General features: G+C 47.6%; 2 protein-coding genes across 2 annotated transcripts; both read left to right on the forward strand.

The window, feature by feature from the left end:
- Window positions 1-5777: 5777 nt before the first annotated feature.
- On the forward strand, window positions 5778-7847 carry LOC109776319 (disease resistance protein RGA2). Its single transcript, XM_040401310.3, has one exon. The coding sequence runs from the start codon at window positions 6211-6213 to the stop codon at window positions 7699-7701; it is 1491 nt and encodes a 496-aa protein (XP_040257244.1). The 5' UTR covers window positions 5778-6210; the 3' UTR covers window positions 7702-7847.
- Window positions 7848-39839: 31992 nt separating this feature from the next.
- LOC109776316 (uncharacterized) lies at window positions 39840-41945 on the forward strand. The gene has a single exon (XM_073506716.1). It carries the CDS (start codon window positions 39840-39842, stop codon window positions 41943-41945), a length of 2106 nt encoding a protein of 701 aa, XP_073362817.1.
- Window positions 41946-72089: the final 30144 nt, after the last annotated feature.

Below are 72089 nucleotides of genomic sequence, written 5' to 3' on the forward strand. Positions count from 1 at the left end.
CGTCCGCTGCAAGCTGCTCTCCTCCGGCGCCCCACATCCCCTTGCTTGTCCCACCAAGCTGTCTCGTTCGCCAAGTCGGGATAGTCAGGCCATCGCTCTCCACCGCAACAACCCTACGTTTGGTCTCACATCCTCGGGCCGTGGCGCTGCGCGTCTCTCCTTCGCTAACGCAGAAGAGCGCTTCGCCGTCACTGGCCATGACCCTATCCACCACGAGGGCAATACCCTCTTCTTCGAGCGTCCCGAGCATGCTGATAATAGATCCATGGCTATCTTTATTCACATGGCTGAGATCGAGGCCTTTGACTATCTCGACGAGCTCTGGCACCCTGAGGGGGCAGACTGCTTCTTCTCCCATCTGGGTGACTTCGTGTCCGCTGACCAGCACTGCTTCCAGGGTGACCACTCAGCGTTCGCGCTCTCGTCATGGTTGCCCGCGACTTCGTCCTTCCTCCATGCCTGACGGTGCGCCTTCCTGACAACGACGTTGTTGTCGTCAAACTTGAGAGTCGTGCTCTCTTTCGCCATGGCTCGGGTGCCTCACCCTTCTCCTCCGAGGACGGTGACACCTCTTCCCTTTCCTCCCAGATATCCAACCCACGCCTGTCCCCCATCACCACACGTCAGCTCCGAAGCATCACTGCCGCTATGTCCCCTTTTGCATGCACGCCCGAATCCCCCTCGGGCCCTCCACCATCACCTGCTATTGCGGCTCCACTCGACGGCATCCCTATCCTTGCTGTCATGGCGTATGGCATGCATGTCGCCATGCTTGTCCATGCTCCATGGTCTCCTCCCGCATGCACTCCCCACCCGCTCGCCGCTTTGTTCGATCGCGAGCTCCCCGTCCTCTGCTCGCACTTCCAGCTCCCCCCCTCCCCAGCTCCCTCCCCACTCTCCTCCTGCCCTCCCAGTGCCACTTCTGCCAGTGGTTGAAACCGTCCCGGCTCCGGATCTGCCGCCGGAGCCCACTCATGAGTGCTTGGCCAGGCGTATCAGCAGGCAGGCCAAGATGGCGGCTGACTCCGGCGTCAAGGCCAGACGCAGTGCGCGCCTGGCCGAAATCGAGCCGCCAATCTACTCCTCCATGACTGCCAAGGCCATGCGCTCCAAGGAAAACAAGCTTGACCTTTCATCTGCTTCGAAGGATCTCTCGGACGCCCTTGTCCATGCTCGTCTCTGTGATGAGGATGGCTTCATTGACGACTCGGCCCGCGGTCCTGCCTCGCCGGAGGATCTCGCGGCCATTGCTGCTGCTTGCGGTGCTCCGCCTGAGATGGTGGCTGGCATCGCATCGGGCTCCGGTGGCCTGGGATCGCCATGATTAGGTCTCCAAGCATCAACTCCCACTCTGGTGGCGGCCCTCGCTGGCCATGTATCCGGTGCGTCGCACCCTACCGTAGTTGCTCTGTTAAGCTTAAGTTAGATGTAATGGTGCTCATGCCTACTTCTGTCAATCAGTCTCACTGTTTCCCGACCCTGGACATTTGTTTGCTGGGTCGGCACTCCCATGTAAGGTGGCTGCTTAAGTTCAGTATGAAGAATGAAACCTACTCCATCATGTCTTGGAATGTTCGTGGACTAGGTGATAATGACAAATGTGCTAATGTATTCTCTGAAATCAACCACTTGCGCCCATCGATAGCTTTGTTTCAAGAAACTAAGTTACACAAATCGGACACCATTAAACTACTCTCGATCTTGCCACGCTTCCTTGATTCAAATAACCACCTCGACGCTATTGGTTCTGCGGGTGGTATTCTCTCTGCCACTAACTCACGTTGCTTTTCACTTCTTAACTGTGCCCATAGACGTTTTACCTCCACCTTAACCCTTTCATGTCTTGCCTCGCAACACAACATCTTTATAACTAACGTCTACGCTCCCTCGCAAAGGGATCTAAAACTAGAATTCCTAGAAGAGCTCAAACAAATTGAACCACCACCACAATCCCCATGGCTTCTCATCGGCGATTTCAATCTAATCCGCTTCCCTAATGAAAAGAACAATAAGAATTTTCGACGATCTAAGGCCGATGCCTTCAATGACACCATTGATCAACTTGCGCTGCTCGAACTCCCTCTTCTTGACCGCCAATTCACGTGGTCAAATAACAGGACGTCCCCCACGCTAATACGATTAGACAGAGTTCTTATAAACCTAGCCTGGGATGCGCTCTTTCCCAACTCGCACCTGACCTCCCTCTCTCGATTCGCATCCGATCACGTACCACTCCTGGTTACTGTCTCCACATCTATCCCATCTTCCCGCCTTTTTCGTTTTGAACGTTACTGGACCTCTTTTCAGACCTGCAGAACCATAGTGCAAAACTTTTGGCAACCCAATATAGAAAACAATATTGGGCCTATTACGAACTCTGTTGCTTCTCTCGCTCAAAATCTGAAGAAAAAAACTCGCTCGGCCCTCAAATCTTGGGCCAAATCTCTTAGGCCCATCTACCAACGGGAGGCAAATTGCAAACTTGCAATTCTGGCTCTCGACCTGAACAAGGAAATTGCCCCCCTCTCCCTGCTTGAACGAAAACTTAGACTCACAATTACGAACCTGCTACAAAGTGCTATCAAACAAAAAATTTCCTTCTGGAAACAGAGAGGTAAGATTAGGGGGGTCGTTGACGGCGATGAAAACACCAGGTTCTTCCACGCCTCTGCCACTCAACGATCACGCTTGAATAAAATCCCGATGCTAATCCATAACGACTCTGAAATCTTCCTACATGAGCACAAAGCAGAGATCCTAAAAACTTACTTCCAACAACTCATCGGGACCACAAAAACAGCTACATGGAACTTCAACCTACTCCAGCAATACCCGACAACTCTACCTCAGCTTCGTGATCTTGCAAATCCGTTCTCCCAAGACGAAATCCACCACGCCTTTCTAACCATGAACACCAATGCCAGCCCAGGCCCGGACGGATTTCGACCCTTTTTCTTTCGAAAATTCTGGAATGAAATCAAACACTCCATCCTCCCGTTTTTTTCTGCTTTCCATGATCAAACAACTTCTCTCGATCGTTTCAACCGAGCCTTCATGGCCCTCCTTCCTAAAACCCAAGCTCCAACCTCTCCCGATGCATTTCGACCAATCTCTCTACAAAACTGTACCCCAAAAGCGGTGGCCAAGGTTCTCACAAACCGAGTAAAAACCTCTTATCCCGCTTCTCATTCACTACGACCAAACTGGGTTCCTTCACGGACGCAACATTGCAGAAAATTTCATCTATGCAGCCGACATTCTCAGTGCTTGCCACACAAGAAAAGCTCCAACCATGGTTATCAAGCTTGATTTCAGAAAAGCTTTTGACTCCATTTGCTTGTCCTCTCTCATATCTATCTTACAAGCAAGGGGTTTCCCTCCAATCTTCTGTGCATGGGTCCAAAACATTCTACAGACTGGAAAAACTGCTATTCTCCTTAATGGCAATCCAGGGTCCTGGATCCAATGTAGATGTGGCCTTCGACAGGGGGATCCATTCTCGCCCTACTTGTTCATCATCGTTGCCGATGTCCTTCAAAGATTGATCGCCCAGGCTTTCTGACAGAACGAACTATGCCACCCTCTCCGACCAAATGAACCCCCTGTAACCTTACAATACGCTGATGATACACTAATAATTGTTGCTACTAGCGTGGTCGCAACCACAACCCTCAAAAACACCTTGCACGATTTCGCCCTAGCAACTGGTCTGGTCATCAACTTCCAAAAAACTTCTCTTCTCACCATTGCCACAGATACCTCTATTCAAAATAATATCGTGGCTGCTCTCGGATGTAACTTCTCCTCCTTTCCGTTAATCTACCTAGGTCTCCCTCTCTCCCCTACCAAACTACCCATCTCAGCTTTCGACCGTATCATAGACAGCTTTCGAAAATTCCTCTTCAGCTGGGTAGCGCGTCTGCTCTCCTGTGGAGCAAGGCTAACTTTACTGACAGCGGTCCTCGACTCCCTAGCTGTATATTTCATGTTCGTCTTCCGCCTCCCTAAGTCTCTCCTTGTTAAGCTTGACGCCATTCGGCGATCTTTCTTCTGGTCAAACGAGGACACGTGCACGGGTGCGAGGTGTCTCGTCGCGTGGAAAAACGTATGCAAACCGAAAGAACTTGGTGGTCTAGGCATTAAAAATCTAGAAATTCAGAACCGCTGCCTGCTTATGAAATTCTCCTTCAAAATTTTGCAACACCCAAATGTCCCTTGGACTCAGTGGTATCACCACCAATATCCACTGGGCATTGCAACAAAACCTCCAGACCCTCTTTTCTTTGGAAAATAATAAACAAAAACCTCCCCCTCCTAATTGAGCACTCCTTTGTGATCACCTACAATGGCCTCTCCACCTTTTTTTGGCTAGATAAATGGATTCTTGAGTCACCTCTCCACAAAGTTTTCCCTCACCTATACTCACACTCCATTGATGACAAGGTGCTAGTGGCTACCATTTGGCAAACCAGCTTATTATCGAACCTTCGGAGCCGCCTTACTAATGTTGCTGCCCGAGAGTTGGACTGTGTGTTGTTGTTGTTGCAAGATTTCCAACAGGTCGACCGACCAGACGAGCGGTCTCTCACGCATGGGCTTACATTCTTAGCCAAGAACGCATACTCTTCCATTGTTGCTGATGACTCCTTTGATCCACACCATGATTTTGTCTGGGCTTCCAAGGTTCCGATCAAAGTCAAGATCTTCGCGTGGCTTCTCCTCCGCGACCGGCTAAATACGAAGGCCAACATGTTTCACAAACATGTTGCTCAATCCGCAGCCTGCCCACGATGTCAAGACCCGTATGAAGATGCTCTTCACCTCATCTCCACCTGCTTCTATGCAGCACAAGTTTGGTCTCGCCTGGGCCTGCCTGCCCCGCCCTCCCTCACTGCTCTTCACCAACACCCACCGATTCAGGGCCTCAACCCCAACATCTGGCCATCGGTGGCCTTGACAGTTTCTTGGAAGCTTTGGGACTCGAGAAATGCTCTCGTGTTCAGGAACGAAGACCACTCTCTCAGAATAACGCTAAGAAATATTGTAGCTGATTTCTCTCTTTGGGTTTTCCAATTCAAAAAGACTGAGGATAGTAATTCTGCTAGACAGTGGCTACATTTTCTCTCCTCTGCAATCCCCTCTAGCTGAAATTGTAATCATACTTCTGCTGTAATCCTCCGACCTTCATTTGAGTGGTAATATATTCAGGTGGGGAAGCTCTCCCCCCGGTGACCGTTCAAAAAAACAAAACAAAAAAACAAATCGTCACAGCAGCTTTAGCCCAATTAAATCTGGCTCAACATGGAGAGCAGGGTCAGTGTGGCATACATCAAAAAGTACTGCAGCATATCTTGCTAGGCAAAGGTCAGGACAGAAGAACACATGAACCAGCATTGGAGAAAACAGGGGATGGTGCCAGACGGCGCGTCAGGGCTACGGGTGCTGGCAACTTAGTTCTTCAGCAGCTGTAAGCGCTGGGACTGCCGTCGCTTTTCTCTCCGTCAACAGCAAGCAAGCATTGTTCCATCGACACGTCCACCTCTCAGGGCATAAAGGCAAACCATCTCTTCAGCGGTCGCAACAGCCGCATTAGTTCTTGTATTAGTCGATTCTGAAGCAGCCTCAGTAAAGAGGTTAATGTTGGACACTAGAGAGTCCAACTGAAGAAGCAAGCAGTTTGCTGAACAGTGGCAGGTCGTGAAACACCGTTATCTGTCAAAACTGCAACGAGAAGGGAATTCTGAATATTTTGTGCTTCATGACGGGCGGCTATCACTCCGGTCTCCGGGTTTGCAAAGTCATCGCAGGGTCACTTTCATGCTTAGAAATGTTTGCCAGGCAGGAAAGGGATGTACAGCCAAGTCTTTGTTTCGCACCAGCTCTTTGTTTTTTCTGCTCCTTCTATACTAATACTACTAGAGGTCACTAGATGGCCATTTCCAAATTTCTTCCAAGCAAGAAAAGATAGGGCACAAACTTCTGCACACATGTCTCTTTCGGTTTATACAACCTCATATTCAACTCTTTCATAAAAGAAAATAATAACACGGCTTCAATTGGAGAAGTAAGATGAAGACTCACAGTGTCCTTGGGCGAGTCCTCTGAGAAGTTTCAGATATATATAGCTTCACCCAGCTTTAGCAATTGATCCATTGCAGTCCTGTATTCCTCAAGAGGCGCAAAGGCCAGGGGGTTCTCAAACACAAATACATGGAGGTAATATTTTCTGCTGCCATTGGTGAGCTTGCCAGTAGATCCATATCTTTCCTGCTGGACGGATACTTGAAGCAGCGGACGGCTGCGACAACTGAGGAGGAGAGGCTGCACAGCCTGCAACGGCTCCTACTGCGGCTTCATGTCGTCGTCGAGGAGGCAGATCACCGGCTCATCACAAACCAGGCCATGCTGCGGCAACTCAGCATACTGAAAAAGGAGATGTACAGAGGATATTACACCCTCGACGTCTTCAGTTGCCGAGCTCATGGAGAAGGAAAGACAAAAGATCATGAAGTCAACTACTCTTTTGCCCCATCTATGTTCAACCCTGCAAAGCGTGTATGTTTCTGCAGAGGCAACAGTGAAGGTGCAACACAAGCTGAGCTGCTGGAGCAAGTTCTTGGCAGCATAAGGAACACCATTGAAGATGTGGGTGAGTTCATCATGTTTCTAAACAGATGTCCACGTTTGACCCGCCAACCCTACAGCATGTATATTCTGCTGAACAAGTGCATGTTCGGACGCCAAATGGAGATGGAACATATTATTAACTTCCTGTTGCAGGCGGAGACTGCTCCCGGTGCCGCTGGTAATCCGGCTGTCCTGCCGCTCATCGGTCCCGGAAAAGTTGGAAAGAGCACCCTGATCGAGCATGTGTGCGATGATGAAAGGGTGCGCAACCACTTCTTTCAGATTTTGTGTTTCAGTGGAGATGATCTAAAAGATGCAAGTGTAGAGACCCTAAAAGATGGAGGTAGAATCAAGCATCAAAACCGTGGCATGGGCGGTGGAAGGACATTGATCATCATTGAGCTATTTCTGGATATCGACAAGTCTGAATGGAAAAGGTTGTATTCAGCTGCGAGAAGTTGCATCGGAAAGGGCAGTAAGATCATAATCATGAGCCGGTCCGACAAGATTGCAAACTTTGGAACCACAGTACCCCTCAGATTACAGTTCTTTACTCAAGAAGCATACTGGTACTTCTTCAAGGTGCATGCTTTTGGGAGCACAAGCGCCGAGGACCACCCGAAGCTCGCAGCAATGGCCATGGAGATGGCCAGGCTGATGAATGGGTGCTTCATGGCTGCAACCATTTTCAGTGGACTACTGAAAGCAAATTTTAACCCCCGTTTCTGGAGCATGGCTCTTGCATTCCTCAGGAATATGATACAGACAAATTTTTCGCTGTATGGTGAACATTTCACTGATCCTTGGCAGATGGCAGAGCCGGTATATCTTAGGAGAGCAAAGGGAACTTCCTCTGAATGCTTGGTGATGTTTGGTGAGACATGTTCTGCTGAAACCGGACCTGAAGATCCTGAGATGATGAGCATGCAAGATCTTCTATTTGGAAGTGTCAGGCCTCGTGGGAAATTCAAGGTCCATGCATGGACATCTCACCTGCCGCCTCACTACAACTACATTGTTCACTGTGAGATACGGAGGCCACATCGCATGGTTATAAAGACCGACCGCTTTTAGAATAGTAGCTGCTGATCAATTGTCTAATATTTCATCAACCGATGATTTGAATTGCACTCATCCAACGCTCGAAGCTCATGCATGGTTTATGATAGAGCTGTTACTGTTTTCCTTACTGAATACCATATTTTCTCTTCTTTTATCTTGTGTGCTGACTAGTGAGAAGCCGTACAGGTTTCTTTCACCATTTAGACTCCACCCCAGCATCAACAGATCTTGTTATGATTATTCTTCTTATTGAAAGTATTTATCTAGTACGTGTTGCTGTGTAAGTAGTTATAGTAAAACTACTCCTGTATTAGTCAGTTTGTTTGCTGGTCTAAGAAAAGAGTCCCACAGTTTGTTGGTCTTAGGTCTTTGGCAGGCTGTGAATACCTTTATCTGTCAAAAGAGCAGAAAGAAAATTCCTTGTTCTGGGTGTCTGGCTATCAAAGCAGGCTGTGCCCATAAGGTCGTAACTTCGGTCATGATCGCTTCGGTTTGCAAGTCATTGCAGGGTCAGTTTCATGCTTAGAAATGTTTGCCATGCAGGAAAGGGATATGCACTCTCCGACGTTAGGTTCAGTAGGAAAGAAGTCTTCATGGGATTGAAAGTTCAAAACAGTGAAGTCTTGGTTTCACACCAGTTTGGTTTTTTTTTTTTTTGCTCCTTCTAGACTGGCAGAAGTCAGTAGATGAACATTTCCAAATATCTTCCAAGCCAGAAAAGATAAGACATAAACTATTTCTTTTTTGGTTTATATTAATCTCATATTCAACTCTTCGATCAAACAAACGAATAACATGGCTTGAATGGAGAAGCAAGAAAAGAATAGCATGGCCTCAGATTACAGGTCTTTAGTCAAGAAGGATAGTGGTACTTCTACAAGGTGCGTACTTGTGATACTGTGAGTGGTGATTGCTCCCTTTACTGAAGCACACACATTCTCTTTTCTTTTCTGATAATTGTGAACTAGTACAAAATTTTCACTGTTACCTTTGTTGTTGTTCCTGCTGTAAGAATTAAGAACACTGTATGGGTCAGAAGGTCTGGAAATTTCTTTTGGAGGGCAACATCAGTCATGCACTGCGGCTGATTATTTGTCTAGTCTTTGATTTCTTCTCTCCACCGATGATTTGAATTGCACAAACCCAACACTCCAAGACCATCCATGTGATTCATGGTTCTCAAACAACTTGAAGTGTTTCTTCCTCCGACCTCGAGGCGCTTACTCCTCTTGCTCGAGGTCTCAGGGGAGACCTACCCATGCTGGCTGCGGCCACGTACCATCCCCGGCCCTCCTTCCGCTCACGCGTCCGCGTGCTTTGCGGAGCCTGTGGTCACCGGCGGCGGTGGTCGGCGCCGCAGTGAAGCGTGTGGAGGGATGGGAGGCGTGAAGGCCCATGTGAATTCTCCCTTTCCGGTATATGAATATGAACGGATTGCGGCAACTGAATTTCAGATTCTAGCTGTGGGATTCAGACGACACCACAGAAAAATTGGGGCTCTGACTCGTGGGGCCCAGTCGTCAGCGCCACTCTGTAGGAATCAATCCCCAACCTTCTCCTCCTTCCCGAACCTCCCGGGCGACCAACCCTCGGCGCCTCCCTGCCGTGGCTCCGACCGGCCACCGTGTCGCCGAGCCAGCTGCCCGTATTCTGGGCGTGTAGCATCCCCGTCGCCGCTCGCGGCTGCGGTTGGTCGCCGAAGACGGTCGCCGTGGGCGTGCAGCGCAGGGATGGGATGGGATGGGAGAGGAGCGACTGGGCCGTCTCCGAGTACATCGGCGCCTCTCCGATGAGCCGCCTTGGAACACCACGCGGCCGGAGGAGGGCCGACCACGCCGCTCATGCCGCGGTGGTTCAGTGAGTTTCCCACTGTAGAGGTAGCCACGTCCTCAACTATACAAGGATGGAGGACGGCTTGTGGTACAAGAAATATACATGCAATATACATATCTCAACACCCCCCGCAGTCGAAGCATCGGGACGACCGACGCAGAGACTGGAGCGAAAATCCTCGAAAGACGCCGTAGGCAACCCGTTGGTCATGATGTCCACAAAGTGTTGGGAAGTAGGGACATGGAGAACCCGGGTGTGTCCAAGAGCCACCTGTTCCCGAACAAAATGAATATCGAGCTCAATATGTTTGGTGCAGCGGTGATGAACAGGGTTGGCGGAGAGGTATACAGCGGAGACGTTGTCGCAGTAGACAACCGTGGCCTTGGCGACAGGACAAGAGAGCTCATGAAGAAGCTGACGAAGCCAGGAGCACTCCGCAACAACATTAGCAACTGCTCGATACTCGGCTTGAGCACTGGAGCGAGAAACAGTGGGCTGCCGCTTAGATGACCAAGAGATCAACGACGGTCCAAGATAAACACAATAGCCCAAAGTGGAACGTTGCGTGTCAGGGCAGCCGGCCCAATCAGCATCCTAGTAAGCAGTGATGTCCAGAGTCGGAGAGGCATGAAGAGACAACCCGAAATCCAAGGTGCCGCGGATGTAACGGAGTATCCGCTTGACCGTAGTCCAATGAGCATCACAAGGAGCATGCATGTGTAAGCAGACATGTTGAACGGCGTACTGGAGCTCCGGTCGGGTCAGAGTGAGATACTGAAGGGCGCCAACAATAGACCGATAAAACGAAGCGTCCGGAGCAGGTGACACGTCAGTGGCAGCTAGCTTGGCCTTCGTGTCGACAGAAGTAGACGCGGGTTTGCAATTAAGCATCCCAGCGCCATCAAGAAGCTCATGAGCATACTTCCGCTGATGAAAGAAGCCATCCGCACGTCGAACAACCTCGATGCCGAGGAAATAGTGTAGAGGACCCATGTCCTTAATGGCAAACTCAGCGCGAAGACGATCGGTAAGCTGTCGAAGAAGAACACTAGAGCAAGATGTCATGATGATGTCGTCGACATAAAGCAGTAAGTACGCGGTAGCATCCCCGTGTTGGTAAATGAACAGCGAAGTATCGGAGCAGGCGGAGCGAAAGCCGAGCTGATGAAGAAACACTGCAATGCGCTAGTACCAAGCGCGGGGAGCCTGGTTGAGCTCGTAACGGGAGCGAGAAAGCAGGCAAACATGCTTCGGACAAGTGTCGTCGACGAACCCCGTAGGCTGCTGGCAATATACCTGCTCCTCAAGACGACCATGGAGGAAGGCGTTGGAGACATCCATCTGGTGCACCGGCCAGGCACGAGAGACCGCAAGCTGAAGAACAGTGCGAATCGTCCCGGGCTTGACAACCGGGGCGAATGTATCCATGAAGTCAACGCCAGCGCGCTGTCGGAAGCCGTGGACCACCCAACGTGCTTTATAGCGGTCGAGAGGGGAGAGTGTTGTCTACGTACCCTCGTAGACCGAAAGCGGAAGTGTTAGCACAACGCGGTTGATGTAGTCGTACGTCTTCACGATCCGACCGATCAAGTACCGAACGCACGGCACCTCCGAGTTCAGCACACGTTCAGCCTGATGACGTCCCTCGGAGTCCGATCCAGCCGAGTGTTGAGGGAGAGCTTCGTCAGCACGACGGCGTGGTGACGATGATAATGTCTACCGACGCAGGGCTTCGCCTAAGCACCGCTACAGTATTATCGAGGTGGACTAAGGTGGAGGGGGGCACCGCACACGGCTAAAAGATCAAACGATCAATTGTTGTGTCTATGGGGTGCCCCCTGCCCCCGTATATAAAGGAGAAAGGGGGAGGCGGCCGGCCAAGGAGGAGGGCGCGCCAAGGGGGGAAGTCCTACTCCCACCGGGAGTAGGACTCCTCCTTTCCTTGTTGGAGTAGGAGAGAAGGAAAGAGGGGGAGAGGGAGAAGGAAAAGGGGGCTGCACCCCTTGTCCAATTCGGACCAGATGGGGGGTGCGCGCCTCCTTTCTTTTGGCCTCTCTCCTCTATTCCCGTATGGCCCAATAAGGTCCAATACTTCTCCCCGGCGAATTCCCGTAACTCTTCGGTACTCCGATAAATACACGAATCACTCAGAACCTTTCCGAAGTCCGAATATAGTCGTCCAATATATCGATCTTTACGTCTCGGCCATTTTGAGACTCCTCGTCGTGTCCCCGATCTCATCCGGGACTCCGAACTACCTTCGGTACATCAAAACACATAAACTCATAATATAACCATCATCGAACTTTAAGCGTGCGGACCCTACGGGTTCGAGAACTTTGTAGACATGATCGAGACATGTCTCCGGTCAATAACCAATAGCGGAACCAGGATGCTCATATTGGCTCCCACATATTCTACGAAGATCTTTATCGGTCAAACCGCATAACAACATACGTTGTTCCCTTTGTCATCGGTATGTTACTTGCCCGAGATTCGATCGTCGGTATCTCAATACCTAGTTTAATCTCGTTACCGGCAAGTCTCTTTACTCGTTCTGTAATACATCATCCCGAAACTAACTCATTAGTTGCAATGCTTGCAAGGCTTAAGTGATGTGCATTACCGAGTGGGCCCAGAGATACCTCTCCGACAATCGGAGTGACAAATCCTAATCTCAAAATACGCCAACCCAACAAGTACTTTCGGAGACACCTGTAGAGCACCTTTATAATCACCCAGCACTAGTAGAAAAGGGGGGCTTCTGTCCTGGTTGGTAAGGGCCTTTAGTCCCGGTTTTTGAACCGGGACTAAAGGGTCGTTACTAATGCCTCCCCCTTTAGTCCCGGTTCTAACACGAACCGGGACTAAAGGCCGTCCACGTGGACGCAGCCTGGAGCTCCACCTTTAGTCCCGGTTGGTGTTACCTCTAATCTCATGATTAGAGGAAATTTTATGATATTTTTTTTTTGAAATTCTTTTTTGCGAATTTTTTTTATTTTTTTTTTATTTTCAAATTTCTGAATTATTTTAACCTCTAATCTCTAATCGCCACCCCTCATCACTGCTCAATTTATCCTCTAATCTCTAATCACCCCCCATCATTCCAAATCATCTAACTTCCCGGACGGTCACCCATCCTCTCACTACTCCAGCCTGAGCACGCTTAACTTCCGGGTTGTATTCTCCCTCGTTTCCAAGTCTGCACTTGTTGTTTTCCTGACAATAGTAAGATGTCAATTCTATTAACCCTCAGGAATTTAGCTTGAGCATGAAGTGACACATTTCACTGTTTGAGTTTGAAACTATTGTTTTAAAAAACAATAATTATTTAGTAACACTAATATTTCTGAAATAATTAGTTTGACCATTGTTTGACCACTGTTTGACCACAGTTTGACCAGATTTGACCAAAATTCAAAAAAACTGAAATAATTATTTAGTAACACTAATATTCTAGAATAATTAGTTTGACCATTGTTTGACCACAGTTTGACCAAAATTTGAATTTTTTGAATTTTTTTGCCTCTCCAGATCTTAAAAGCCCCGTATCTTTTTTTCTGTTAGGTTTTTGAGGATTTTGAAAATGTTTAACGAGTTCCCCTGGTTAAATACGGATGTAACTTTTCGAGTAGATGATTTTTCATATAAAAAACTTTTTCATCCGAGTTCGTATGCAAAAGTTATGCCCATTTTAAGAAATTCCAGAGAGATTTTGCAAATAAAGTCAAAATTCATATTTGTTAATTTTCCCAACAACTAGACCACATATCACATGGGAAACTTATTTTATTTTATTTTTTTGACATTTCCATCATTTTCTTTTGTTTTTTCTAAAACTGCAAAGGCGGTCGGGGGGGGGTAGAGTTTGAAAATGGGCCCTTTAGTACCGGTTCTTGGCACCAACCGGGACTAAAGGGCCCAGGTGAACCGGGACTAATGCCTTAGCCGCACGAACCGGGACCAATGCTCACATTAGTCCCGGTTCGTGACTGAACCGGGACTAATGTGAAAATTGCCCTGTGACGAAAGCCCTGTTTTGTACTAGTGCAGTTACGTTGTGACGTTTGGTAGCACACAAAGTGTTCCTCCGGTAAACGGGAGTTGCATAATCTCATAGTCATAGGAACATGTATAAGTCATGAAGAAAGCAATAGCAGAATACTAAACGATTGTGTGCTAAGCTAACGGAATGGGTCAAGTCAATCACATCATTCAACTAATGATATGATCCCGTTAATCAAATGACAACTCATGTCTATGGCTAGGAAACATAACCATCTTTGATCAACGAGCTAGTCAAGTAGAGGCATACTAGTGACACTCTGTTTGTCTATGTATTCACACATGTATCATGTTTCCGGTTAATACAATTCTAGCATGAATAATAAATATTTATCATGATATAAGGAAATAAATAATAACTTTATTATTGCCTCTAGGGCATATTTCCTTCAGTCTCCCACTTGCACTACAGTCAATAATGTAGTTCACATCGCCATGTGATTTAACATCAATAGTTCACATCACCATGTGATTAACACCCATAGTTCACATCGTCATGTGACCAACACCCAAAGGGTTTACTAGAGTCAATAATCTAGTGCACATCGCTTATGTGATTAACACCCAAAGAGTACTAAGGTGTGATCATGTTTTGCTTGTGAGATAATTTTAGTCAACGGGTCTGTCACATTCAGATCCGTAAGTATTTTGCAAATTTCTATGTCTACAATGCTCTGCACGGAGCTACTCTAGCTAATTGCTCCCACTTTCAATATGTATCTAGACCAAGACTTAGAGTCATCTAGATTAGTGTCAAAACTTGCATCGACGTAACCCTTTACGACGAACCTTTTGTCACTTCCATAATCGAGAAACATATCCTTATTCCACTAAGGATAATTTTGACCGCTGTCCAGTGATCTACTCCTAGATCACTATTGTACTCCCTTGCTAAAATCAGTGTAGGGTATACAATAGATCTGGTACACAGCATGGCATACTTTATAGAACCTATGGCATAGGGAATGACTTTCATTCTCTTTCTATCTTCTGCCGTGGTCGGGCTTTGAGTCTTACTCAATTTCACACCTTGTAACACAGGCAAGAAACTCTTTCTTTGACTGTTCCATTTTGAACTACTTCAAAATCTTGTCAAGGTATGTACTCATTAAAAAAACTTATCAAGCGTCTTGATCTATCTCTATAGATCTTGATGCTCAATATGTAAGCAGCTTCACCGAGGTCCTTCTTTGAAAAACTCCTTTCAAATACTCCTTTATGCTTTGCAGAATAATTCTACATTATTTCCGATCAACAATATGTCATTCACATATACTTATCAGAAATGCTGTAGTGCTCCCACTCACTTTCTTGTAAATACAGGCTTCACCGCAAGTCTGTATAAAACTATATGCTTTGATCAACTTATCAAAGCGTATATTTCAACTCCGAGATGCTTGCACCAGTCCATAGATGGATCGCTGGATCTTGCATATTTTGTTAGCACCTTTAGGATTGACAAAACCTTTTGGTTGCATCATATACAACTCTTCTTTAAGAAATCCATTAAGGAATGTAGTTTCGACATCCATTTGCTAGATTTCATAAAATGTGGCAATTGATAACATGATTCGGACAGACTTAAGCATCGCTATGAGTGAGAAAATCTCATCGTAGTCAACACCTTGAACTTTGACAAAAACCTTTTTCCGACAAGTCTAGCTTTGTAGATAGTAACACTACTATCAGCGTCCGTCTTCATCTTGAAGATCTATTTATTTTCTATGGCTTGCCGATCACCGGGCAAGTCAACCAAAGTCCACACTTTGTTCTCACACATGGATCCCATCTCAGATTTCATGGCCTCAAGCCATTTTGCGGAATCCGGGCTCATCAACGCTTCCTCATAGTTCGTAGGTTTGTCATGGTCAAGTAACATGACCTCCAGAACTGGATTACCGTACCACTCTGGTGCGGATTTCATTCTGGTTGACCTACGAGGTTCGGTAGTAACTTGATCTGAAGTTACATGATCATCATCATTAGCTTCCTCACTAATTGGTGTAAGAGTCACAGGAACAGATTTCTGTGATGAACTACTTTCCAATAAGGGAGCAGGTACAGTTACCTCATCAAGTTCTACTTTCCTCCCACTCACTTCTTTCGAGAGAAACTCCTTCTCTAGAAAGGATCCATTCTTAGCAACGAATGTCTTGCCTTCGGATCTGTGATAGAAGGTGTACCCAACAGTCTCCTTTGGGTATCCTATGAAGACATATTTCTCCGATTTGGGTTTGAGCTTATCGGGATGAAACTTTTTCATATAAGCATCACAACCCCAAACTTTAAGAAACGACAACTTTGGTTTCTTGCCAAACCACAGTTCATATTGTGTCGTCTCAACGGACTTAGACGGGGCCCTTTTTAACGTGGATGCAGCTGTCTTTAATGCATAACCCCAAAACGATAGTGGTAAATCGGTAAGAGACATCATAGATTGCACCATATCTAATAATGTACGGTTACGATGTTCGGACACACCATTACACTGTGGTGTTCCAGGTGGCGTGAGCAGTGAAACTATTTCACATTGTTTTAACTGAAGACCAAACTCGTAACTCAAATACTCTTCTCCACGATCAGATCGTAGAAACTTTATTTTCTTGTTATGATAATTTTCCACTTCACTCTGAAATTATATGAACTTTTCAAATGTTTCAGACTTCTGTTTCATTAAGTAGATATACCCATATCTGCTCAAATCATCTGTGAAGGTCAGAAAATAATGATACCCGCTACGAGCCTCAATATTCATCGGACCACATACATCAGTATGTATAATTTCCAACAAATTTGTTGCTTGCTCCATTGTTCCGGAGAACGGCGTTTTAGTCATCTTGCCCAAGAGGCATGGTTCGCAAGCATCAAGTGATTCATAATCAAGTGATTCCAAAATCCCATCACCATGGAGTTTCTTCATGCGCTTTACACCAATATGACCTAAACGGCAGTGCCACAAATAAGTTGCACTATCATTATTAACTTTGCATCTTTTGGCTTCAATATTATGAATATGTGTATCACTACGATCGAGATCCAACAAACCATTTTCATTGGGTGTATGACCATAGAAGGTTTTATTCATGTAAATAGAACAACAATTATTCTCTAACTTAAATGAATAACCGTATTGCAATAAACATGCTCAAATCATATTCATGCTCAACGCAAACACCAAATAACACTTATTTAGGTTCAACACTAATCCCGAAAGTGTTGGGAGCGTGCGATGATGATCATATCAATCTTGGAACCACTTCGAACACACATCGTCACTTCACCCTTAACTAGTCTCTGTTCATTCTGCAACTCCTGTTTCGAGTTACTACTCTTTAGCAACTGAACCAGTATCAAATACCGAGGGGTTGCTACGAACACTAGTAAAATACACATCAATAATCTGTATATCAAATATACCTTTGTTCACTTTTGCCATCCTTCTTATCCACCAAATACTTGGGGCAGTTCCGCTTCCAGTGACCAGTCTCTTTGCAGTAGAAGCACTTAGTCTCAGGCTTAGGTCCAGACTTGGGCTTCTTCACTTGAGCAGCAACTTGCTTGTCGTTCTTCTTGAAGTTCCCCTTCTATCCCTTTGCCCTTTTCTTGAAACTAGTGGTCTTGTTAACCATCCACACTTGATGCTCTTTCTTGATTTCTACCTTCGTCGATTTCAGCATCACGAAGAGCTCAGGAACTACTTTCGTCATCCCTTGCGTACTATAGTTCATCACGAAGTTCTACTAACTTGGTGATGGTGACTAGAGAATTCTGTCAATCACTATTTTATCTGGAAGATTAACTCCCACTTGATTCAAGCGATTGTAGTACCCAGACAATCTGAGCACATGCTCACTGCTTGAGCTATTCTCCTCCATCTTTTAGCTATAGAACTTGTTGGAGACTTCATATCTCTCAACTCGGGTATTTGCTTGAAATATTAACTTCAACTCCTCGAACATCTCATATGGTCCATGACGTTCAAAACGTCTTTGAAGTCCCGATTCTAAGCCGTTAAGCACGGTGCACTAAACTATCAAGTAGTCATCATATTGAGCTAGCCAAACGTTCATAACGTCTGTATCTGCTCCTGCAATAGGTCTGTCACCTAGCAGTGCATCAAGGACATAATTGTTCTGTGCAGCAATGAGGATAATCCTCAGATCACGGATCCAATCCGCATCTTTGCTACTAACATCTTTCAACATAATTTTTCTCTAGGAACATATCAAGAATAAACACAGGGAAGCAACAACGCGAGCTATTGATCTACAACATAATTTGCAAAATACTATCAAGACTAAGTTCATGATAAATTTGAGTTCAATTAATCATATTACTTAAGAACTCCCACTTAGATAGACATCCCTCTAATCCTCTAAGTGATCACGTGATCCATATCAACTAAACCATGTCCGATCATGATTCACGCTCGACCTTTCGGTCTCCGTGTTCCGAGGCCATATCTGTTATATGCTAGGCTCGTCAAGCTTAACCTGAGTATTCCGCGTGTGCAACTATTTTGCACCCGTTGTATTTGAACGTAAAGCCTATCACACCCGATCATCACGTGGTGTCTTAGCACGAAGAACTTTCACAACTGTGCATACTCAGGGAGAACACTTATACTTTGATAATTTAGTGAGGGATCATCTTATAATGCTACCGCCAATCAAAGCAAGATAAGATGCATAAAAGATAAACATCACATGCAATCAATATAAGTGATATGATATGGCCATCATCATCTTGTGCTTGTGATCTCCATCTCTGAAGCATCGTCATGATCACCATCGTCACCGGCGCGACACCTTGATCTCCATCGTAGTATCGTTGTCTTCTTGCCAACTATTGCTTCTACGACTATCGCTACCGCTTAGTGATAAAGTAAAGCAATTACAGAGCGATTGCATTGCATACAATAAAGCGACAACCATATGGCTCCTGCCAGTTGCCGATAACTCGGTTACAAAACATGATCATCTCATACAATAAAATTTAGCATCATGTCTTGACCATATCACATCACAACATGCCCTGCAAAAACAAGTTAGACGTCCTCTACTTTGTTGTTGCAAGTTTTACGTGGCTGCTATGGGCTGAGCAAGAACCGTTCTTACCTACGCATCAAAACCACAACGATAGTTTGTCAAGTTGGTGCTGTTTTAACCTTCGCAAGGACCGGGCGTAGCCACACTCAGTTCAACTAAAGTTGGAGAAACTGACACCCGCTAGTCCCCTGTGTGCATAGCACGGCGGTAAAACCAGTCTCGCGTAAGCGTACGCGTAATGTCGGTCTGGGCCGCTTCATCCAACAATACCGCCGAACCAAAGTGTGACATGCTGGTAAGCAGTATGACTTATATCGCCCACAACTCCGCATAAAACCTGGCTCGGATGCCACTGTTGCGGAACGTAGTAAGTTCGAAAAATTTCCTACGCACACGCAAGATCATGGTGATGCATAGCAACGAGAGGGGAGAGTGTTGTCTACGTACCCTCGTAGACCGAAAGCGGAAGCGTTAGCACAACGCGGTTGATGTAGTCGTACGTCTTCACGATCCGACTGATCAAGTACCGAACGCACGGCACCTCCGAGTTCAGCACACGTTCAACCCGATGATGTCCCTCGAACTCCGATCCAGCCGAGTGTTCAGGGAGAGTTTCGTTAGCACGACGGCGTGGTGACGATGATGATGTTCTACCGACGCAGGGCTTCGCCTAAAAGCCGCTACAGTATTATCGAGGTGGACTATGGTGGAGGGGGGCACCGCACACGGCTAAAAGATCAAACGATCAATTGTTGTGTCTATGGGGTGCCCCCCTGCCCCCGTATATAAAGGAGCAAGGGGGGAGGCGGCCGGCCAAGGAGGAGGGTGCGCCAAGGGGGGAGTCCTACTCCCACCAGGAGTAGGACGGAGTAGGACTCCTCCTTTCCTTGTTGGAGTAGGAGAGAAGGAAAGAGGGGGAGAGGGAGAAGGAAAAGGGGGCTGCACCCCTTGTCGAATTCGGACCAGATGGGGGGTGCGCCTCCTTCCTTTTGGCCTCTCTCCTCTATTCCCGTATGGCCCAATAAGGCCCAATACTTCTACCCGGCGAATTCCCGTAACTCTCTGGTACTCCGATAAATACCCGAATCACTCGGAACATTTCCGAAGTCCGAATATAGTCGTCCAATATATCGATCTTTACGTCTCGGCCATTTCGAGACTCCTCGTCATGTCCCCGATCTCATCCGGGACTCCGAACTACCTTTGGTACATCAAAACACATAAACTCATAATATAACCATCATCGAACTTTAAGCGTGCGGACCCTACGGGTTCGAGAACTATGTAGACATGACCGAGACATGTCTCCGGTCAATAACCAATAGCGGAACCTGGATGCTCATATTGGCTCCCACATATTCTACGAAGATCTTTATCAGTCAAACCGCATAACAACATACATTGTTCCCTTTGTCATCGGTATGTTACTTGCCCGAGATTCGATCGTCGGTATCTCAATACCTAGTTCAATCTCGTTACCGGCAAGTCTCTTTACTCATTCTGTAATACATCATCCCGCAACTAACTCATTAGTTGCAATGCTTGCAAGGCTTAAGTGATGTGCATTACCGAATGGGCCCAGAGATACCTCTCCGACAATCGGAGTGACAAATCCTAATCTTGAATACGCCAACCCAACAAGTACCTTCGGAGACACCTGTAGAGCACCTTTATAATCACCCAGTTACGTTGTGACGTTTGGTAGCACACAAAGTTTTCCTCCGGTAAACGGGAGTTGAATAATCTCATAGTCATAGGAACATGTATAAGTCATGAAGAAAGGAATAGCAGAATACTAAACGATCGTCTGCTAAGCTAACGGAATGGGCCAAGTCAATCACATCATACTCCTAATGTTATGATCCCGTTATTCAAATGACAACTCATGTCTATGGCTAGGAAACATAACCATCTTTGATCAACAAGCTAGTCAAGTAGAGGCATACTAGTGACACTCTGTTTGTCTATGTATTCACACATGTATCATGTTTCCGGTTAATACAATTCTAGCATGAATAATAAACATTTATCATGATATAAGGAAATAAATAATAACTTTATTATTGCCTCTAGGGCATATTTCCTTCAGCCATCGGGATGAAACTTGTGCGTGAACACCCACTTCCCGGTAATGATGTTGGCGTTCCGAGGACGGGGAACAAGCTGCCAAGTTGCATTGCGATGTAGAGCCTCAAATTCCTCCTTCATCGCTGCGTACCAAAGCAGGTCATGAAGAGCCATACGAGCGCAGGTCGAAGAGGCGACAGGGGCACCGTAGAGGCCGGACAAGCATACTCATCAGCGGAGTAGCGGAGACTCGGCCGATGAACGCCCATGCGTGCACGAGTGATAGGACCGGCTGGTGGTGGTGCAGTAGCCGGAGAAGCAGCAGGTGCCGGGGGCGCACCAGGCACTGGCGGGCTGGGCGACTGCCCCGACGATGCTGGTGAAGAGGCCGGCGAGGCCGGCGAGCCTGGCGAGGTGGGCATGGAGCCCGACGTGGTCGGCGAGTGGGCAGACGAGCCTGGCAAGGCTGGCAGGGAGCCCGGCGTGACCGGCGAGGCCGGCGGGCCAGCGAAGAACCCGGCGTGGCCGGCATGGCCGGCGAGGCCGGAGAGCCCGGCGAGGCCGGCGAAGACTCGGACAAAGCCAGCAAAGGGGCTGTCGAGGCCAACGGTGCAGGCATCAAAGGGAAAGATCCCAGTGCAGCACGTCGGCGGGTAGAGTCGGGCAAGGCGTGATCCTCTCCAGCGGGTGGCGCCTCCAATTGTTCCTGTGCAAAAGGAAAAGAGCACTCGTCGAAATAAACATGCCTAGAGGTGATGACACGGTGAGACACCAGATCATAACATCGGTAGCCTTTAGTGTTAGCGGAGTAACGGAGGAAGACACAAGGCAAGGAACGAGGGGCAAGTTTATGAGGAGCGGTGGCTGCGACACTAGGATAACAGAGGCATCCAAAAATGCGAAGACCATCGTAGGATGGAGGAGACCCAAAGAGAAGATGATGCGGGGTGTAGTTCCAACGGACTCGACACGGACGAAGGTTAACAAGGAGGGTGGCGGTGGCAAGGGCATCCGGCCAAAACCGGGGTGGCATGTAGGCGTGAAACAGAATAGTGCGGACGCAGTCATTAAGAGTGCGAACAATGCGTTCTGCCCGACCGTTTTGCTGGGAGGTGTATGGACAGGTTAACCGAAAGATGGTGCCGTGGTTGGAGAGAAGTGTACGGATGGTGATGTTATCAAATTCCTTCCCATTGTCAGTTTGGAGAGCATGGATGGGACGACCGAACTGTGTAGACACGTAGGAGTAAAAGGCGAGGAGAGTCGCAGGAACGTCAGATTTCCGAGGAAGCGGAAAGGTCCACACAAAATGAGAGTAGTGATCGAGAATAACAAGATAGTATAGAAAACCAGAGTTACTCGTGATAGGTGACGTACACACATCGCTATGAATTAATTCAAAGGGATAAGAAGCAACTGTCGAAGAAGAACTAAACGGGAGTCTAACATGTTTGCCCATGCGGCATGCTTGACAAGAATGAGCATCCGCTTTATTACATGAAAAATAAAAATCCTTGACTATTTGACGAAGTGCGGTGGAGCTAGGATGACCAAGACGGGCGTGCCAAAGATCAATGCCGGCAGAAAGAGCGAGAGGTCCAGTGCGTGATGATGATGAAGGCTGGACGGGGTACATGTCGCCGGGACTGTCACATCGGTGAAGAACCATCCGGGTGCGAGCGTCCTTAACAGAGAAACCAACTTCGTCAAATTCGATAGCTACAAAATTATCACGGGAAAGATTACGAATAGAGACTAAGTTCTGAATAAGTTGAGGAGACACAAGCACATTATTAAGAGCCAAGGGCCTAGACGTAGAAGGAAAAGGAGTAGAGCCAACGTGAGTAATGGGAAGACCAGCACCGTTACCAACGATGATACCAGAAGAGGTGTGAACGAGAGATGCGGAGGAGAGGTTACCCGGGTAGGCTGCCATATGAGATGATGCACCGGTGTCCATGAACCAGTTGCCACGGCCGGTGTAGGTACCGGGCTGATGGGTGTACTGCAGCGCCGAGAGCAGAGCCGTGTCGTAGGAGACCGGCAGTGTGGGGTAGCCAGTAAACCCCGTCACCCCCCCCCCCCCCCCCACTAGGGTTTGGCGCACCATAGCCAAACGGTGCGGGTAGGGTGGGGGCGGTGGTGTCGGAGCGCCGAGCTGGGGGGCCGCGTAGAAGGCATGGTGCGCCGTTGGACGAGGCCCGAGAAGTCCTGGAAGTGGAGCGCGGGGGACCGGCATTGTATAGGCGTGTACAACCCCAGTCCAGGGATTGTGACCGGTGCCCCATGGTGGCGAGGAAAGTTGCTGTTGCTGGCCACCACCACGCTGCTATCCACCACCGTTGTTGGAGCGGTTGTCACGGCCACGGCAACCGTGTAACACCCTGAGAATCATGCTACAGTAACCCCCTGTGATTAAGCTAAGCATGTTGCTAAACAGGGCTAGATCACATTTGAACCACACCCTTGTCAAACTCCTAGTTCAAACTTCAAATATAATTAAAGTGGAAAATAAAAGTTTTCAAAAATTCAAACAAAAATGTTCAGTGGGTTCTAAATAATACACTGGTAATTATGGTGGAGAAAACACATTTTTATAAAATGTCTAAATACTTTTAAATGAAATAAAACAGAAAAGGAAATAAACAAATAAGAGAAAACAGAAAACAAAACAGAAAAGGAAAGCAAAGGGAAAAGGGCCCGCTCCCCCCCCCCACTGGACCCGCGGCCCAACCCCCCCCCCCGGCCCAAGCTGGGCCGCCACCCGCAGCCACGCCCCGGCCCAGCCCACCTCCCCCCCCGCGTCCCCTTCCTGTTCCCCCGACCGGGTCGGAACAGGGGAGCGTCGCCGCCGAACCCCCTCGCCGGCGGTGAACCCCGCGAGAGGATAAGGGCGCCAGCGGCCCCCGCTCCCTCGGGCCTCTCTCCCACTCACCCCGCTCACTCCCTCGGCCTCTGCGCCTCTCCCCCGGATCCGCGCCGCTCCCCTCTTCCCCACGCCCGACGCACTCGCCGCCGTTCCCGTCGTTCACGCGGCCACCGTGCCCCACTCGCCACCTCGCCGTGCCGTACGACGTCGCCGCCCTCGACTACATCCCCTCCGCCTCTCCGCCGAAGCTCGGAGCCACTGCATCGGCCTCCCCGAGCTCGCCTTCATCTTCGGACGCCGGCGACCCCCTTCTTCCCCGGCGACGACCTGCTGCTCCTAAGCACCCACGGGCCTTTCTTGCGCCGCGCGGTGAGCTCCTCTACCTCCTCCCCCTCTCCGCTAGCTCGCTCGCGCTCCGTAGCTGCTTCCCCGCGCGCGCCCGAACGCCACGCCGCGGAGCTCGCCGCCGGCGTGTCTCCGGTGACCAAATGGTCACGGGCTCAAGCCCACAGCGCTCCCCACCGCACGTAGAAGCTCCCCAGCCCCTCCGCTTTTTCGATAGCCCGCCGTAGCCATGTCCCCGTCGAGCACCCGTGCGCGCCGCCGCCTCCGCCGCTCGCCGGCGCCGATTCCGGCCGAGTCCGGCGAAACCCCGGCCACCCCTGGATGCGGCGCTGCGAGCTCTTTCGAATGGGCCTAGCCCCGTTCCTCCCCGAGCCCCGTAGCGTGAATCCGGCCAACTCCGGCGAGGGACCGCCGCGGTTTTGGTCGCCGGAGTTGCGCCGGCGCCGGCCGCCGACGTGGCACACCTGGGGCTACCCCTGGGTCACTGCTAGTGGCCCCCACGGGCCCAGTTGACTGGGTTGACCCAGTCAACTGCTGACTGGGCAGGCCCAGTCACTGACATGCGGGCCCCACCGCAAAAATTAAAAAAAAAAGAAAAGAAAAAGAAAATGTTTTATAAATAAAAATAATTAGTTTAATTAATCTCTCACTGACAGGTGGGCCCAGTAGTTAATTAACTAAAAATTAATTAGTTTAATCCTCTGTTAACCCACTGTCTATGACAGGTGGGTCCCCCTTGTCAGTTTGACCAGTCAACCCGGACGGTGGACCGCTGACGTCACTCCTACGTCATGCTGACGTCATATCCCTTTTTCTGTTAATTAAATAATTCCAGAAATTCAAATAAACTTTGAAAATTCATATCTTTTAAACCGTAACTCGGATGAAAATGTTTTCTATATGAAAGTTGCTCAGAACGACGAGACGAATCCGACTACGCAGTCCGTTCATCCACCGCACCTCCCTAACCTATCGAACTAGCAACTTTCCCCCTCCGATCCGTCTGTCCAAAAACGCGAAACATCGGACATACCTCCCGGATGTTCCCCCCCTTCACCGGTACCACCTACTGTCGCGTTAGGGCACCCCTAGCACCGCTCATTGTCATGTCACGCATCGTCATGCTTATGTTTGCATTGTATTTACTGTTTCTTCCCCCTCTTCTCTCCGGTAGACTACGAGACCGACACTGCTGCTGCCCAGTTCGACTACGGAGTCGACGACCCCTCCTACTTGCCAGAGCAATCAGGCAAGCCCCCCCTTTGATCACCAGATATCGCCTACTCTAATCTCTACTGCTTGCATTAGAGTAGTGTAGCATGTTACTGCTTTTCGATATCCTATTCTGATGCATAGCCTATCCTTGCTACTACTGTTGATACCTTTACCTGCAATCCTACATGCTTAGTCTAGGATGCTAGATTTCTATCAGTGGCCCTACATTCTTGTCCGTCTGCTGTGCTATACTATCGGGCCGTGATCACCTGGGCGGTGATCACGGGCATATACTTATATACTATATACATGACACATGTGATGACTAAAGTCGGGTCGGCTCGTAGGAGTACCCGCAAGTGGATCTTTGTGGCGGAGCGACAGGGCAGGTTGAGACCGCCTAGGTGAGAGGTGGGCCTGGCCCTGGTCGGCGTTCGCGGATACTTAACACGCTTAACGAGATCTTGGTATTTGATCTGAGTCTGGCCATTTGGTCTATACGCACTAACCATCTACGTGGGAGTAGTTATGGGTATCCCGACGTCGTGGTATCAGCCGAAGCTCTTTTGACGTCAGCGACTGAGTGGCGCGCGCCGTGTTGGACCGCTTTGACGTAACCGCCGTGATCGTGTGGGTTGCTAGGTCTGCTCGCGGCCGCGTTCGCAACGTGCAGGTGTGCATAGGGCGATGGGCCCAGACCCCTGCGCGCATAGGTTTAGACCGGCGTGCTGGCCTCTCTGTTGAGCCTAGGTGGGGCTGCGACGTGTTGATCTTACGAGGCCGGGCATGACCCAGAAAAGTGTGTCCGGCCAAATGGGATCGAGCGTGTTGGGTTATGTGGTGCACCCCTGCAGGGAAGTTTATCTATTCGGATAGCCGTGTCCCTCGGTAAAAGGACGACCCGGAGTTGTACCTTGAGCTTATGACAACTAGAACTGGATACTGAATAAAATACACCCTTCCAAGTGCCAGATACATCCCGGTGATCGCTCTCTAACAGGGCGACGAGGAGGGGATTGCCGGGTAGGATTATGCTATGCGATGCTACTTGGAGGACTTCAATCTACTCTCTTCTACATGCTGCAAGATGGAGATGTCCAGAAGCGTAGTCTTAGACAGGACTAGCTATTCCCCTCTTATTCTGGCATTCTGCAGTTCAGTCCACTGATATGCCCCTTTACACATATACCCATGCATATGTAGTGTAGTTCCTTGCTTGCGAGTACTTTGGATGAGTACTCACGGTTGCTTTTCTCCCTCTTTCCCCTTTCTATACCGGATTGTCGCAACCAGATGCTCGAGTTCAGGAGCCAGACGCCACCGTCGACGACGACACCTACGACACTGGAGGTGCCTACTACTACGTGCAGGCCGCTGACGACGACCAGGAGTAGTTAGGAGGTCCCAGGCAGGAGGCCTTGCCTTTTCGATCGTTGCTACTTTGTGCTAGCCTTCTTAAGGCAACTTGTTTAACTAATATCTGTACTCAAATATTGTTGCTTCCGCTGACTCGTCTATGATCGAGCACTTGTATTCGAGCCCTCGAGGCCCCTGGCTTGTATTATAATGCTTGCATGACTTATTTATGTTGTAGAGTTGTGTTGTGATATCTTCCTGTGAGTCCCTGATCGTGATCGTACACATTTGCGTGCATGATTAGTGTACGGTCAAATCGGGGGCGTCACAAACCGCCACGGCCACGCCGGTCGCCCTGGTTCTGCTGCTGTTGTGGGGGCGAGGGAACCGGCGCCGGAGGCCAAGGCGGAAGGGCGCCGTAGGGGGCGCCGTAGCCACCTGCGCCAGCGGGTGCTGGAGGCACCGGCGTCGAGGCTGCGGAGGCAGGGGGGTGCCGTGGCCCCGGCGGGAGATGCTGATGTAGACCCGCCGTGGGAATAGCTGGCGGCAAAGGTAGCCACGTCCTTAACTATACAAGGAAGGAGAACGGCTTGTGGTACAAGAAATATACATGCAATAAACATATCTCAACACCCACAATCCAGTACCATCTGAATTTCAGCGGACCATACGATTCACTCCATTTCAGAAGCAAATGTACTTGGAATTTCCTATGATCTGCTGCTTCTCGTTATAATTTTGTTAGTCTTTGTGTTTAGATCAACAGGCTCTCTGCCCTGTTCCGTCTTCACTGAAATGAAACAAGTCGTCATAGCAGCTTAAACCTAATTAAATCTTGGCTGAGCATAGAAGAGCAGTGTCAGTCTGGCATACATCAAAAACTGCTGCAGCATATCTTGGTAGCCGCAGCTCATGACAGTAAGACACTTGAACCACCATAGGAGAAAACAGGGGCTTGACATCAAGGAGTTCACGTTGATGGTGCGTCGGGGCTCCAGGTGTTCCCGGCCAACTCCAACTTAGTTCTTCAGCAGCTGTAAGCGCTGGGACTGCAGTTGCTTTTCTCTCTATCAACAGCAAGCAAGCATTGTTCCATGGACACGTCCACCTCTCAGGGCATAAAGCCAGACCATCTCTTCAGCGGACGCCGCAGCCGTGTTAGTCCTGGTATTAGTCGATTCCGATAGCAGCCTCAGGAAAAGAGGTTAATCTTGGAACAATGGAGAGTCCAACTGAAGAAGCAAGCAGTTTGCTGAACAGTGGCAGGTCGTGAAACACCGTTGTCTGTCAAAACTGCAAAGAGGAGAAAAATCTGAATAGTTTGTGCTTCATGACGGGCGGCTATCAAGCAGCACGTAACTTCACTCAATCATCACTCCGGTCTCCGGGTTTGCAAAGTCATCGCAGGGTCACTTTCGTGCTTAGAAATGTTTGCCAGGCAGGAAAGGGATGCACACTGCCGGTGGAAGGTTGAGTAGCAACTGCAAAAAAGGAAGGGCGTTAAGGGGTTGAAAGTTCAGAACAGTTAAGTCTTGGTTGCACACCAGCTCCTCGTGTTTCTCGTCACCATCGTTCACGCCACTCTCGCTGTGACTGCGGGAGGGAAGAGAGAACAGACAAAGAAGGCACCAGAAGGGGACACAGTCACCGACCTAGGTGCCGACCCATCAGAGACGTGGCTGATGATGGAGCAGCGGAGAAAATGACGGAAGCACAAGACTTCAAATTCAGTCCTAATCGTCCGCTTCACTCCCGCTACGACTGAGGGGGAATGTTAGAAGTATAAATGTGATTAGCTAGAGATAAGGAGAAAGAGATAGACTTAGTTTAATATCTTGCCTTGTACTCAAGCCTCTTCTACGTTGTACTTTACATATACCCCTACAAGGGTCAGATCAATACAACACATAATTCTAGGGTTTCATATTTTTCCACACCGGTTTCTGTATTTTCGCAACTGAATTTCAGAGCCTAGCTGCAGGATTCATACAATAGCACAGAGAAAATATATAAATTTGGGACTGATTTTACTGAGATTGATTTGATTACATAGCAAAGCTCAGGCCCAACCATCACAAAGGGCGGCCAGGATGTAAACGAATACAAGGATAGATGCCCAGTGCTGCTTCCAAACCATGGCTTTAGTGCAACAAAGCTATTTTTGGAAGGTTAATGTTTAGAAAGCCGTTAGCCGTCAGATGTAGGATCCACGTTCGCGGTGAGACTGCCTCACGACACAAAACAGCAAGTAGTCACCTAGTCGGCGCTGTAACAAAGAGAGCTGCAGCTTTCATTCTTCGGAGTTAACTGTTGATTTCAGGTTCAGATCCTGACAAAAGCTCTGCACTTGCCACGGCTGCTACTCAAGTTTGTAGTGCCATCCACCTCCTCGTAAAGCAGGTATCGCATTATCTGGAAATAAAGCATGGGTTGATTGGATAGAACCTTAAATATTACACACATACTATTGTTGGTTGGTCCTTGCATGGTCTCAATAATAGCAAATGCTCGTGGCAATCATGATTTTGGTATTTGAATCTGAACTGGTTTCAGTTTATGTATTTTCACACAAAAAAGTACTCATTCCGGGAAGCTTACCCGGGATCTTGCTGTGTATGTAGCACTTCCTTTAATCTAATTGAAACTTGGAAATGCAAATATGGTCTCTAGTGTGCAAGTTTAACTCAGCACATTGGAAGTATCAGCCTAGCAACTTGTCAATGCATTTTCGTGGCATCCATCCAGGCAGGCATGCACATGTGCACCTTTTTTTGTGATATTCTTTCGAGAGAAAAAACAAACAAAGGAAAGCCCTGCACTAGGCATACCTGCTACACTCCACTTTGTAGTGCCATCCACCTCGTACGGCATGCATTTTATGATCTAGAATTGAAGTATTAGCTGATTGGATAGGACCTTAAAGATTAGACTTAGAGTATTGTTGGTTGGTACTTGCATCGCATGGTCTCAATAACAACAAATGTTTATGACAAGCTTAAGGCCTAATGACAATCATGATTACTAGCCGCCCCAGAGTGGATAATTATATTTCCACGCATACGTAGTGTTGGCTGGGCCCTTCTGTTGGAAGCAGAAATGGCCAACAGGAACTGGATTGAGCAAAAAAAAAAAAAAAACTGGAGAAGGGAAGGTTCTTCATTGAGAATTAATTTCTGATGACAGATTCCTAATTTTTATTGGTTTTTGCTGGTGTGAATTCTGAGTATTTGGTGGTGAAACTCTGAAACTAGAGGTACAAAATTCTAGAGATACTATAATACACTGCAGTGGTTTTTCTTTGGAGGGAAATCGGAAAGGTTTTTGCAGATGAGATTATATTTCCCATGAGACATAGATTCCGATGCAAACCAAGATATGCTCTTGCCATAATTCTTAACCAAGTGCTGTTGGAGCTATCTTCGCTACTGAGTAGGTAGATATGTAGCAATATAGTGAGTGGCTGGTGCATGTCTTAATTAATTAAGCCACTGTGACATTACTTTTAATTAAGTATGGTTGGAGGCTCAAAAGTAGTTGTTTTCTTCCATGCGCATTGCTTGCTTCTTCTTCTTTTTTGTAATAAAGAAAAAAGGGTACGTACTGTTCCCCTTTCGAATTCTGGTATTTAAGTTCCAGCCAAGCACTGCCCTAAGTGCCGCCATCTCTCTATGCTGCTACTTCCTGCTTGGACTTCGGTAGAGCAACTCTGGTGCTGCTGTTACAGGTTTTTCCACTGTCACATTTCACTGCACTTGTTTTTTTTGGAAATGGAGGTATACCCCGGCCTCTGCATCATGATGATGCATGCGGCCCTTTTATTAAAAATCCAGAAAGTATCATCATAAATGTCTTACAGCTCGCAAACGGAGCAAAACAGAGCACAAAAACTGAAAAATACAAGTGGACAAAGACAACCGATACGGTAATAATAAGGACAAGCTCCCTAGACTTCTATCCTGTTACGTGAACGGCATCCGAACCGGTTGAATATAACCCGAGCCACCATCTCCCATTGGTTGCACCCAGTAACCAAAGGCTCCCTAGAGTCCATAGGAGTGAGTAAGGACCACGTACGGATCCAAGCTGTAGCTCTGAAGATAACCTGCGAAAAAGTTAAGTTGTGTTGTCTGTTAAAAATCATATCGTTTCTGCAGTTCCATATAGCCCATAGTAATGCACATATTCCAATCCGAATACGAGCTGCCGTGATCTGTTCAACCCCAGCTGACCATGTCCCAAACAAAGACGCAATATCTACTGGAGGATTGATATTAAAAGCTATATGAATCGTTCTCCAAAGTAACTTGGCAAGTGGGCATTCAATGAATAAATGTTGTATTGTCTCATCCTGAGCACAAAAACAACACCGCGAGTTACCTACCCATCGCCTCTTAAGTAAGTTGTCCTTTGTGAGTATGACTTGCTTGTGGACAAACCACATAAAAATTTTAATCCGCAAAGGAACCTTAACCTTCCATATATGAAGTGACCGTGAGATGGGGCCAGAATTAATCAGATCCGTATAAAAGGATTTCACCGTAAATATCCCATTTTTAGTTAACTTCCATTGTGTTGAGTCCGGCATGTCGGAGAGTCGAACTTCAGTCAATCTCCGAACCAAGTGCATCCAGGCTGTCCATCTCTCACCTACTAACGTACGTCTGAACTGGATGTTCAAGGGAATAGTTTGAAGGACGATACCTACGTAATCTTCCTTACGTTGCACAATATTGTAAAGGGTAGGATATTGTAAGGCCAGAGGTGTCTCTCCTAACCACGTATCCTCCCAAAATCTTGTTGACATCCCGTTGCCAACCAAGAATTTGACCCAACGAAAGAACATATCCTTCGTTCTCATAAGTCCCTTCCAGAACGGCGAATCAGTCGGTCTGATGGTAGCCTGGGCTAGCGTTTTCGAGTGCAAATACTTATTGTGCAGTATTTGAGACCACATGCCCTCCGGCTCTGTCTCTAACCTGTACAACCATTTGCTCATAAGGCATTTATTCTTAATCTCCAAGTTCTCAATACCGAGACCCCCTTGGTCTTTAGGTCGACAAAGGATATCCCATCGCGCGAGACGGTATTTCCTCTTGGCCTCATCAGACTACCAAAAGAAACGAGATCTAAAGAAATCAAGTCGCTTTCGGACCCCTTTCGGAATTTCGAAGAACGAAAGTAAAAACATTGGCATGCTGGTCAGTACTGAGTTAATCAAAACTAGTCGACCTCCATATGACATCAGCTTGCCCTTCCAGCAGCTGAGTTTTTTTTCAATTCGTTCTTCGATACATTTCCATTCTTTATTGGATAGTTTACGGTGATGAATCGGAATACCCAAGTAACTGAATGGTAAAGCACCTAGTTCGCATCCAAACAATTGTCTGTAAGTATGTTCCTCGTCTTTGGCCTTCCCAGAACAGAACACCTCGCTCTTATGAAAATTGATTTTTAAGCCAGACAATTGTTCGAATAGACATAAGATAAGTTTCATGTTACGTGCCTTAGCCATGTCATGTTCCATGAAAAGAATAGTGTCATCAGCATATTGTAGAATGGACACCCCTCCATCAACCAGATGAGGAACTAGGCCCTCTACATGGCCATGTTGCTTGGCCCTGCCAGTAATGACGGCCAACATATCTGCCACAATATTGAACAGAAGAGGTGACATGGAATCCCCTTGTCTCAACCCCTTATGCGTCTGGAAGTAGTGACCGATGCCATCGTTCACCTTAATTCCGACACTACCTTTCTGGACTTGAGTATCCACCTGGTGCTCCAGGTTTCACTAAAACCCTTCATGCGCATTGCCTGCTGAAGAAAAGGCCATTTTACTTTATCATAAGCCTTCTCGAAATCCACTTTTAAGATAACCCCATCTAGTTTCTTCGAGTGAATCTCATGAAGTGTTTCATGTAAGACAACCACTCCTTCGAGTATGTGTCGTCCAGGCATGAAAGCTATCTGACTAGGTTGAACCACTGAGTGAGAAATTTGTGTCAATCTATTGGTTCCTACCTTTGTGAAAATTTTAAAACTCACATTCAGCAGGCAAATGGGTCTGAATTGTTCTATCCGGACCACCTCATTCTTCTTGGGTAATAACGTTATCGTACCAAAGTTGAGATGAAACAACTCCAAATGGCCATCAAAAAAATCGTGAAACATAGGCATAAGATCATCTTTAATGATATGCCAACATTTCTTATAGAATTCAGCTGGAAACCCATCTGGTCCCGGTGCTTTATTCGGCTTCATTTGAGTTATGGCCAGGTGAACTTCTTTTTCAGTAAACGGTGCAGAGAGAACATCGTTCTCCGCTACCTGTAACTGAGGTATATCATCAATCACAGACTCATCAAGCCACCGTGGAAGTATTCGGAGGTCCAAAAAGGCTTTTATAATAGTTGGAAATATACGCTTTCAGATTTTCATGCCCCACTATTGTCCCCTCGTCCTGTTCAAGCTGAATGATCTTCTTCTTCCTATGTTTACCATTTGCAACCATATGGAAGAACTGTGTGTTGTTCCCCCTTGGACAACCTTAAGCGTTTTCGCACGCAACGCCCACTTGAGTTCCTCCTCTCTCAGGAGAGGACGTAGGCCTTGCTCCGCCTCAGACTTAGTTCGATGCTCATTAACAGAAAGAAGAGTGGTTTCAGCCTTTACATCTAGTGCCTCAATGAGTTGAGTTAGACGTTCTTTTTTCTGCTTATAGATCCCACTCTCATTCCTGGCCCATCCTCTCAGAAATTGTCGGAGGTGTCTAATCTTATTCTGCCATCTCTCGACATGTGTCCTTCCCGTAACCGCCTTAGCCCATTCGCGTGCAATCATCTCCATAAATCCTTCTCGCTCAAACCAGCTTTGCTCGAAGGAGAAGGTATTTTTGTTTGCAACATGCGTAGCCTCTCCCGAATCTAAAAAGAGTGGTGTATGATCCGAGATCGCTCTCTGCATCGCGTGAACCGACACCAACGGATATTTTTGTTCCCACTCCACACTAGCAAGTACCCTATCCAGCTTTTCATAAGTCGGAACAGGTAACGAATTGGCCCATGTAAACTGTCTACCGGTGAGCTCAATTTCTCTCAAATTGAGGCTCTCGATAATCATGTTAAACATCATAGACCAACGTCCATCGAAATTGTCATTATTCTTTTCTTCTAGTCTCCGAATGATATTAAAATCCCCCCCCGACTAGTAGTGGCAGATTTTCATCTCCACAAATCCGCACTAAATCGGCAAGAAAATCAGGTTTAAATTCAGGTTGCGCTGCCCCATATACCGCAACTAGCGACCATCGGAACCCATCCAATTTTGATCTCACCCTGAATTTAACCGAAAAGTCTCCCTGCACCACATTAAGCACCTCTAATGTCTCACACCGTACTCCTAGTAAAATCCCGCCGGATCTTCCTCTAGGAGGTAGAATGTGCCAGTCAAAATCGATACCACTGGAGAGGGTTTGAAGGAATTGGGATGTGAAATTATCTCTTCCAGTTTCCAAAAGTGCAACGAAATCTAAGTGATGCTCTAATGTTGTCTCTACTAAGAACCTTTGTTTAGCCAAGTCTGCTAGACCTCTGCTATTCCAAAAGAGTCCTTTCATAAGTCATCATGAAATTTTTTCTTAAGTTTAACTCTAGCACTTCTACGTACTGCCGAAGTAGGATAGGTTTTCCTCTTCCAGGGTCGTTTGGGCTTCTCCTCAATACCCTGCGGGACGATAATATTATCTATGACAGACACTGCCTCATCTATCAACAGAGGCTCTACCGTATCTGTGTTCTCAACATCCTCCTCATCCTCAGCCTCGACACTAGGCAACAGATTATTACATATATTTGCAAGATCATTAATTCCTAAATTATTCATGTCATTGTCATTCATAGGTTGGATAGAGGCAAGATTACGAATGATCTCAGAAGCCCTCTCCGCTTCCAAGTCTAAAAGATCATTAACGGATTTGATGACCTCGGTTTCATTTGATCCCAAAGAAATGCCTAAGTCTTTTGCCTTATCAACTATTTCATTCTCAGAGAAGTGTAAAATGGAACAACTTTTATCAAAGGACGTACCTGCAGTAGTCTCGGCATGACGAAGCATGGCGGCCCTCTTGGCACGCGCTAGCTGCAGGTCGTCCGCATCCGGCTGTCCCTGGATCCGGTTGCTGACACGCCTGCCAGCCGTCACCGGATCCGCAATCCCACCAAAAGCGATGAGCTCCTCCGTGGTCCTCTCGCGAGGGGGGCGGTCAGGACTCCCATGCCCCTCCCTTATCGTCGGTGAAGGAGGGTAGGGCGTGGTGGAGTGAACCTCCGCTGCAAGTGGCAAGGGGGAGGAGGATCGTGGAGACGCCTGCTCACTGATCCCGTCCCCCTTATCACCCACGGAAACCGTCGTCCCTCGGCCACCCTGCTCGGTGCAATACTGCGGAGGGGTTACGACACGGGACTCCTTCCCGCATCTCACCCCCGGCTCGCCACTGTGGATGGTGCGGTCCTGTGGAGGGGTTACAGCACGGGGCTCCTTCCCGCACCTCACCCCCAACTCGACCGAAGACGACGATGTGGGAAGAACGCTATAGACCTCCTGTACAGACGCCCCTCCCGCGGCCAACCCATCAGGGTCGACCCGCGCCCCGAGTGTAGACTCCGCAGTCGTCACATCGCCGACTAGACTCGGCACTGGTGGCAGCTCAAGCTCTGTCGGGTCGTCTGCCTCGACCCTGGTGCTCCATAACCGGCTAGGAGCAGACCCCGGTGCAAATGAACCAAAGCGAAGCGTGTTCATCGGAGTAGTGGACGGGGGCGCCTCTTTGGTAGAGCTGGCTACCTTATCTGGCTGTGTATCAGGCCCCTTATCCGACTCTGGCAGTGTATCATGGGCCCCCTTCTCCTGGTTCCCGGGTGCGCCGCCACCCTCAGTCGTATCCATGTCTTGTGTCCCATCCCCATCCTCGGAAACTGCAGTATCCTCGATCTCAAGCTCTAAGACATAAGTGACTCCAGCATGTGTCCATCTGACCACATCTGGTATATGCTCAACACTCACAACACTGACCAACAGCCTCGCAGCATTTTGTGGACGAGTGAATGGCATGTCAACCTTTTCTGTCTTACCAATCAGACCACCCAAACTCCAAGCAATTAGAAAATGTTTAACATATTTAGGTGGCACGCCATAAAAACGAACCCACACCTTCTCCAAAGGTGTACCCTCAGGTTCCTCCTGCTTCCACTCGTCGAAAGCGATAACAATGTTTGTGCTCGTAACTCTGCATAAACCCCACTTAAGAAAATGCATCTGATCCTCTTTAGTGGGAAAGTCAACCTTATAAGACTGACCTTCTAACTGCTCCAGATGCCACTGATAATTACCCGGCACTAACTCACGTAACTGTCTGGCGATCTGAGCCTCGGTCAACTGTCCATTAGTGACTCTGATAACTACCGGGAAGGAACTCTCAACCATCTGTGGTAGAGGATCCACCTCCGGTGTCTCAAAAAACATCAACTCCTTACAGCAGACCCCAAAAATGTTAATGCCAGGCTTAGGACCGGAAAGGAGAGGGCATTCCCCGGTCACATGCTGGGAGTGGAGGCAATAATCACAAAGCTCATTCGTACACTCTGCCACGAAATGACCCGGTTCACCACATCTATACCAAGGCAGCTTTTTCTTCTTAATTGCCCACTTTAAAAGTTTCTCTCCCTTAGATTTGTTCGTCCCTTTGTCAATCTTACCGGCACCGGATGCTACCGGAACGGTGACCGCTGCCAGCGCCTTGACTGCATCCACCGCAGCCGCGAGCAACGAGGATGAAGCGGCTGCCGTATCAGCTGTGTGGTCGAGCTCCGGTCCCGTAGATGAGTCTGCAACGTGTGGTGGAGGTGGAGGCTGTCGTGGTGGAGGTGGACGCCTGCCCCTCCCGCCCCGCCGATAGCCTCCCCGGTAACGGTCATTGGGACCGGATACGCCCTCAACAAAGTCACCGGGTGGACCCTGAAAATGTCCCGGACCGTCCCCATTGTGCCAGTTGGAACCGCGGCCGCCACCGGATGATGATCCACGGTGCAGCCCCGGACCATATGCTTCATACCCGTCGTCTCCCCACTGTCCATAACGGTTGTACCTCGGACCGTCTCTATTGTATCCAGCCCGCCCTTGACCGTCCCATCCATTGGTAGCACCGCGACCCCTGCCAAGGGCCGGCACCTTTGCTACTGGCTGCTGTACCGTTTCCTCAGTCTGACTTGCGATAGCCCGGGGATGCGTTAGAGATCCTCGCGCGGGTGGTTGAGCACCACGGCTGGCAGCTGCTCCGGTGTGCTGCGCCTGCGGGATGAGCCCCCCACGTCCAGCAGCACCGCCATTATTGGCGATGGGAACGGCACGGCCGCCCCCGGCAACTCCCGCAGCAGCGACGGGCGGAGTGCCACGCCCAGCACCAGCGGCAGCAGCGACACCAACGACGGGTGGCGGCCCTCGCTTGCTGGGCGGTGGCCCGCGTCCAACCATGCGGCCGGTGCAAGAGATCCTCCGCGTGCGACCCTCGCCCAGCGTAGGGAATCCTTGATCGATAACCCTAGACGCAGCAACGATAGGCGGCGGCGACGATACATGCACGCATGTACGTGCTGGATCGGGCAAGGCTTGGACTCCTAGCTGGGCCTCACCCGAGGCTAGAGAGCCCACGACCGTTTCCGCATCCAACACAGTCTCAGGACCCAATAGCGAATTCAAACGGGCCCATCTGGCAGTTCGAATCTTGCTCATCGACCTCGCCACCGGCGACCGATGCGGCGGTGACAATCGACTCTTCTTTCCTTTCTTCTTCTTTCGAGTAACAAGAGTCCAAGAATCTGGCAAAAAGTCTGACAAAGTGACGGGTTCGCGGAATACCTTAGGAATTGGACCGATCCAGTGCTTCATTTTCGGCTTGACATTTTGAAATTTCGAATGACGATGATCTGGTGCCCCTATGAGCGCCGGCATCTCCGTCGGTTCCGTACCCTGTGGACACACCTCAGTACGTGAGAAGCTGTGATCTTCCCCTTGATCTTCATCGTCGCTGTCAATAAGAGCCCAAAATCGCCCTCCCGGTTTTCCCTGAAGCATCGTTTCCGTCATATCAATCAGCTCCGGTCTCTTCGAACGAAGATCCACCTACACACATTCATCAACCAGCACGTCAAATCCATCAATCTTGAAACGACGCCCTACCTCGATCGAGTCGCCGTCCTGCAAGTAGTCGCCGGCAACGACGTCATTCTCCAAATCGAAGAGAGCCAGCCAACGCGAATGAGGAGTAAAACGAACGCGGCCTTCAATCCAATTCCCAGGATCCGTCTCGGCGCAGAAGTGAACACGCCATTGCGTGAATTTCCCCTGGCCCCGCCCGATCTCAAGCAGCGCCGTGGAGCCGTGGTCATCGCGCGATCCCGCCTCTGTCGCCTTTCTGCCCGACACCCCTGCCAAAGAGGCTCTTGGGTCGTGCGATCTGAGCGATCCACCCATCGGCTCCCCCTTCGAGGCATGAGACGGCGGTGGCGAAAGGCCTGCTACCAGCGGCGGCGGAGGGCCGGCCGCCAGCGACGGGAACGGGTCTGCCGCCTCAGGTGGCGGCGTTTCCGCCCCGTTCGCCTCCGTCATTCAGGCGACGTGAATCAAACTCATGCCTGCTTAATTGTTCGTTCCAAAAAGCAGGATTGTGTGGTCTATGTAGTTTGTTCTTTCTAGATGTTCGGTTGGGGATTTGTATCACTCATGAGATTAACATTCCATAATGTACCACCCCAAATATCATTCGAAGGTAAGTGTGATGTTCATGTATTGGTTTATATATGCATTTCGATATCGATTGTCTATGCCAGTTATTTTGGCCTGTCTAACGAGCATACATTTTAGTACTAGTAGTAAAAACACTGGTAAATTCATTAGTTCCCACCGATTTTCTTCACGTGTTCAGGGCCTCTCAACAGGAACCAATCCTCAATTCCCTGTTAGTTGCTCCTGCTCCAGGATTCACCCTCGTTGCCTTCTTGCCGTGGCTTGGACTGACCAGGCTGTTAACTACCTCCTAGGCCATCACATGCTCTGGGAGTATAGTATTGTTGGTTAATTGAATGCAGCTTGTACACTGCATGGTCTCAACAATAAAATAAAAAACACCTCATGAGAATTCGCAAGTAGGCACATGCTTGAGACTGTATTTATCCACCTAATTCGTCTTTTCCTTCCTAATTTAGTATTGACAAGCTAAACAAATGATTAGTTGGCTTGACAGACGCATCCAGCGCGCACGTTCACATGTGAATCCTCACTATTTTCAGTGTTCTTAATTTCTTGATTCTTTGGTACTCCTTGTTGCCTAGCTCTGCATTGGTCTTGACTTGGCACTTGACGCACTGTTTTGACCTTTTTTGTAAACTTTAGCGCGATCTGACCTCGATCTGAAATTTTTTCGTGATCTGACCCTTTTCCTACCGCCATCGTCCTTCGCGGTAGGGTAACACAGCCTACCGCCGAGGGCTATGGCGGTAGGATTTGATTGCACCGTCACGGTCGTTTGAGGTTGAAAATACCCTATCGCCATAGTCCTTGGCGGTAGGGGCTGGAATGTATATATTGGCTAGCGCGTGTAGGTTTACCAGGTTGGTGTTGGGTTCGAGCCTTCCTTAGGTCACTTTTTTTTGTGCAATAAACAATAAATAATTTGTACAAATAATATTAGGATATGAATTGTTGATAAAAATATAGTTTTACTTATCTGTAAATGTTTTATAAAATCCTCGCAAAGATATAAACGAATATGATGTGATAAAAAAATTGTCCAATTAATGTTAAGGCATGGATTATTTATATAAATATTTTTTTTGAAACTGCTCAATCCATCTTAAACTGCTCAACACTTTTGGAATCAGTCGGACTTCTAATTTGCAGTTTGTATATGTTCTTTTGAAACTTGTGTTCTGACATTGGAACCCAAGAAAGGATGAAATACGGCTCTATCACCATTTATTTATCCTCTTCAATATCCACAAATAATTTGCTTACCCAGTGGTTGTACTACTTCCTGCTATTTTTCTTAGTTAGTTTAAAGTTCGAAAGACCATTGCACACCATGATTTGTAACAGTGTTTGGATGATAATACTGAGAACGAACTTACATCGTATTTGATCTTACTGGAGAGGTAATCTTTTTATCACAAAATTTATAACATAGTAGCAACTAAACCATCGTCTGTGATCATTCAACTAGTAAAATTAAAGGTCAGATCTTTCTGATTATTGTGGGAATTTCTAGATAATTTCTATATTTTTAAGCGTGCAGGACGAGAGCAATGGTTGGAGGGCCTATAGACTTCTGGAATGCGTGGGCGGTTCAGAGCCTGGTGCTGACGAGCCTAACTCTGCAGGTTGCCCTCGTCCTGTTAGCGGGGATCCGGCGGCGTGGCACATCCTGGCGTACGTTCAGGTTCATACTCTGGCTGGCGTACCAGCTCGCCGACGCCACCGCGATATATGCTCTCGGCCACCTCTCATTCGACGGCGCCACACCCCGCGAGCATCGCCTGGTTGCGTTCTGGGCGCCATTTCTCTTGCTGCACCTTGGCGGCCCGGATAACATCACCGCCTACTCGCTCGAAGACAACATGTTGTGGCTGCGACACCTACTTAATCTCGGTTTGCAGGTGCTGGGAGCTTCCTACGTCCTCTACAAGCATTACATCGGCACTCAAGACATGCTCCTTCTCGCCGCCATCTTGATGTTCGTCGTCGGTGTTGTCAAATATGGCGAGAGGACGTGGGCGCTCAGGTGCGGCAACATGGACATCATCCGGGGCTCCCTCAAGAAGAAACCACCTCCCAGATGTGACCTTCTTTACCTTGAGTATGAGCTCCCACAAGGTGGATGCAAGGGTAGTGTCGATGAAGAAGAATTCCTCATGCGGCATGCTCATTCCCTGTTTCAGTTCTGCAAGCGCGCAATAGTTGAATCGTCAGAGGACAGGGACAAAAACAACCCTGAAATCAAAGTTCTTGAGCACCTCACACATGAACAGTTGTATGTGGTGATGGAGTTGGAGCTGTCACTGCTCTACGACATCCTGTACACAAAGGCAGGCGTGGTGCATACCTCATTTGGTTACTGTGTCTGTATCGCCTCACCAGCCGCTACTGCAGTAGCGCTGTTGTTCTTCCAGTTCAGTGGCAAAGATGGTAACAGCAGAGTCGATGTTGCTATCACCTACATCTTACTGGGTGGTGCATTACTCCTGGAGATAAGATCCCTGCTGAGTGCACTTGGGTCTAGTTGGACACTCCCCTTCCTGTGTGCCACAAGATGGAATTTTCTGAAACATGCATTTCTCTGCAGGGGGAGATGGGATCGGCTTCGCCGTTGGATAGTATCTCTTCACCGGCTCATAAAGGTCATGAGAGTTAGTGGGTGCTTGAGGCCGGCAAGGAGGTGGTCAGGTACTGTGGGGCAATATAACATGTTGCATTTGTGCAGCCGTCCCAGCAAAAGGAACAGTCCTCTGCCCGGTAGATTTGCCATGATGCTGGGACTGGAGGAGTGGTGGAACAGGGAGCATTACTCACAGACCGCCAAGATTTCAGAGGACCTGAAGAAGAATCTGAGGATCTACATTCATGAATTAGTCAGGAATGGCGAAGTGAGCACCCAAGGCATTGTCAGGAAAAAATGGGGTGAGTATGCAATCCAGTGGAAATGTAGGAAGCTGTACAAAAAGCTCACAGGCGACCTGCTAGGCGTTGAGTTCCAAGAGGGCATCATTATCTGGCACATCGCCACCGACCTCTACCTCCTCGACGACAAGCACACTGGGATTGAAACCATGGAAGGCCAAGCAATGTATGAGTCGGTGAGGGTGTTGTCCAACTACATGATGTTCCTCCTGGTGGAACGTCCCTACATGTTACCAGGCCTTGCTCAGAGCAGATTGTACCGGCGGACCTGTGAGAATCTAGTCAAAATATGGGGCCAAGAAGGCCAAACGCACCAAGCCCCCAGCTGGGGCGACATGTTCCGCCTTCGTGATGGCCCCAATTCCCGCTCTAGTCTCCAACGGAGAAAGAAGCTTGCCGACATGGTACAAGACAAGAAACCAAAAGCCGGCCCTGAAACCCCCCGTCTCAGTTACGCAATCGACGTAGCCAAAGAACTGGCCAGTAACGACAAGAACAGCTCATTGCAGGTGCTCCTCTTCGTGTGGATGGATTTCCTGGTCCACGCGGCAAACAGGTGCAGCAGGGAGTCCCACGCCAAGAAGCTTAGCAGTGGAGGTGAGTTCACAACCGTCCTCTGGCTTCTCATCGAGCACCTCCACCAACTAGTCGAGCCTAATCCACCGCCACCGTCAGCGGAGGACGGGGATGAAATTAAGGGCACCCAGCGCGCAGCCGTGGACAAGTACTTGTAAGAATGTAATGTGTCCCTGGACAAAAATAGGGTTTCCTCTTAATCAAATAGCTCACAGGCCATATATTATGTACTGTATAAGAGTGAGGACGTCCTGCACACGGCGACCCCTGATGCGTGCTATCGCGCCATTCATTTTAACTGTTGGGATCTGTACCTTTGTATTCTATTTTTTTTTTCAAAGAACCTCATACGAGGGCAGGGGGTTCCTGCATTTCAGTAAGAAGAATAGAGATGATCTAGTTTATAAGAAAAACCGGATCCAAAAAACCTAACATTGTCCGGTTAATTAGCAAAAACCGATTGAGCACCCAACAACAAACACAAAAAAAGAAAAAGAAAAGGACACTAGAGCTTGGGGGATAGGGACCAGGACACGCATGCAAGATCTCAATGAACGTTGTCTGAGCCAGACACAAGAGTGCCAAAGCCCAAAGTGATTAGTTTTTTTAGGGTGGGGGGTGGGGGGGAGGCTCCCCACCTGAATATATGTCAAAATGGCTATAAGGGAAAACGGATCGAAAACCTGAACAAGTTGACCCTGTTTATGAGGAAAACCGAGTCAAAAACCAAAAAAGAGAGGGTAAAACAAGAAGAGGAAAGAAAGAGGACGCCCAGACAAGGCACGCCTAGCTAGCAGACCAATGACATCACAATGAGAGGCGCAAGTAGACGAGGGGAGTCATCAAGGGATCACAATACCAACAGGAAAGTAGCCTATCGCACCGCACCGGCATGCTTACCGAACACCATGGCGCAACAGAGGAGCATCCACAACCAACGAGTGACAAGCATGAACCTTGAATGGGAGCTCCGCCATGAAAATTCGGGAACGATTAGCAAGTTGGGGAGGCATCTTGCGACATAATTGAGCAAAGATGAACCAAGACAATCATACCTCCATTTTGCATCATACTTTTATATTGATATTTATTGCATTATGGGCTATTATTACACATTACTTATGCTTATTCTCTCTTATTTTATAAGGTTTGCATGAAAAGGGAGAATGCCGGCAGCTGGAATTCTGGACTGGAAAAGGAGCAAATATTAGAGACCTATTTTGCACAACTCCAAAAGTCCTGAAACTTCACAGAGCATGTTTTTGAAATATATAAAAAATATTGGACGAAGAAAGTACCAGAGGGGGGCCACTAGCCAGCCACAAGGGTGGAGGGTGCGCCCTACCCCCTGGGCGCGCCCCCCGACCTTATGGGCCCCCTGGTGCCCATCTTTGGCTATATGGTGTGTTTCGACCTGGAAAAATCAGAAGGAAGCTTTCGGGACGAAGCGCCGCCGTCTCGAGGCGGAACCTGGGCAGATCCAATCTAGGGCTCCGGCGGAGCTGTTCTGCCGGGGAAACATCCCTCCGGGAGGGGGAAATAGTCGCCATCATCATCACCAACGATCCTCTCATCGAGAGGGGGTCAATCTCCATCAACATCTTCACCAGCACCATCTCTTCTCAAACCCTAGTTCATCTCTTGTATTCGATCTTGGTCCCAAAACCTCAGATTGGGACCTGTGTGTTGCTAGTAGTGTTGATTACTCCTTATAGTTGATACTAGTTGGTTTATTCGATGAAAAATTATATTTTCATATCCTTAATGATAATTAATACTCCTCTGATTTTGATTATGAATATGCTTTGTGAGTAGTCACATTTGTTCCCAAGGACATGGAGAGTCTTGTTATAAGTAACCATGTGAATTTGGTATTCGTTCGATATTTTGATGAGATGTATGTTGTCTTTCCTCTAGTGGTGTTCTGTGAACGTCGACTACATGACACTTCATCATTATTTGGCCCTAGGGGAAGGCATTGGGAAGTAATAAGTAGATGATAGGTTGCTAGAGTGACAGAAGTTTAAACACTAGTTTATGCGTTGCTTCATAAGGGATTGATTTGGATCCGTATGTTTTATGCTATAGTTAGGTTTACCTTAATTCTTTTTCCGTAGTTGTGGAGGCTTGCAAGAGAGGTTAATCATAAACATTATGACTTGTGTATTCGTGAAGACATGTTCTCAGATTCTGAACAACAGAGGCTATCCTCTTTAATTAACAACACCAGTATTATGCTCTCAAATTGACAATCTTAGATCACAATAGTATAATAGTTACGGTACACAGAAACTTAGTTATTCACATTAAATATTTTGTAACAATAATCACACTCAAATTCAGTAAACTCGACTCTCAAATTACATGATTACAGTCTGGATACAACACTCAGTCACACTATTCGCTGACGTGTACACTCAATTCACATCAATTACAAGCTCAGTTTGACATTTCTCCTGCTGTTGCCGCTTCTCTGCTATTTGCACAACTGAAACTGAATACACCTGTACAGCGCAAAGCAAGCACCAAACTAATGCAACGCGAGGCAAGCAGCAGAGCAATCGTCCCAGAAAAATCGGCGGCGGCGACGATGCTTGGTCCGCGACTCAACGGTCTCGACGGCTCGGGCGGCGTGGCACCCTGTACGAAGTACGCGGCCGCGGCTGGCTCCGCCGCCTCGGCGGCTAGGCAGCGTCACGCCTTGGACGGGGCAACAGCTAGCTCCGCCGCTCCACGGCTACGCTCCTCGCGCCCTGATGGAACCGCAGCTACTCTTCACCGCCGGCGTAGCGAACCCTAGGGAGAGATAAGAGCGATTGGCCGACGATGGCGATGGTGTTTTTTTTTCTTGAGTGAAACGATGGCGATGAAGTGAGGCAAGAGCAACGGGTAGGGTCGGACTGGGCCGATGGGCCGCTTATGTCAATTTCCACCAGAGCGAAAGCTGCGCATGGTGTAGTTTCTGCGAGCATCGTTGGATGCCTGATGGACGGTGCAGCGGGAACGATGTCCCTCGGCAGTAGAACGTACCAAGTCAGAGGATGTCGTTCCTCCCACGGAGCATCGCTAGGAGGCTGACCAAGTTATCTATGACTCTCCCTAGTCCTTCCCGTTAGGTGACGGTTTGCGTTCTGGTGCGGCGATTGCGGAGGCGATCGCGGCGCGAGCCCTCGTTCCTTCCTCGGCCGACCAACACCGGATCTGTCCCCATCCTTCCTGGCGGCGGGCTCCGGGTCGTCGGAGTAGATCGTTCCTCTTTTCCGTTCCCATCCCTTCCACCATAAGCCTTTTGTGTGATCCTGGGGCGCACGGTCGTAACACACCCATAAACCCTAGGCGGAGAGCGGGGGGTAGGGGGCGGGGATGGAGGGAGTAGCGGGGTTGATGAGGGGGCTGAAACTCTCAGATGAGGAGAAGAAGGGGATCAAGATCCGGAGTATGGTGAAGGAGAAGGGTAAAAGTGCGGGAGCGTGGGTGGTGGGCAAACTCTTCTCCAAGAAGCTGGCGCACCCGGATGCGATCTCCTTGTCTCTTGGCAAAGTTTGGTGCCCGATCAAGGGGATAGACTGTAAGGAGGTAGGGGAGAATCGGTTTGTGTTCACGTTCTTACAAGAATCGGGAAGGAGGAGGGCTGTGGAGGATGGGCCATGGATGTTTGATAACGATCTGTTGGTGGTAGAGGAGTTTGACCCATATAAGAGACTGGAGGAGTATGAATTCAACAACACACCAATTTGGGTGCGAGTCTACAACCTTCACTTGGGCATGATGAACGCGGAATCAGCAAAGGATATTGGCAACATTATCGGCCAGTTCATAGAAGCCTATCACGAGGGGGTTTACCCTAGAGGAGGATGATGAGCAGAAGAAACAGAAGGAGAGGAGGATGAGAGATGATGAAGATGAAAGTGGGTGGTGCAGGTTCGAGTATGAATTTCTTCCAAATTTCTGTTATACATGTGGTCGGCTCGGGCATAGCAAAAAGGACCGTGAGATCAAACTGCAGAAAGGGGAGACACCGCAATATGGGAGATGGCTGAAGGCAGACATGGGGCATAGGAGGGGGGTGGGCAACGAAGGAAGCTGGAGGAGATGAGGTAGGGAGCAAGGAAACAACAGGAGCTTCGGCTTCAGCCGTTCAAGCGGACGGACAGGAAGTGGGAGCGATAGCCTTTCATGGCGGAAGGAGGGCGCGAGGGGAAGTGGCGATGGTTCTAGCAGAGCAGAGAAGGGAGAGGAGGTCACTAGCCCGGCCAAGAATAAACAGGCAATGGCACATTCGGGAGTCCCTAAGAAGCTGCTGCTGGAGGAGGCCACGGAGGAAAGGAGGGGGGATGGTAAGGCATCGAAGGGAGAGGGGGAGCAGGGCCTGTCGGCGGAGGGAGGAAAAAAGGAGAAGCGGGGTACGTCCAAGGGTGCTGAGATGGGTCTGGAGACAACCCGCGCAGCGACGGAAGCGCAGATGACAACCAAGGGCTCCGGGAACACTAACAGCAACAAAAACCCTAATGGCAAGAAGTTCAGGAGGAGGGAGAGGGTTGATCAGTCCCCTTGCCCTAACACACAGAGGGAGCAGATCCTGGGGCAGAAACGAGGCATCAGTAGTAGTGGTGACGAGAATGAAGCTAAGAAGGGACGGAGTGAGGGCATGGAGGGGCTCGAACCAGCTCATGCAACAGATCGTGGTGAAGTGAAGGACAAGCAGACCAACTTTGAATCTATATCGGCCGGGTTGCAGGAGCAACCCCGCCGGGAACAATGAAAATAGTAAGTTGGAACTGCCGGGGGTTGGGGAACGGCCTGGTGGTTCAAAGTCTCCTCAAAATGGGGAGAGTGGAGGACCCCGATGTACTCTTTATATCAGAAACTCAGTTGACGGAAAAGGAACTGGACAAGTTTAGATGGTCTCTAGGTCTAACTCAGATGCTTGCATGGGACCCGACTAGACGGAGTAGGGGGACTGCACTATTTTGGAGAAGGGGGCTGAATCTATCTCTGCGATCCTATGGCAGGAGGATCTGGAGCTTGACGGGGGTGTACGGAGAATCAGAAGCAGAGAGGAAAAAGGAGACTTGGAGAACAATCAAACTGCTAGGGCAACAACATCAGGATGGGAGACCTTGGATATGCCTCGGAGACTTCAATGAAATCATCACTAGTGATGAGAAGAGTGGAGGGGTACCGCAGTCCCAAGCATGTATGGATTCCTTTCGGGAGAGCTTGGAGCGTTGCGGGCTGTGTGATATTGGCTTTGTGGGGGACAAATTTACTTGGAGGAATCACAGTCAGGAGGTGCAATCTTATATTTGTGAACGGCTTGACGGTGCGACTGCAAATGCTCAGTGGTGCGAGGAGTTCCCGGACTTTGAGGTGATTAATGGAAACCCTCGACATTCCGACCACAGGTCGATCATCGTCACTAAGTCAGGTGAAAGAGTGGAAGGGCGGAAAGGGGACGGGGGTTTTCGGTTTGAAGCATGGTGGTTACAGGAGGAGGGTTGTAGTGAAGAGATCCAAGGGGCCTGGGTGGAGAGCTAGATGGTAGGGGAAGGAGGAGTGGCACAAGCTATGAGGAGGGTAGCGGGCAGAATGAAAACGTGGCATAAAGAAGTGGTGGGAGAGTTGGAAGGGAGATTGAAAGTAGCAAGAACGAAGCTGGAAAGGTGTATGCGGACCCCAATTTCAGAAAACAAAGTGCGACAAGAGGCACAACTGAGATGTGAGGTGCGAGATCTAGAACAGAAGAGGAACATCAAAGCTAAACAAAGGTCACATATCACCTGGCTGAAGAAGGGCAATAGAAACACTCGTTATTTCATGGCGGTTGTGGCGGCAAGGAAGAAACATAACAGAGTGAAGATGTTAAGGAGGGAGGATGGCTCGGAGGTGAAGGAGGGGCCGGAGATGACTAACTATGTGCGCTCATTTTTTCAGGATCTGTTCACCACCAATGCGGGCCATCGTACTGTCGAACTGACGAATAAGGTGGAGCCGCAGGTAACCAATGCCATGCGTGCGGTCCTCAATGCAGAATTCACCCGAGAAGAAATCAAGGCTGCTCTCGACCATATTGGTGATCTGAAGGCGCCGGGACCCGACGGGATGCCGTCCATCGTCTACAAGAAAAGTTGGCACTTCATGGGCGATCGGATTGTAGAAGAGGTGCTGGCCATGCTCAACGGGGGTGAAATACCGGATGGGTGGAATGATACCACGGTGGTGTTGATCCCAAAAGTTAAAAGCCCAACCCGGATAAAGGATCTTCGGCCAATCTCCTTATGTAATGTCCTGTACAAGCTTATTTCAAAGGTGGTGGCAAACCGTCTCAAACTCATCATCCCGGAATTCATCTCAGAAAATCAGAGCGCATTTGTGCCTGGAAGGTTGATCACTGATAATGTTTTGATAGCCTATGAGCTCTCGCACTTCTTGCTGAATAAGAAGAGGGGTAAGGAGGGGTTTGCAGCAGTGAAGGCAGACATGAGCAAAGCATACGACCGCGTCGAATGGAGTTTCCTTCGGGCCATGCTGGAAAAACTTGGGTTTGGTACGGTGTGGACGGAGCTAATCATGAAGTGTGTGACCTCGGTGCGATATCAGATCAGAGTTAATGGGGAGCTCACTGAACAGTTTACACCTTCACGAGGCCTTCGTCAGGGTGATCCTCTTTCACCGTATCTATTTGTTATATGTGCGGAAGGGCTGTCAGCGCTGCTGAATGATGCACAAATGACAGGCCGGATTAGTGGGGTGAAAATCTGCCAAAACGCACCGGCGGTTTCCCACTTGCTGTTTGCGGATGATTCGGTACTCTTGCTGAAAGCTAACCAGGAGGAGGCTATAGCTCTAAGAGAAATTCTAGACTTGTATGAGAACTGCTCGGGTCAATGTATCAACTTGGAAAAATCTGCTGTAATGTTCAGTCCAAACACATCGGTAGAGGTGCGAAATAGTGTGAAAGCTGCTCTTCAAATCATGAGTGAGTCTTGGAACGACAAGTATTTGGGTCTCCCAGTGCATGTCGGTAAATCAAGAAGGAGGGCATTTGCCTATGTCAAAGGTGCTATCGCGGGACGTGTGTACGGATGGAAGGAGAAGCTTATTGCAAAGGTTCGCAAGGAAACACTAGTGACGGCAGTAGCACAAGTGATTCCTACCTTTGCCATGTCCTGCTTCGATCTCACAAAAACTCTCTGCCAAGAACTGAGCTCGCTAATTGGCACCTACTGGTGGAGCCAGCAGGACAAGGACAATACTGTTCATTGGATCAGCTGGGAGAAGTTAACCATGCAAAAGGCCAAGGGTGGGTTGGGGTTTCGGGACATGCATAGCTTCAACATGGCAATGCTGTCACGGCAAAGATGGAGGTTAATTCAAAACCCTGATACACTCTGTGGCCGAATTTTCAAGGCTCGTTACTTCCCTAACTGCCATGTATGGGAAGCTGAACCGAAGGAGGGCATCTCCTATGCATGGAGAAGCTTGCTGAAAGGACTGGAGCTAATCCGCGAGGGCTATATATGGCGCATTGGGGATGGAAAGTCAGTTAATATTTGGACTGACCCCTGGATCCCCAGGCCTTGGTCGCGGACGGTTATTACCCCCAGGGGGAACAATATCCTCCAGTATGTTAATGATCTCATAGATCCGGCTACTGGGCAGTGTGATGAGAGACTCGTCAGAGAAACATTCTGGCCGGATGATGTGCATCACATACTGCAAATGCCACTACGGGACGGAGTTAGCGACTTCATTGCATGGCAGTTTGATCCCAAGGGGCTACACTCGGTTAAGAGCGCGTACAAACTGCATGTCGAGCTGTTGAAGGTGGGCGCAAATGGTGGAGTGGGGACGAGGTCTCATGCAGTGGGCAACCTGAATAGCTGCACCGATGACTCATGGAAGCGGATTTGGAAGCTACCTTGTCCCAGGAAAGTTCAGATGTTCGCTTGGAGGATCAAGCACGAGTCACTGCCGATGTTGACTAACATGCAAAGGAGGGGCATGGCACCACAAAGCACGAAATGCTACTTTTGTGGCAGAACTGACGAAGACGGGGCTCACCTGTTTGTCAAATGTACCAAGGCTAAGGAGATATGGAGGGAGCTAGCATTGGAGAAAGAGAGAATGGATCTGGAGGACATCACGGACGCGCATGCAATGTTGGATTATCTTTGGGGCTGTGATGAAAAGAAGCGCATGAAGATACTCACATTTTGGTGGTTGTGGTGGAGTAGCAGAAACAAGCTAAGAAAGGGGGAATCACCACTTACACCAGCTGAGGTGGCCCGCAGGACCCGCAGCCTAACACTCGAATATGAACAAGTTTATACCCCGGGGCCGAACAAGTTTATACACCAGGAGATTCACAGCTCCTGGTGGAAGCGTTAGATCTCCAGAGGGTAGATTCTTCGCCGTATGCAGCTGTCATCGAGGATACGAAATTCCAATTGAAGATGTGGTTCTCTTTTTATGTAGTAGAGGCTTGTCGTCGTAGTGCAAATTCAGTTGCACATGAGTTGGCCAAGACTGGCCGTATGTACCCAGCAAACCAGTATGTGGAGTTTGAGTCCGATGTACCAGCCAATGTGGCTGCTAGTGTTGCGGGGATATACCCCGACACCGTTAAGTAATAAAAGCAATGCTTTTCCAAAAAAAAAAATCTATGACTCTCCCTCAAAAAAAGAAGTAATCTATGACTCGATCTAATCCTGTGCGTGCACATACACGTGACAGGTCCTATTTATTTTCAACGTGCAAACTGCAAAGGGAAAGCTACAGCACATGTGACATCACCACAACGTGCCAGCCTACTGAAAATAGATTTCCAACGTGACAGAAACTAAAACACAACAAGGTTTATTATATGACAGAGGTGTCCTCACAGACGAGCTTTTTATCAAGGATCACCTTTAATCCCGGGTCAAAAACAACCGAAATTTTTATTGAGGATGGAAGATCGTTTTTCTACTAGTGAGTGCTAGCAGGAGCAGCAATCTTAGAGTCGCATAAGGTAAAGCACCAGCATTGAAAGGTATGACAGGTGCCGTTAAGGTTGTCGGCTTCGTTATTGCATACTCTGTTGCAATCGTCGTCCTTAATCCATGGCCAGCACGGGCCTTGATAAGTACCGCTCAGGTGCTCGTTGCAACCATCCCAAAAACCTTCCGATGACTCTGCATGATCGGATGATCCAGACATGAACGTATATATATGCAAGAGCGTCGTCGGTTAGCCAGCGAAAAGAATAATTGAGAGACAACATCGCGTCATTCGACTTGTTATAGCTTGTGCGTGTACCGTACCGGCAGTCAGGATGACGAGTAAGAGGACGATGGCGGCGGCTGCAGAGAGGTTCTTCCTTGGTGAAGGCTCCATTGGTACGTTGTAAGAAGCAACGATCCAGGTGAGTGTGAGCCGATGAAGGATGAGTTACTACTAGTGAGCAGAAGTTTGGCAACATATATAGTATAGAAAGGGAGTTAGAGTGGCCTAATTGAGGATGCCATCATGTAATAACTAGATACAAAAACATTCGGAGAAAGCAATGCAATAGCACCTCCGGAAGACCGGAACGAAGTTTTTCATTGTGCAAAAGCAACGTGGGAAACAAAGGCGATGAGTAGGTGGCCGGCGCAGGAGGCGCGCAGCACCGCCGTGAGCACGAGCGGCCGCGGGAACCTGTAACGCGCCAGGAGGGACTCGGAGCCGTAGCCTGCAGCGACGCGGCCGGCGTAGTTCCAGTGATGGGGGAGACGAATGCGTCCAGGGTCTCGGGACGATACGACCCCAGCGACGGCCTGATCTGCCCCATGTCGTCGCTCGCCGTCAGCGTGCCGCCTGCGGCACAGGCGATGGCCGCGAATAGGATCAGAATGTCCACGCTCACCAGTGCCCGCGGGATCGAGTAGTCCTCGCCGTGCGCCCACTACGCCAGAAAACGTTTTTACTGGCGGGAAAAACATCACTGTGCTGGTGGGTGCTCCCCCGTGCTGGTGGGTGACATAACCGATCGCCAGCACAGTGGTTCACTGTGCTGGCGGGTGACATAACCAATCGCCAGCACATTGAACCACTGTGCTACCGGGCAACATAAGCACCCGCTAGCTCTGAGAAATTCTATGCAGGCGGTTGGTTATGCCACCCGCCAGGAATATTTATTTTCCCACCCTATTTATTATTGCCCGTTATTTATTTATAATTTTTATTTTCCGCCAGGTTTTAGCCACCAAATTTAAATATTTATCTCCAACCACATAAGAACGAACTTAAATAATAAATAATTCACATTACTAAAAATTGCATTATTCTCATTATTCATCAAAACTGAATAGTAAATAATTCACATAAGTCAACAAATGGAATAGAGCTATACTTCCATCTACCACTTATATCCTCCATGCACGAAAACCCCCGCATTTGTCCACCGCCAACTCGCCTTTTGGATCAAAGAATAGCCCTTTCTCATGACAAATCTCAGTTTGGATGAAATGAGCCATGTCTCTACAAATGTTGACGATTCCTTGGTTCGAGCGCCGAATTACAAGTGCCAATCCTAGGCAACTGCAGGTATACAGTAAATGAAGATTAGGATGTACTCCCTCTGTCCAGAAATACTTGTCGGAGGGAGTATTACCATCAGGAAGTTAGCACATTGCAGTGTATAATAAGAGACTTAATTACGTCTGTGGGGTCGTTCGTCCGGTACCTCCCATTGTTTCTGAGGAACTCGCACACGTTCTGGCATAGCGCAGTACCGGGCGGTTGCTTGTGGCACTGCAATAAAATAGAAAAATGATGAGTTGTTATAAATGACAAGTCTACATCTATCTATTATATATAAAAAATGCTTGACGGGCTCACAAAAAAAGAGAAATATGCTAGAAAATCCCATAAAAAAATCAGAAATATCCGACCATTTATTTAATAGACTAAAATATCACAGCCATTAGATATGCTTTAATTTTAATGCTAGAAAATCCCATAAAAATCAGAAACATCCGACCATTTATTTAATAGACTAAAATATCATAGCCATTAGACATGCTTTAATTTTAATCTACTATTATTATATATAAAAAGTGCTTGACGGGCTCACCAGAAAAAATGAGAAATATGCTAGAAAATCCCATAAAAATCAGAAACATCCGACCATTTATTTAATAGACTAAAATATCATAGCCATTAGATATACTTTAATTTTAATTTTAAATGGGAGAAAATTATCCACCATTGCCATTACAAAGAAAAACTGTTTGTTTACATTGCCTATATGTCACGTGACTTCTTAAAACAAGATACATGCATGAATACACGACCTGTGCTTATTTCTTTCTTTCTATAGGCATACATGTCTTGGACTTTCCTCATAAAAAAAGATACAAGCATAACGTGGGCATTCCTTTCTATATTCATGCTTGCGTCCATACATCACGTGACTTCTTAAAAAAGGTACATGCATGAATACACGAGTTGGGCTGATTTCTTTCTTTCCATAGGCATGCATGTCTAGGACTTTCCTCATAAAAAAACCCAAATGATAATGCCCATGCGTATGGCATGTTTACATATCGCCCACAAGTCTTGATCTACGTTGATTCTATTTTACACGAATCCTAAAGGAATCTGTTAGAATCTGAGTGTCACGTGGGCCCATCGTGTGTGTGGGGGTTGAAGAGTTCGCCCACACGCCCCGCAGAACGCGGTTTGCAAGCTGCGTTGTGTGGGCAAACTATTTTCTGCCCACACAGCCACCACCTAGTCCATGCGTGTGTGAGCGAACTGCTTTTCGCCCACACGACACCCGTGCGTTGTTGGATGGCACCTGCAGTTGCGCGTACGTAGCAACTAGGTAAACACACATGGCAACTATGATTCGTTGCTAGATGGCAATTGCAGTTGCGCGCACGTGGCAACCAAATAAACATACATGGCAACCGTGATTAACCATACATGGCAACTATGGTTGGACCACGCACGGCAACTATTGTTTGACCATATATGACAAGTAGTTAATCACACACGGTAACTATGGCTTGATTACACGCGACAACTATCATAAATTAGACATGTCAACTATAGTTAACCAAAACAGAGAGAGTTGCCATGCTTTTACAACTATATTTGCCATTTCTGATAACTACATTTGCCATCCCGGATGGCAACTAAATTGCCATCCCGTGGGTACCTAACGTAGCTGCGCCAGGACATGTGGGCATATTTGCTTCATGCCACACGCGCGGGGTGGGGATGAATAGTACTTGTTGGGCGTGTGACACGAATTAGCTGCACCCACATGTGTGGGCAATTCTAATGTTCGCCCACACACAGCCCGTGTGGGCTGTCACACATGATGTGTGTGCGGATGTGTAGTATGCCACACGTGTGGGCGTTATCAGGACCCTAAAAAATGCTACATGCATAACTTGAGCATTCCTTTCTGTATGCATGCCATACATGCTTCCTTTAACATAAGGACTCACGCCGCCCACTGAGATGATTTGTTTATACCTACTGTCGATCGATGGGTCGTTCCAGCTCGAGCACATCAGGAACCTCATATTTTAAATCTGCCTGATGTATGCATCGAGACTTGTCGTTGATGTGTAAGCTGTCGTGTTGGCTCGGTATCTACGGCCGATCAATCGGACGTTCACCCCAACTTCATCTATGGCCTACGCTCCGGCATCGCCCTCAAGGTTCCTCTACAAATTGGTCTCTTTGCGATCATATGCAACTTGATCGGATTCCTGTTTTTATCGGCATGTTGCATATGACATAATAATAAATCTGTATCGTAAATAAAATTATTCATACACAAACACATCCTCATCTCGATGTGTACATGCACACATCCTACAAGAGTGTAGGCGCCTCTTCTCTCAGTTTTCATGCCTCATTAGTAACTTTGGGTTAGGTATACCATACATAAATGATGGAAGACGTGTTATTATATCAAGTGGCTTATAATCCATGCAAAAAAAAAAAACAGCACAGCTATTAAATGAAATTATTGACAATACACAAACAAAGCACATTCCACTAACATAAATCTTTATATATTAAAAGTGCTTGATGAGCTCACCGGAAAAAAGAGAAATGTGCTAGAAACTTCCACAAAATCAGAAACATCCAATCATTATTTAATAGACTAAAAATTTTGTAGCCATTAGATGTGATTTAAGTGAAAATAATTACCCACCATTGTCATTAGGAGAAAAACATTTCGTTGCTTTAATATCAATACATAATAATTATTCACAGTTTTCATTATGAGAAAACCTTTCGTTCATGTTGCTTTAATATCAAAAAACATAACAATTGTGCAATTCAAGAAAAAGACATAGGTGACGTGACGTGCATGAGACTTTCCTCCAAAATAATAAAGTACAAATCTACATGCATGACGTGGGTGCATAGGACTTTCCTCCAAGAAAATAAAAACAAATCTACATGCATGACGTGGGTGCATAGGACTTTCCTCAAAAAAAAAAAAAAAGCTACATATATGGCATGGGCTGAGAAAGAAACGTTCATAAGGCCTTACATAATACTAGCGTGGTGGCCCTTCTTCCCATTAAATATGCAGCTTCCTGGTGTCCCCTATTTCTTCATGTATGCCTCAGGTCATGTATTCAAGCATGATACCTTTTTTTTCCTTCGAGTCCAGTGCCTCCTAACCAATCAAGTCCAAGAAAAAAAAGTAAAAAATAAAAGGAAAAATTAAATAAAAAAGAGAAGGCCCCAGGAAACCTCATCTTATGTGTCCATCACAACATAAAACTAAGGCTTGCACTATGGTATTAATTCCGCACGAAGGAACACAAAGGGGCAGGGACAACTACGGAAGATATTTGAGATTGAACGGTTCATAGATCTTATGCAGCATCTTCCAGAACCAAGGTATGTATAGTATGCTATTATTTTCAATTTTATTCTCTGGCAAAAAGACACTCCTTGGCAGTAGATGCCATGAACCATTGCTTCACATTGGCCGGGATAAATTATAGATGGCATGATGGCTAATTTCATTACGAACAAAACCAACATTCAGTCCCATAATTGGCTAGGAAAACCTAATTAATCAACAATGATTATCTGATAATAAGGTTAAATTTATACTAAGATGGTTGTATTATTTACAAACGAACAATGTACAACAACTGTTCAAGTACAGCTGGTGAAAGAGCTAAACATCTGCATCAAATATATGCAAGCATGAAAGTGTAAGAGATTTGTTTAACTAAAGTAACTATAAGAGCTAATAAGACATGGTTTGTGATTAATCTAGACTTTGCGGGTGATGCCATGGCAAATATTTTCACAAAATAAACATAATTTTTTTGGTCAAATAGACTCCCTTTTATTTAATGAATCACAAGCTAATAGTACGTGATCTTTTATTGGACGGACCAAAGCCTTAAAAATCATATACAAACAATGAATCAATCACTTTAGAGACATGAAACTTGAAGGAAATATGCCCTAGAGACAATAATAAAGTTGTTATTTTATATTTCCTTATTCATGATAAAGATTTATTATTCATGCTAGAATTGTATTGATCGGAAACCTAAATACATGTGTGATTACACTAACAAATACCGTGTCCCTGGCGAGCCTCTACTTGACTAGTCGTTGATCAAAGATGGTTAAGGTTTCCTAACCATGGACATAAGTTGTCATTTGATAACGGGATCACATCATTAGGAGAATGATGTGATGGACAAGACCCATCCGTTAGCTTAGCATTATGATCGTTCAGTTTTATTGCTATTGCTTTCTTCATGTCAAATACATATTCTTTCGACTATGAGATTATGCAACTCCCAGATACCGGAGGAAGGCCTTGTGTGTTATCAAACGTCACAACCACTAGTGCAGAAACGGGCTATAGTCCCGGTTCGTAAGGCCCTTTAGTGCCGGTTCTGGAACCGGCACTAAAGGGTGGGGACTAAAGGCCCCCCCTTTAGTCCCGGTTCAACATGAACCGGGACCAAAGGCCCACCACGTGGGACGAGCCCGCGCCGGGGGCTGGGAGACCTTTAGTCCCGGTTGGTAACACGAACCGAGACTAAAAGGTTTAGTGGTTTATGGTTTTATGATTTATTTTTCCTTTTAATTTTGTGTTTCCATTTATTAATTCTTTTTCATTTGAAACATATTTTACGCTACTACATATTGTACACATTATGCATATATATAAATTGAATTTCTCACACACGACCATTCACTACAGGAATAAGGCACTTTGCCGTCAGCCATGGCTGACGGCAAAGGCATGGATGGCGGACGGCAAAGACCTTTGCCGTCAGCCAGTAGACGACAACAAGTCCGGCAGAATAGGCTACAGCAAAGGCCTCTGACGGCAAAACAGCAAAGGTCTTTGTCGTCCGCTGACCGACGGTAAAGAGCCTGGATGGCACACGTGGCAGTTCAGGTCCATTAAGTGGTTAACAGCGTGCTTTGCCGTCAGCCAGCTGACGACAAAGATGCAAAGGCCTTTGTCGTCCGCTGGCTGACGACAAATCTGCCAAATAGGCCAGCCCCCTACACCCCAGGTTGCACAGGTAGCTGCCACGTGGCCACTTTGCCGTCTGCTGGCGGACGGCAAAGACCTTTGCCGTCAGCCAGCGGACGGCAAAGTGGCTATATAGCCCCTGTTTTTCCTATTTTTTCCCTAAATTCATTCAATTTGACAGAATTTCACACACACACACACAGATATATATATATATATACACACACACACACACATTTCAACATAATTTCAACAATCATACCAACAATACGTTTCCAACAACATATACACGTTTCCAACAACATGAACATATATATACAAGTTTCCAACAACATGAACAATTATATACAAGTTTCCAACAAGTTTGCAACAAGTTTCCATAAATAAAAAGGAAGCACAAGCACAAGTAAAAGTTTGCAACAAGTTTCCATCAATGCTAGCTGCTTCCTCATCTCAAGCAAATCTGCAAATTATGAAAGATGAAAGTTAGAAGAAGAAGAAGAAGGAAGAAGAAGAAGAAGAAGAAGAAGAAGGTAAAAATGCCATTTTTAGCTAAGGTAGGAAAATAAACTAATTATATGATAGTTTGGAGCTAAACCAAGGTTATTATGCCATTTTTTTACGTAAGTGCGCTATTTATGTCAAAAATGAAGTAGCTAAGCTAATTATAGATCATTATTGAGCTATCCTAGGTTGTTATGCCATTTTTACCTAAGTGCGCTATTTATGTCAAAAATGAAGTAGCTAAGCAATTGTAGATCATTATTGAGCTAACCTAGGTTGTTATGCCATTTTTGACCTAAGTGCGCTTATTATGTCATAAATGAAGTAGCTAAGCTAATTATAGATCATTATTGAGCTATCCTAGGTTGTTATGCCATTTTTTTACCTAAGTGAGCTAATTATGTCATAAATGAATTAGCTAAGCTAGCTATAGATCATTATTGAGCTATCCTAGGTTGTTATGCCATTTTCTAGCTAACAAAGCATTTGTTAAGCAAAACACTTGGGAAAACTTACCATAATCTGGGAGGTGAAGGACAGGTCGGGGTTGCGCCACCGCGAGACGGAGAAGGATCGGTCGATCCTTTGTGGGAGGCGTGCTGCACGAAAGATCATTTGCAATGTTTAGTTAGCATGATACAACTGAAATGTGAATACTAGTAACTATTGACCATTCAAATGAAACTCACCGTGTCTGCTGTAACAATCTGGGGCATCGGCGGAGGGGTCTGGCCGGTTTCTCGCACACGGACTGCACATTTTGTTTTCACGAGTCAGTCATATTAGTTAGTAATGAAACGAACATCACGTGCATGATTTGGCTAGTATGCGGGAGAAACTTAACACGAGGAGCTCATATAGGGCCCGGTGACCCATGTCGTTCCAGTTCCTCTCCGCCTCCAACAGAATAGTCGTCCTCTCCCCCATCTCCCTCACCTTCTCCTCCGCCGGCCTGCTTGCCTCCGCCACAAGCTCCTTGGCCCTAGTCTCGATAGTGAGCTCCATTGGCCGTGGTCGAGGCCTCATCTCGGGAAGAGACTTCGTCTGGCGCTTATTGATCTCCGGGAGACTACTAGGACAACGTATGAGTCCATCCCCAATGGCTATTGAGCCATGTCTCCTTCCATCACCAGATAGCATCACGAGCTCAGGATCAAAAGGACTCTGGCTCAGGTTGAACTCCTCACCTTTCATCTTCTTCCCCCAGTCTCTGTACCTCACAAGCTTGTCGTGGGAGGTGATGTTGGTGAAGCTCTCTGGATGATCGAGGTCATCCTCTGAGAATGCCTTGTCCTTCTTGTACGGGGCACTATGGGCCATGGCATAGAGGTCGTACAGCGGCGGCACCTCCTTCTTGTTGTGTCGCGCCTGAAAGAGAGGAACAAGGTAAATTAGTAATTAAAGCTAGCATGAAGAATGAAATTGCATGAATCGTTAAGGGCTCGAACCACATACCTAGTGATCCCCGTACTCAAACAGGTTGGAGCTCCCTTGATGATGCGGCACACCTTGCATCTGGGCACACTTGTCCCTGTTCTTGTTGTGGATGGCTAGCCATTGGGGAGAGCACCACTCATCCACCAACCTCTCCCAACAGTCCATCTTATCGGCACACCATCTCGGGGGCGCCTAAGTTAGACAGAGAGAAATTTCAGCGCTATGCCTACGAATCAAATCAAGGAAACTAGTACAAGGCCTTAAGTATATGTAATTACCTTCATGTACTTGTCCTTACTCAGATACTTGGCGCGTCACTTCTTCTTCTCCCTCCTGATGTTAGTTGAGGCATAGTAGTCTCGAACACACTGCACCCGAGCCTCGTGCCGTAGGTTCTGAAGTAGGCGCTTGCACTCGGCTTCGAGAACAATAGCCGCGTCCGCCTCGTGTTCCACAAGACACCTGTAGAAGGTCTGCAATCAAACAAGGCAACACTGATTAGTACAATCACTGGTAGTGTTGATTTTTAATTTTGTAAAGGAGAAATTACCCAAAACCGTCGTCTCACAATGTCGGCCACCGCCTCGCACACGACACCGTCGACCATCTCCCCCGGCGGGGCCGGGGCAGCCTCGTACAGCTCCTAGGCCAGTCTAGCTGTGGAAGCTCACCCTCACCGGGCAACGTGACCCACCCCGGGAAGTGGTGCCGGACTAGAGTACCAAGGACCTGGTTGGGCTTGCGGACCTTATCTGCGTGTATCCAACCCCTGCAGTATGACAAGGCCAACACATTAGATATTAATTTGAACAAACATGAAGGCAAAAGGTTAAAAAAGACTAAATGCACTTACTTCTCCCCGTTAGGCTGAATCAACCACCTCTGGTCGCTGGTCGCTGGCACGGACGGTAGCTTAGTACCACCACGCTGGTAGACCTTCTTACCCTCCTGAACCAGCTTGCCCTCGCTGTAGCTATCCTCAGATAAGGTCTCCTCGACATCATCACCATGGTCGCTAGTCTCCAGAGTCACGTGTGACGAAGACTCTGGGACCGGAGTCTCCTGGGAGTAAGACTGTGGGACCCGAGTGTCCTGGGACGAAGACACTGGGACCCGAGGCTCATCGACTCAAGGCTCGGAGACCAGAGGCTCGTCGACCCGAGGCTCGTGGACCGGAGTCCGACCCGTGTCCAGGTCAGACGGGTCCACCTGAGACAGAGCACTCTGGTGGTCCGGAGACTCAGCGGAGGGTGATACGTCTCCGTCGTATCTATAATTTTTGATTGTTCCATGCCAATATTATTCAACTTTCATATACTTTTGGCAACTTTTTATACTATTTTTGGGACTAACATATTGATCCAGTGCCCAGTGCCAGTTTGTGTTTGTTGCATGTTTTATGTTTCGCAGAAACCCCATATCAAACGGAGTCCAAATGGGATAAAAACGGACGGAGAATTATTTTGGAATATTTATGATTTTTGGGAAGTAAAATCAACGCGAGACGGTGCCCGAGGGGGCCACGAGGCAGGGGGCGCGCCCTGGACCCTCGTGGGCACCCCGTAAGGCGGTTGACGCTCTTCTTTTTCCGCAAGAAAGCTAATTTTATGAGAAAGATTTGGGCGAAAGATTCAACCTAATCGGATTTACGGATCTCCGGATATAAAAGAAACGGTGAAAGGGTAGCAGACCAGAACGCAGAAACAGAGAGAGACAGAGAGACAGATCCAATCTTGGAGGGGCTCTCGCCCCTCACACGCCATGGAGACCAAGGACCAGAGGGGAAACCCTTCTCCCATCTAGGGAGGAGGTCAAGGAAGAAGAAGAATAAGGGGGGCCCTCTCCCCCTCTCTTCCGGTGGCGCCAGAACGTCGCCGGAGCCATCATCATCGCCGCAATCTTCACCAACAACTTCACCTCCATCATCACCAATTCTCCCCCCCTCTATGCAGCGGTGTAACCTCTCTCTTACCCGCTGTAATCTCTACTTAAACATGGTTCTCAACGCTATATATTATTTCCCAATGATGTATGGCTATCCTATGATGTTTGAGTAGATCCGTTTTGTCCTATGGGTTATTTGATGATCAAGATTGGTTTGAGTTGCATGTTTTATTATTGGTGCTGTCCTATGGTGCTCTCCGTGTCGCGCAAGCGTGAGGGATCCCCGCTGTAGGGTGTTGCAATACGTTCATGATTCGCTTATAGTGGGTTGCGTGAGTGACTGAAACACAAACCCGAGTAGGGGGGTTGTTGCGTATGGGATAAAGAGGACTTGATGCTTTAAAGCTATGGTTGGGTTATACCTTAATGATCTTTAGTAGTTGCGGATGCTTGCTAGAGTTCCAATCATAAGTGCATATGATCCAAGTAGAGAAAGTATGTTAGCTTATGCCTCTCCCTCAAATAAAATTGCAATAATGATTACCGGTCTAGTTATCGATTGCCTAGGGACAAATAACTTTCTCGTGACAAAAAGTCTCTACTAAAACTAACTTAGTTGTGTCTTTATCTAAACAGCCCTACTTTTTATTTACGTGCTCTTTATATTATTGCAAACTTATCCAAAAACACCTACAAAGTACTTCTAGTTTCATACTTGTTCTAGGTAAAGCGAACGTCAAGCGTGCGTAGAGTTGTATCGGTGGTCGATAGAACTTGAGGGAATATTTGTTCTACCTTTAGCTCCTCATTGGGTTCGACACTCTTACTTATCGAAAGAGGATACAATTGATCCCCTATACTTGTGGGTTATCAAGACCTTTTTCTGGCGCCGTTGCCGGGGAACAATAGCGTGGGGTGAATATTCTCGTGTGTGCTTGTTTGCTTTATCACTAAGTAATTTTTATTTGCAGTTCTTAGTTGTTCTCTATCTTTAGTTATGGATATGGAACACGAAATACCAAAAAAATTAGGTGTACTTGCTACTCATGGAGATGAGGAACCTCCTAAAACCCTCGATGCTCGTTATGTGACAGATATTATGTACTACTTTGATAATCCAGAGAAAACCCCATTCAATTTGGTAATGGGAGTAACGTTGGATCAACGTGAATACTTTAGGGATTATCGCTTGACACAAAAAAGGAAACTATTATGGGATCAAATTTATATATTGAAGTGGTATGCTCGGCAAGTATGCTTGAGTTATGATTATACTTGTTGCTCTAGGATGAAGGCTCCACACCTTCCCTTTTCATGCAAGTTTAATGATAATAAACCTTAGCTTCTTATGCTAATGGTATATATGATTACTATGATGTGGAACAAATAGAAGAATTTGTTGCTTTTATGGGTTCTTATGAAATTGAATCTTTGTTTAAAGAGTTTGACGATTTTGATGATGCTGTTTATAGACCTGAAAATTAGCTATCCTCAAATATTGCTATGAGAATTATGAATACAATTCCGATATTAATGCACTTATTGAGAAAGTCTCCGCTGTCCAAGAAGAGACAAATATTTTGCAGGAATCTGTGGAAGAAGCTGATGAAACTGTGAGCTCATTCCGTTGTCCAAGAAGAACAAAAGGAGGAAGAGCGGATTGATCACCCGTGCCCACCTTCTAATGAGAGTAACTCTTCAACTCATACATTGCTTAATTTCCCTTCATGCTTACTGAAGGATGAATGCTATGATAATTGCTATGATCCCGTTGATTCTTTTGAAATATCCTTTTTTGATGATGCTTGCTATGCTTGTGGCCAAGATGCCAATATGAATTATGCTTATGGAGATGAACTTGCTATAGTTCTTTATGTTAAAAATGAAATTGTTGCTATTGCACCCACGCATGATAGTCCTATTATCTTTTTGAATTCTCCCGACTACACTATATCGGAGAAGTTTGTGCTTATTAAGGATTATATTGATGGGTTGCCTTTTACTACTGCACATGATGATTTTCATGAGTATAATGTGCATGTGCTTGCTGCTCCTACTTGCAATTATTATGAGAGAGGAACTATATCTCCACCTCTCTATGTTTCCAATATGATAAAATTGCAAGAAACTGCTTATGCTATGCATTGGCCTTTACTTTGTGTGCATGAATTGTTCTTTTATGAAATGCCGATGCCTAGGAAGAGAGTTAGACTTCGTTGTTGCATGATATATGTTACTTTGTGCTCACTACTAAATCACAAATCATTGTTAATTAAAATTGGCTTTGATATACCTTGGGATTCGGGTGGATCCATTACTTGAGCACTATATGCCTAGCTTAATGGCTTTAAAGAAAGCGCTGCTAGGGAGGCAACCCAGAAGTTTTAGAGAGTCATTTATTTCTGTTGTGTGCTTTTATATAGTTTAAAAACAAAACAAAAATAAAGAGGGGAACCCAAAACTTTTCAAAAAGAAAAGCGAAAGTGAGAAAGACGAGCATTGTTAAAGTGGGAGCTAGCCTTGAACTTTGTTCATGCTCACGGAAACTTTGTGAATCTTCATTACAGAAACTTTTCAAAAATAATTATCCCCTTGTACAATTCCATTGTATTATAAAAATAATGTGCCAAGATTTGCCTTTAGGATGTTTACAATGCTTGTTGGTTTGTGCGGTGCAGGACAGAAACTTTGGCTGTAGTGCGCGATTTTTAATTTTTTACTGGAACGTCAAATGGTTCTGATTCATTTTGCACTGTCTTTCTATACAAATTGTTTATTGTTCCTAATTTTGGCAGAATTATTAAAGTATCATAAGTATGGTGAATGTTCAGATTATTACAGACTGTTCTGTTTTAGACAGATTCTGTTTTTGATGCATAGTTTGCTTGTTTTGATGAAACTATCGATTTATATCAGTGGACTAAGCCATGGAAAAGTTATATTACAGTAGTCACGATGCCAAAAAAAATATGAATTGGTTTGCAACAGTACTTAGAGTAGTGATTTTCTTTATTATACTAACGAATCTTACCGAGTTTTCTGTTGAAGTTTTGTGTGGATGAAGTGTTCGATGATCGAGGAGGTCTCGATGTGAGAAGAAGGAAGAGAGGCAAGAGCTCAAGCTTGGGGATGCCCAAGGCACCCCAAGTAAATATTCAAGGAGACTCAAGCGTCTAAGCTTGGGGATGCCCCGGAAGGCATCCCCTCTTTCTTCAACAAGTATCGGTATGTTTTCGGATTCGTTTCGTTCATGCGATATGTGCAATCTTGGAGGGTCTTTTGCATTTAGTTTTCATTTTTATTTTATGCACCATTCTGGTATGAGATAGTCCTTGGTTTATTTATAGAATGCTCTTTGTACTTCACTTATATCTTTTGAGTATGGCTTTATAGAATGCTTCATGTGCTTCACTTATATCATTTGAAGTTTGGATTGCCTGTTTCTCTTCACATAGAAAACCGCCATTTGTAGAATGCTCTTTTGCTTCACTTATATTTGTTAGAGCGTGGGCATATCTTTTGTAGAAAGAATTAAACTCTCTTGCTTCACTTATATCTATTTAGAGAGATGACAGGAACTGGTCATTCACATGGTTAGTCATAGAATCCTACATAAAACTTGTAGATCACTGAATATGATATGTTTGATTCCTTTCAATAGTTTTGCGATATAAAGATGGTGATATTAGAGTCATGCTAGTGGGTAGTTGTGGATTAGTAGAAATACTTGTGTTGAGGTTTGTGATTCCCGTAGCATGCACGTATGGTGAACCGTTATGTGATGAAGTCGGAGCATGATTTATTTATTGATTGTCTTCCTTATGAGTGGCGGTCGGGGACGAGCGATGGTCTTTTCCTACCAATCTATCCCCCTAGGAGCATGCGCGTAGTACTTTGTTTGGATGACTAATAGATTTTTGCATTAAGTATGTGAGTTCTTTATGACTAATGTTGAGTCCATGGATTATACTCACTCTCACCCTTCCATCATTGCTAGCCTCTTCGGTACCGTGCATTGCCCTTTTTCACCTCGAGAGTTGGTGCAAACTTCGCTGGTGCATCCAAACCCCGTGATATGATACGCTCTATCACACATAAGCCTCCTTATATCTTCCTCAAAACAGCCACCATACCTACCTATCATGGCATTTCCATAGCCATTCCGAGATATATTGCCATGCAACTTCCATCATCATCATATACATGACTTGAGCATTTATTGTCATATTGCTTTGCATGATCGTAAGATAGCTAGCATGATGTTTTCATGGCTTGTCCGTTTTTTGATGTCATTGCTATGCTAGATCATTGCACATCCTGGTACACTGCCAGAGGCATTCATATAGAGTCATATCTTTGTTCTAGTATCAAGTTGTAATATGGAGTTGTAAGTAAATAAAAGTGTGATGATCATCATTATTAAAGCATTGCCCCAGTAAGGAAAGGATGATGGAGACTATGATTCCCCCACAAGTCGGGATGAGACTCCGGACGAAAAAAAAGAGAAAGGCCAAAAAAAGAGAAGGCCCAAAAAATGAGAGAAAAAGAGAGAAGGGGCAATGTTACTATCCTTTTACCACACTTGTGCTTCAAAGTAGCACCATGTTCTTCATATAGAGAGTCTCTTGAGTTATCACTTTCATATACTAGTGGGAATTTTCATTATAGAACTTGGCTTGTATATTCCAACGATGGGCTTCCTCAAATGCCCTAGGTCTTCATGAGTAAGCAAGTTGGATGCACACCCACTTAGTTTCAGTTTGAGCTTTCATATACTTATAGCTCTAGTGCATCCGTTGCATGGCAATCCCTACTCCTCACATTGACATCAATTGATGGGCATCTCCATAGCCCGTTAACACTACTGGAATCAGCTAATTTGCCATCTGCCAGCTCTTTGCCGTCTGCTAGCTGACGGCAAAGAAGCTCTTTGCCATCAGCTACCCAAAATCAGACGGCAAAGAAAGGGCAGACGGCAAAGAAGCTCTTTGCCGTCTGCCAGCTCTTTGCCGTCGGCCAGCTGACGGCAAAGAATCTTTGCCGTCCGCTGGCGGACGGCAAAGAGTGAGGTGGCCCCCACCCCCCGCCCGATTTGAAAAACTTAACGGGCCACCTCTTTGCCGTCCGCTAGCAGACGGCAAAGAGGCAAAAAAGCGGACGACAAAGGGGGGCGGACGGCAAAGAGCCTACTACCTAACGGCCCGTACCCCCGCCCGTTACTCACTTCTTCCCTCTCCCTCCCACGCCGCCGTTTCTCTCCTCCCACGCCGCCGCCCGCCGCGAGCCGCCGCCGCCCCGGCTCGCCGCCGCCCCGGGGCCCCGTCGCCCTCACCGCCCCGGCCCCCCGCCGCCCCGCGCCCCCCGCGCCCCCCGCCGGCCCGCGCCCCCCGCGCCCCCCGCCGCCCCGTCACCCCCGCCGCCCCGGCTCGCCGCCGCCCCCAGGCCGCCTCCTCCACCGCCCCGCCCCCTCCTCCACCGCCCCGCCCCCTCCTCCACCGGCCTCCTCCACCCCCAGGTGAGCCCCCCATTTTTCAGTTTTTTTCTTTTTTTTCCTTTTTAGTTTTAGTTTTAGTTTAGATTTAGTTTTAGTTGTAGTTTTAGGTTTAGTTTTAGGTTTAGGTTTAGTTTTAGGTTTAGGTTGTAGAAGAAAAAATAAGAAGAGGAAGAAGAAGAAGAAGAGAAAAAGAGGAGAGGAGGAGAAGAAGAAGAGGAAAAAGGAAAGGAAGAAGAAGAAGAGGAGGAGGAGAAGAAAAAAGAAGAAGAGGAAGAAGAAGAAGAAAAAAGAGGAGAGGAGGATAAGAAGAAGAGGAAAAAGGAAAGGAAGAAGAAGAAGAGGAGGAGGAGAAGAAAAAAGAAGAAGAGGAAGAAGAAGAAGAAAAAAGAGGAGAGGAGGAGAAGAAGAAGAGGAAAAAGGAAAGGAAGAAGAAGAAGAGGAGGAGGAGAAGAAAAAAGAAGAAGAGGAAGAAAAGGAAGAATAGGAAGAAGAAGAAAAGGAAAAAAGAGGAAAAAACCCCGACCCGACACGGCACCCCGACCCCGACCCGGCACCCCGACACGACACCCCGACCCCTAGACCCCGACCCCGAGCCTGACCCGACACCCCGACCCCGACACCGACACGGCACCCCGACCCCGACCCCGACCCCGACACCCCGACCCCGACCCCGACACCCCGACACCGAGCCAGACCCGACACCCCGACCCTGACACCGACACGGCACCCCGACCCCGACCCGGCACCCCGACCCGACACCCCGACCCCGAGACCCCGACCCCGACCCCGACACCGACACGACACCCCGACACCGACACCCTGACACCACACCCACCCTTACCCCGACACCGACACGGCACCCCGACCCCGACCCGGCACCCCGACCCGACACCCCGAACCCGAGACGGCACCCCGACCCGACACCCTGACCCGACACCCCGACCCGACACCCCGACCCCGAGACCCCGACCCCGAGCCTGACTCGACACCCCGACCCCGACACCGACACGGCACCCCGACCCCGACCCGGCACCCCGACAAGACACCCCGACCCCGAGCCAGACCCGACACCCCGACCCCGACACCGACACGGCACCCCGACCCCGACCCGACACCCCGACCCCGAGACCCCGACCCCGACACCGACACGACACCCCGACACCGACACCCTGACACCACACCCACCCTTACCCCGACACCGACATGGCACCCCGACCCTGACCCGGCACCCCGACCCGACACCCCGACCCCGAGACGGCACCCCGACCCGACACCCCGACCCGACACCCCGACCCGGCACCCCGACCCGACACCCCGACCCCGAGACCCCGACCCCGAGCCTGACCCGACACCCCGACCCCGACACCGACACGGCACCCCGACCCCGACCCGGCACCCCGACAAGACACCCCGACCCCGAGCCTGACCCGACACCCCGACCCCGACACCGACACGGCACCCCGACACCGACCCGGCACCCCGACCCCGAGACCCCGACCACGATACCCCGACCCGGACCCCGACCCCGACACCCCGACCCCGAGCCTGACCCGACACCCCGACCCCGACACCGACACGGCACACCGACCCCGACCCGGCACCCCGACCCGACACCCCGACCTGACACCCCGACCCCGAGACCCCGACCCCGACACGGCACCCCGAGACCGACACGACACCCCGACCCCCGACACCTCCCGAAAAGGTGTTCTTTGGCCTTCCAGAAGCCGACGGGGTCATATATTTGTGAATTATTAGTTAGGTCATATATCTTTCGATTTTGTTATGAAAAACATCATATATAATTGTGTTGATCGGGTAGTTTTAAATGTGCAGTTGTTTCATCGCTGCGAGGTTTGGTGTTCGACGACCTCGCCGTGCGTTTGACGAGCTCTGCCCCTTCGTTCGTGGGTGAGCACAAATGACATGTTCTCCTCCCCCATTAATTATTTGATCTATTCCGATGAAACTTGATAGCTAGCTACATATGTGTCTTGAATCATCAGTATGCGTAACCAATATGTGTCTCCCGTTCGAAAGCGTCATAGTTATAAATATGCATGCATTTGCATATTTATAACCTTGATTCTTTTGAATTGTCCAACGCTATCCATGGACAGCCCGAGTATGTTTAGATTGGGTTCGTTTTCCCATATGCTTTGCTCCGGATCCGACGCATAAATTTCGTCAGTGCCTCCCCTGTTGTTCTCCGGGTACACATCCTCTCTGTTTATTGCAGAGACGTGTATCAGGAGAACAGCGGGGAGGTGCTGCCGAAATTTTGCGTAGGATCTGGAGCATAGCATGGGAAAATGAACCCAATCTAAACATACTCGGGTGGGATTAGGACCTATCATTACCTATTAGAGTGTAGGTTGCATGGACGTAATAAAATTGACAAAGTAGATCAACTGATGAATACATACATGGTGAATTATATATATATATATATATTTGTTGTGTGTCTAATAGCTCTGAAAGTCAAGATGAGTGATCGTGCGTGGATGTACACCGGTCACACTGGTCAGAACAAATGGAGCACTGAATGGTTCACAAAAACCAAGGGGTTTGTGCGAGCCGCATTTGCAAATGGCCAGAGGAAAACCTGGTGCCCCTGTTTACGGTGCGGCAATTGGGAAAAGAGGACAGAGGCTGAAATGGGCAAACACCTGCAGAAGAGTGGTTTTACGCCCGATTATACGGTGTGGACATTTCATGGTGAGTCTGCCCAACGTGACCGAGCTGAGGTGGATCGTCGTCGCACCGACGAGCATGGTACCGGGATGGAAAACATGGTGCAAGAGTTTGATGATGCTCGGGATTCGGACGAGGAGATGGAGGAATCTGCAAAGGCCTTCAATGAAATGTTGGAGTCTTCAAAACGTCCGCTCCATAAGCACACTGAGCTTTGTCAGTTGGATGCCATCTCACAAGTAATGGCTCTGAAGGCTCAGTTCAACTTGGGCAGAGAATGCTACGATGCAATGATGACAGTATTTGGACGCTTTCTACCCAAAGGCCATGTAATGCCTGCAAACCTATACCAGTCGGACAAAATCCTCCGTGCACTGAAGATGCCCTATGATAAGATACATGCCTGTGAGAAAGGATGTGTCTTGTTTAGGCTTGACTATGCGGACTTGAACTATTGTCCCATTTGCAAGTCTTCCAGGTATGTTGTGGTAGACAACGGTATGGGTGAGAAGACACAGACCAAAATCCCCGTTAGTGTTCTTTGGTATATGCCCATCGTACCAAGACTTCAACGTCTTTTCATGGTCGAAGAGACGGCCAGACAGATGACATGGCACAAAACGGGCAAAAGAACCGAACTAGATGCATATGGGAATCTGATGATTGTACACACATCGGATGGTGTTGCGTGGAAAAAGTTTGATGAATTACATGGTGACAAAGCGGCAGATCCGAGGCATCCTCGAGTCGGCATCAGCACGGATGGGTTCAGTGTGTTTGGTATGACGGCAGCCCAATACAGTTGTTGGCCCGTATTTGTCTTTCCACTCAATCTCCCCCCGGACAGATTATGCAAAGAAAGAACATTTTCCTGACGTTGATAATTCCAGGGCCCAACTATCCGGGGAAAAATATGAATGTGTACATGCAACCGCTTAAGGACGAATTGCAAGAAGCCTGGGATAATGGGTTCAAGACATACGATGCCTATAGCAAACGGAACTTCATAATGCGTGTCTGGTACATGTACTCGACGCATGACTTGCCGGCGTATGCGCTATTCGTTGGCTGGTGTGTGCATGGAAGGTTCCCGTGCCCCACATGCAAGGGAGCTCTTGAGTTTCGTTGGCTTCAGGCCGGTCGCAAGTTTTCTTGCTTCGACATGCATAGAGAGTTCCTGAATCCTCGCCATAAGTTCAGGAAAGACAAGAAGAACTTCATCAGAGGTAGAGTTGTCAAAAACTCTGCACCACATGCATTGACAGGCCAACAGACCCTGGATCAGTTAAACGCTCTCGAGCCAGATCCAGAGCGTCCAGGGTACTTCAAGGGGTATAATTCTAAGCACGCCTGGACTCACAAAACATGCTTATGGGATCTGCCTTACTTCAAAGACCTCCTTTGCCCACACAACATCGACGTGATGCACACTGAGAAGAATATCGCCGAGGCACTTTTTGGTACATTGTTCGGCATAGATGGGAAGTCAAAGGATAATACTAAGGCTAGAGTCGATCTGGAGGCGCTATGTGATAGGCCGTTACAAAACATGAAAGAACCGAAAGGAAAGCAGAACTGGACGAAGCCAAAGGCATGGTTCAATCTTGGAAGGCCGGCTATGAGGGAAATTATCTTGTGGGTGAAAATGCAGTTGATGTTCCCCGATGGGTATGCAGCGAATCTACAGAGGGGAGCCAGTCTTGATAAATTGAAGATATTTGGTCTCAAGAGTCATGATTGGCACATATGGATTGAGCGGGTAATGCCGGTGATGTTGCGTGGCTTCATCCCTGAGGATGAATGGCTAGTACTGGCAGAACTCAGCTATTTCTTCCGTGTTCTTTGTGCGAAAGAACTATCGCCTGGCGTGCTAGAAGAAATGGAAGAGTTGGCGCCGGAGTTGATCTGCAAGTTAGAGAAGATCTTTCCACCGGGCTTCTTTAATCCAATGCAACATTTGATTTTGCATCTCCCGACCGAGGCAAGATTGGGGGGGCCCGTGCAAAATCGTTGGTGCTACCCAACTGAGAGGATGCAGAAGACGCTTCGACAAAAATGTAAAAATAAACGTAGAATTGAAGCATCGATGGCTGAGGCATTCATCACTGAGGAGGCGGCAAACTTCGTGACAGCACACTACGAAGCCAAAAATCGTCATTTGCATAATCCGAAGCCTCGGTACAATGCTGACGACCCTAAAAAGGGTGGATCCAACCTCAGCCTATTCAAAGGGAATCTCCCACCAGCTAGTGTTTCAAATCCAGTATCTTTGGATAACGAACAATGGCGGACCATTTCATTGTATATCTTCAACAACCTGATAGAAGTGCGGCCGTACATCGAGTAAGTTCTCGGTACATAGTTTCGCAACTTCTATTTCCTTTGAACTGCTCTTATTCCTGGATATTTCATACAGTCGATACGTCGCCTTATTCTCGTATGGAGCGGTGATCCAAAAGGATTCTGTCGAAGAGTATGAGCTTCTCGCAAAGCAAGGTGGCGGCTATCCCGGTTTCATCTCTTGGTTCAAACAAACGGTAATTTCTATTAGACTTGTAGGCTAATTTGTAGGCGGCTATCCCGGTTTCATTCGCTAATTTGTGCGTAATGCAACAATCCTTTCATATTAAACTTGTAGGCTAATTCAGAGTCTATGGACGCCGAATTGAGACAAGTCGCTAATGGTTTTGACTATAAGGTCCGTTCATTTGACAAATACGACATCAACGGGTATCGCTTTCGTACCTATGGCAAAGAGCTATCTATGGC

The sequence above is a fragment of the Aegilops tauschii genome, chromosome 2, assembly GCF_002575655.3.
Source record: "Aegilops tauschii subsp. strangulata cultivar AL8/78 chromosome 2, Aet v6.0, whole genome shotgun sequence".
NCBI lineage: Eukaryota > Viridiplantae > Streptophyta > Magnoliopsida > Poales > Poaceae > Aegilops > Aegilops tauschii.

Bases quoted from the DNA above. Each gene is read 5' to 3' on its own strand.
- LOC109776319 (XM_040401310.3), top strand. From the start codon at position 6,211: ATGGAGGTAATATTTTCTGCTGCCATTGGTGAGCTTGCCAGTAGATCC.
- LOC109776316 (XM_073506716.1), top strand. From the start codon at position 39,840: ATGGTTGGAGGGCCTATAGACTTCTGGAATGCGTGGGCGGTTCAGAGC.